This window comes from Gobius niger (assembly GCF_951799975.1).
Source record: "Gobius niger genome assembly, chromosome: 2".
In the NCBI taxonomy this organism is placed as follows: domain Eukaryota; kingdom Metazoa; phylum Chordata; class Actinopteri; order Gobiiformes; family Gobiidae; genus Gobius; species Gobius niger.
In genome coordinates this window covers 34973754-35045842 of record NC_136853.1, presented here as the reverse complement: position 1 = coordinate 35045842, position 72089 = coordinate 34973754, and the positions used below count along the sequence as shown (strand labels likewise).

The 72089-nt window shown below is 40.8% G+C and overlaps 1 protein-coding gene across 1 annotated transcript; it reads left to right on the top strand.

Annotated features, from left to right (window-relative positions):
• The first annotated feature begins 55841 nt into the window (after positions 1 to 55841).
• Positions 55842 to 60402, top strand: LOC306960036 (serine/threonine-protein kinase pim-3). The gene is made up of 6 exons (XM_079552299.1): positions 55842 to 56318; positions 56517 to 56626; positions 56754 to 56804; positions 56966 to 57329; positions 58159 to 58335; positions 58786 to 60402. Exons 1-6 carry the CDS (start codon positions 56231 to 56233, stop codon positions 58995 to 58997), a joined length of 1002 nt encoding a protein of 333 aa, XP_079408425.1. The 5' UTR covers positions 55842 to 56230; the 3' UTR covers positions 58998 to 60402.
• The last annotated feature ends 11687 nt before the right edge of the window (positions 60403 to 72089 follow it).

Sequence of the window (72089 nt, the reverse complement as noted above, 5' to 3'; positions counted from 1 at the left end):
ATTTACGTTCAAAGCAGTACTACGTAACTCATGCCCCTAGAGGCCATAAGCATCACTGCAGGTGTTGTAGCATGTTGTTGCTCATTAATTGTCCGTGAGAGTACATACTAGACAGAAAAGACAAAGGGAGACACAATGGAGATCATTTTTTTTCACTCAAACTTGGCTGTAAATACAGTATAAGTATTTACAGCCTTTACGCATTTACGCATTTAGCTTTGCCCGTTAGCCTGTTAGCTTCTTCTTCGTGATTCCATTAGTGTGTATTGGTGGCTCCGACCCAGAGGCAGCGAAGTTGCAATTGTGGTTTTCTGTCCAGAGACACCAGGGGGAGATGAAAGAACCCCCCCAATCAAAACCCCAGAGGAACTACAGAAAGGATTTAATAAGGTAAACAAATTAAAAGAAATAAAAGAAACAGAGCATTATCATATTTAGAACAAGTCCGACAACACTTTCTTAACAGGTGAGTCTTCAGTTTTGCGTTGAACAAAAGGCAGGTCTGTGATGCCACGTAAACTCAAACAAAAGCATGATCGTCCCTGTGCTCGCGGTTCGACCTGGGCATCTCTAGCAGGAGTTGCTGGGCAGAACGCAACGCTCTGCTGGGCTGGTGAGGGCTCAGAGTCTCAAATGAATATGCAGGTGCGAGGCTGTGGATGGAATAGAAACAAACAGGGAGCACAGGACCGGTGTGATATGGTCATATTTGCGAGAATTGATGAGAAGCCGGGCAGCAGCGTTCTGTACAAGTTGTAATCTGTGTATGGAGGCCTGATTGAGTCCGATGAACTGAGTATTACCTATAGTCCAATCGTGAGCTAATGAAGGAATGAATGGCTTTTTCTTTGGCATCTACTATCTATAAGCTATTATCTATGAGTGCAGCAGCTCGGTCTTCATCCAGACACAGTTTCATCAACCCCATCCTCTCCTCCCTGCATTGGCTCCCGGTCCATTTTTGTATTGATTTTAAAAAATGTTGTTGTTTGTTTTAAAGCACTTAATGGCCTCGCTCCATTACACCCAGGTTAAAGACTCCTCTCTTCCTACTGGCTTTTAGAACTCACTGAATTATGCGTAGGATGTAGTAAGTGATCGCACCTCTCCAATTGAATCGCGTGGGTTTACATGGGTTTGGGCAATCCTGCCTGGGCGAGAGATCCGACTTACCCTTCGTCCATGTAACTGCACTGAGTGTTTGCGTGTTCAGTTCTCTCTCATACAATATGCCCAGACACTTGAGGCACTGCATAATAAGCGTCTTAACCAAGGACCCAACCACAGTAAAGTGCAGTGAGTTCGAATAGAAGCTTTTGGGTTCGACTGGGTCACCCTATTGCCTCTTCATAACAAAATGTGGAGCCATACGAAAAGCTTCAGCACAGATTTCTGCTCTGATACAATAAAGAAAGCGCCAAAGTATTAACCTCTTCCCCCCCCACTTAAACCAAGGGCATTTTCTCTTGTTCAGTTTTACCCAAATTGTAAAGTTTCTCGACTGGAGTTTACAGCCTACAGGCCAGAATAAGGGCCGATAACTGATCTGTACTTTTTTGCTGCGCTGTCATCGCGTTTTTGTTTGTGTTTTCGTTTGGTTTCTTCATCGCTTTTTGTCCTTGCTTTTTGACGCTTTTCTTTTGTAAAGTTTTTATTGTGTTTTTATTGTGTATTTGTTGTGCTCTTTTGTGGCATTTATTTATTTATTTATTGCATGTTTGTTGTATTCAAGGCATGCAACTGCACACAGACAAACCAAATGCACTTTCCACATGAGGTGGGAAATATAGCTTGTCAACACTAAGTCTCCTTTTCTCTTGTCTCCTAATTGGTGTGTACCAGTAGATCATCCTTTACAGCTTGGGTCAGCGGACTTTTGCCATTGACTGAGCTGATTGGATTGATACGCTGAATATGTATACTTAATCCCATGTGAGTATGGAACAGGAGAAAATCATTCTAGTGTTTAATTAAATCTCTGAGTTAATATACATAGAGGCATGAATCAAGTGCCCTTGAACTGAGCTACAAGGCTTTGGTCTATTATTCAGTCTGTTCTGGTCTGTTGAGGCAAATGCAGTAATAAGGTGGGTTGCAAAGGGCTATCATACAAAACAAGTGAATATGCACATGTGACTTCGGAGTATACTATACCAATGTACTTTCACGAACTATAATAATATGAGGTGGCTAACCAGTCAGAAATATAAAAAGTCATAGTATCAACTCTCTTTTAAAATGATTTGAAGTGATAGTGAAAATGGCAATGACAGCAAACTCTTCTTTTATCCCTTTAATAATTTCACAATTATATTCTGTACTGGAACCTTGCTTGTGGGGTTTGAGCACCCCAAAGATCCTGGAAGCTATGTTGTTGGGGGCTTTGTGCCTCTGGTATACATGCGTTTCCGCATATCACGCATAGTTCCGGCGGCCATTTTAAAATACCAAAGTAGAATTACAAGTAACAATACATCTCAGGATGAAAAGGAAAGACAACTGATTGACAGTGGCATTTTTATTTACTCGTAATCATTGCTCAAGAAGATGACAATAAAAACATGGCCCCAGAGACGCATGTTTATGTGACTAAACCAGTGAGTCCGTGTTTAAGCTGCTCAAGACGTTAGCATGCTACCCGTAAGCATTTAGCTTCAACAGCTCAGCTCTGACCTCTCCAAGAGAAAGCCCTGAATCACACTCCAAACATCTTGCCTTGGATACAACATGTGACAGAAGTCAGTGTTCATAGATGTGAGCCACACGTGTCCGTGATTTTTACAGTTTGTCATGTCAACAGAGTCTCAGTATGAATCAGTGTTTAAGCTGCTCAAGACGGTAGCATGCTATCGGTTAGCAACTGTCAATGTCTTCAACACAAGAAACACATGTGTAGCTCACATCTCTGAACACTGAGGAAATACTACAGTAACAGCTCAGCTCTGACCTCTGTCACATATTGTATCCAAGGCTAGATGTTTGGAGTGTGGTTCAGGGCTTTCTCTTGGAGAGGCTTATCATGTTGAAGCTAAATGCTAACCGGTAGCATGCTAACATCTTGAGCTGCTTAAACACTGACTCACTGGTTTCTTCGCATTAATGTGCATCTCTGGGGCCGTGATTACGAGTACATAAAACTGCCACTGTCAATCAGTTGTCTTTCATTTATATCCTGAGTAGAGATATTGTTACATGTTGTAGTACTGCATAATTCTACTTTGGTATTCAAAATGGCCGCCAAAACAAAAAGTCACATGACTGAAAGGCATGTATAGGGTCTCCTCTGGCAACTATAGGTTCAGAACCCCTTTTTGATGAGAGACCAACAGAGCCGGTTACATCACCTGAGCTCAGGAGCCCTCCCTGAGCTCAGCCTAAAAGGAAGGTAAAAAAAAAAAAAAAACAAGCAAAGCCACGGCAACAGGCAGTAAAAAAAAAAGATGGATATTGATTATGTTTTATGCACAGTTTGACAGTTTTGTAAATATACCCGTTAATCACAAGGCTATTTTTCATCAACCTAAAAACAAGACCAATAGGATTTAACATTTAGAATCTTTAAAGCATCACTTACCTGACAATAGTTACACCATGTATTGTACTCAGTGTAAAATATAGTCATTTGGGGAAAAAATTTACCTGGTGCTTTACCCTTGATCAAAAACGTTATCGGTGTAGGCTTTCTATTACAATAGCATGTAACCATCTCTGAAGAATATTTTATACATGTATAGGCACCAACCATGAAACAGCGATCCATATCTATGTGGAGGAACGCTTTCATGTGGTTCTCTTAAAACAGTGCGCATGACAAAAAACAAACAATCTTTGCCCTTTGGTCAGCAGTAATTAGAAATGCAAAGGTTACAGGAAACCATTTATCTTTATGGCTCAGGTCCTTTGCTGACTGTTGTTAAAGGAGGGAATCCTGAATGCCAAACAAGCAATGCCACGCCTTTCAAACCACAACTCAAGACATCCTACAGGAGTTATGTGGTCCGTACCATCTCGCATCATTTTAACTGCACTAATGCTTTTACTCTGCTGATCTATTTACCACTACAACGCAGGCCTTTGCTGACTCCAGTGAATAGAGGGAATATGAAGAGAAATGCCACATCAAATCTAAACATCTAGTGCATGTCCCTGTGTCCACATTAAACTCGCTATCTGCTAGCCACTGTATCTGCTGACGTTCTGCAGCATTCCTCTCATAGTTTAGCATTAGCACATCACAGCCTCATGGCGACACGGAGCATATCCCCATATTAGATCCTGGAGCCACAGCCACTGCCTGTTATCAAGCGCTTGCGTCTTCCTGCGCGACACGTGCACATGGTTGGTGGGACTAGGGAGTCAAATGAAGAGCATTCATCAGGGCAGTGGCTCGTGGACAGTAAATGTAGAGGACACTGACAGATGAAGAGAGTCCGCCAGCTGAGAACCTTTACTGTGTGCAACATTTGAAACCAAACATGCCACAGCGAACCTGCCGGCACCAGAACTGAAACGTGTACAAAAACCTGCTGTTCAAAAAAAAAAAGATGTTTCTATTTCATAAATGATCAAGACACTCTTAACCATATTCACAAATATAAAATTGTAAATATGTTGTATTTCTTATGTATGTTAATTTTCTAGATCTCTGGTCAATTAATGGTTTGTTAAACCTGTCTATGGGTTATTATGCATATCCAAATCCCAAACCCCTGACCCTAACTCCCTGATCAGGGGGTTGGTAAGCCACTGTGCGCCATTCTCAGCCAATCATAAAACAATGAAAAAATAAGAGTATCTCGCGGAATGTGTTAACCACCAAAATAAACTCAGATAAAGTCAACTATAACGCGTCTCTGCCATTGCAATCTTTCACAATTAGAATTCAATGTGCTGGAGATGTTCTGTAAATGGCCAGTGACGCTTGAAGATACAATAGTTCATCCAAGGTCTAAGCTTTTGCTTCATCCTTTATCACAGCCCTGCAGATAACAGCCAGGAAATATGGCTTAACTTATATTGGCCTCACGTGTATTCTTACAGCCACCTACGCCACCTTTCACTGTACAAAGGTTATATTGACGTTGTCTGCTCTCCGTGATACTTTGCCCTAATATCTCAAAGCTCACAGCGTGTTTCCTGTTGACCCATAGCCTCAATATCTCTGCTTTTGTTTTGGCAACACATTTGGGCTATGACGTTTTTTCACTGCTTTTAGCCTTCACGACCAAATAGAGAAGACAATGCATACTGTAAATGATGATAGAGACCAGTGTGAAGGTCTATCTTTGAGAAAATATTAAAGGAACAAGTTAAAGGAATAGGCCACCGTAACTGTCTGATTGGTGATCTCTGATCCGGTACTTATGGTACTTAAAGGAATAGGCCACCGTTTTTCCGTACTGAGATATGTTCTTACCTGAGCTTAGACGAGTTGATGTGTACTTGTCTGGTCTTTGTACGTGCGCTCAGTCACGCACAAAGACCAAAGATGTTGCTACCATTTGGCCTCTCCCAGCATATTCCTATAGCTCCAAACGGGGCTGAAGATAGAAGCTACCACGCTCTTTCACGGGCACGCACAAAGACCAGACAGGTACGTATCAACTCGTCTAAGCTCAGGTAAGAACATATCACAGTATGGAAAAACTGTAGCCTGTTCCTTTAACAGAGCCATGTGCTCCTTTGAACAAGAGAAACAGCCCCTATCTCCCTCCCTTATTGAAAAAGCAGCTTGCATTTGAGATTTTGTCATTCAATAGTGATTTTAATCAAAAATAAGATAGAAATAGCCAATTTTACATTGAAAACAACAAGGCAAATGGCGGAATGGCTTGAAGAAAAAAAAAACGCCCAATTTGGTCAAACCTACTTACAAGTCAAGTTGAGGTGCTCAACTTGAAATGTGGCAAAAATAAAAGATTTCTCCATCCATCAGATACAACTGTGCTGGTCTATTTGAACCAGCATGCATACCAGTGTAAGTTGTTCATTAGATTACGTGTCATATGTTAAGCATTAGATGAGTTATACCCATAGTCCATTTCTACTTGCGGCTTGCTTTCTGTTTCTGCTCTCCCGGGCAAAGGGGACAGCTGCTTATGCCTGATAAACGACTGGCATTTGGTGCATCGAGAGGAGAGAGAGACAGGAGTGAGCGGGTGCAGACGAGTGGGGGTGGGGTGGATGGGGGTGTAGTGGTTTGAGTTGGAGGCAGGGGGACAAATGGGTGCGGCACATTGATCGAGAAACAAAAAAAAAAGGCCAGTTGGGATTTAAAAGCAAGAGTGTTTTTTGGCAGTGGTCAGTGCGGCGGCAATCTACAGCAGAGAAGATGAAGTCAGAAGTGACCTAGATTCCAAGACAGTCCAGACATAATGGGCCAGGCCTATACCCAGAGTGAACCCCCTCACCCTAGAGCTGCCTCCTCCTCCTCAGTCAAAACAATAATAGTCCAGCCCTCTGCCTTACACAGCCCCGACTACAGCCCCCAGATGCACTGCACTTGGCCCCACTAATGTTAACAACTGTAAGCACTGTTGGATCAGGATCCTCTCCAAGATTCCTGGAAAAGGAACCTAGGGAATGTTGTTGTAATGTTTGGATAAAGGCCTGACATCTTCCAACAACCATCCAATTTTATGAGCCTGTGAATTGTTCCCTTTGCTACGTTCAACAAAATAATGCAGCAAGTGAGTAAAGTCTCATATACTATACTATACTATACTATACTATACTATACTATACTGTACTGTACTGTACTGTACTGTACTGTACTGTACTGTACTGTACTATACTATACTATACTATACTATACTATACTATACTATACTATACTATACTATACTATACTATACTATACTATACTATACTATACTCTTGAATGCTCCTATGACAAAGAGGTGAGTAAATGCAGACAATTAGTCACCCGTAGCGCTACACAAGGGACTGTATTTTTTATTCACTTTATTGAGAGGATGAAAAGGCTTTGGGGTCCGGACTAAAGAGGTCCAGATCTGGACCCAGGTCCGCCAGTTGGGGACCCTTGCTCTACCACAAACCACTCACTCACACTATGCCACTGATATTGTCCGCCATGATACCAGTCCCAACACAGATTAGGTTTTGAGATTCAAGATCAAGATTTGGTATTTACATGGTGATATGATCATGTGAATGATGAACAAAAACTGCCCATCAAAAAACATTCCTTCACTGTAGGAACTCTCTTTTTGCCGTTTTGCCTTTATGGGAAGAACTTGATAACCGTGTTGGGCCATTGAGTTCATGTGGACAGAGCTGAGTATAGGAAAATGTGAAGAGAACAGGAAAAACATCAAAGATGGGACTAAAATTCATATGGCCTATAGGCGGTTCATGCATGTAACAATACATTTCACTGAGAGACTGAAGTTTCTTTTGGATCTAAATTATTGGTTGAACTGCCCATGGCGTTACAGCATGTCCTCATCATGTCCTCAGTGCCCTGCTCTTGGCATCAGAGCAGACAGAAGTGGAGATGCAAGGCGTTTTCCTGGGTTTTTTTAGTCACATGACTCACTCACATGCACAGCGCCTCAGAGCTGTCCTTCCGTCACCTCTCATGAACCCAGACCCTCATCTGGCCAAATGCAGGAAGATATTAATGCACATGTGATGAGAGATTGGAGATTTAGTTCTTGTGTTCAACTGACCTTGCCCTGCTCCCTTAATGCATGTTAGCCAGCTCCGTCAAGAAGTTTAGCATAACCATAATGGGGGAGATGTGACTCTTTTTGATGCAATATCGACATCCTCCTGATCGAGGCAAAATGAGTTGCAATGTGCAGTGGAGGAATATATTCAAAATATGCAACAAAGGGGACACATTAACATAGAAATTATTGTTAAGTTTGCTAGCTTGCTAAACCTACGGGAGCAGAGTGCATGTCTGACTTAAATCTGAATGTTACGACTTCCTCATTCTTACAACCTTCGAACACTCAGGCTTCAGCCCTTTGTGCCCTGCACCGAAGTGTAACTTTTACGGTCAGTCTGGGATAGGCGTAAGTCCCAGATTTAACACGAGAAATGCAGGAAGTGGCTCACAGACACCTGAGGAGATCCACCTCTTACCATGAGGGATAGCACAGATATTCCAGTGGCAGAAACAGCTTTTTGTGATGATATCCAGTAACAGCAGCTCATGAAACTCTTGGTAAATGACAAAACAGAGTGTTGTCTTGGCTTGGAAATTAGCAGGCGCTGCTTGTGCTTTTGTTCCGCTTTGAAAAGGGAGAAAACACTACAGCAGCACTGCATTACAGATTCCAAAGATTGCATTCCTTAAGAGAATACTGTTTGTACTATGCATGTCAGAGTGACAGAGGTGGTTTCTGGGTGGTCAAAACTCCAAGTAAAAATGGTCAAACCTGCTTCAAAAATGTCCAATTGTGTACGTTAATGCTGCTCCTTCTCAAATGTATGATACATTTAGGGAGTGATTTCCATTACTTGCAATAACTTCTTGCCCCTGCAGTGTGCTGTTTAATGTACTAATCATGAAGTTCATGGTCACCGAAACCAAACTGAAGTCTTTGAAAAGCAGAGGTCAGTGGGGTTGGTTCTGGTTAGGTGCCCTGGTTTTGACTGAGTCGAGACGAGCCGGGGAGCGCAGACGTGGGAGGACTGTGGCTTTGGTGCACACACAGACGAATACTCATCCTTCAACTACCAGTGACAGTGACCGGCGCTGGATCGGCAATATGCAATCACGCCAAATAGACACTGTGCATCTGTAATAAGCATTTTCAGCTCATGCAAAGTGACAATTTGCACATAAATACATCTGTCCGACAACATGAAAGTCTATTTTTCGACTGAAACCGCACCAAGGTTAAAATCGTGAAATAGCACTGAAGGGAGTGTAAAATGTGTGTGTGTGTGTGTGTGTGTGTGTGTGTGTGTGTGTGTGTGTGTGTGTGTGTGTGTGTGTGTGTGTGTTTGGGGGGTAACAACAATATTTCTTATGTGGTCGAAAAGAAACCTGCTCCAGTGCAGAGCTTCTAAAGACTTCTCTGGGAGGGGTTTGCCGGGCTTCACAATGGCTGCCACAAGCACACAAATAGGGTCATTGCCACAGTTAGGAAGGATGGCCAACTAAAAATACTAAACAGCAGGGTCCTGTGAGGATTGCGAGGAGCCAGTGTGCCAAGTGTAAAAGTGAAAACCTACAATTAGCCGGCTTCACTGACATGGTGATTCCAAATATGGCAGATGGGTGACTACTATATATCAAGGGTATTAGAATAGAAAAAAATAAAAACACTTCAAGTCAAGAGCACTTCCTCCCTTCCTTCCATATGAGAGAATAATGGGTGCAAGCAGACACAATTTAGTGTTTTTTTGTTGCTCTGTTATTTTAAATAGGGCTTCACAATGAGAGGGTGAAATGCAATGTTTGACGATTGATTTTTTTACTGAACCAAAGAGCACTTGATGCCTGATACTAAACACTATACTGTACCAATGAGCACTCCCAGCACCTCCTCCTCTTTCAAACAGTTGAAAATCCATTATAATCCATTATCCGTCCATCTTTTCTGGTGGTAATTGGAATGAAATAAGCACAAATGACAAAGAAAGACCGTGAAGCCTTTGAAATGCAATGACACACAGTTGGACAGATACAAAATAATGACGTGGAGCTGCCACTGGAGACGAGGAATGTGACAGCATTCTTGTCTCGTCTCTCAGATAAAGAGACAAGTGGCTTAGGGCCAACAAGGCCAAGTGGATCTTTTAATTACAGAAGACCGAGGGAAGAGGAAGGGCGGGCTGCTTTGTGCCGGTGGTGAGGGTGAGAGAGGAATGAAACTTGAAATTCGGTAGAATTTACGTTGACAAGTTAAGCAGGTGATTACAAAGGCCGAATACATATACCATCATATTTCATCTTATTTAAAATGGAGTTAATGCTATTGACTGAGGTTCAGGAGCAGGGCCACACCTCAACTATCTCCAGCAACTCCAAGCCACATTTCACTCCTCCATAATGGGCCATTGACATGACTTGCATATTTTTGTGTCCGAGTGTTATATTTCTTTAAAAAATAATTCGATCTTTTCAATACATGTATTATATTATTCTACAAAACCTACTTAGTTTAAACACATTTTCATCACATTTCAATAATAAATATTTTGTTTTGTTTTCACACCTCAAACCCGTGGCGCAACCGTCTGAGCAAATGATTAGACTAAAAAAGCTTCTGAAAATTGTATTTTCAGGGTAACAAATTAAAAATAAAACATCATGGAATAATTGATTATTAAATATCTTTCAAATAAGCCCTCATTCGTGAATATTAATAGTTTTAAAGCTTTTGAGATCACTAAAAAACTTTTGTCCGAATATTTTGGAATCTTAAAAATATCAGGGTGGCACAACTTTAAGAACAGGGCTGGTATTTTGAAATAAAGAGTAGTATCAGTAAACAGGAAATATCATCAGCCAGAAGAACAAGTCGTCTTTATGGCTGAGAGAAAAGATTTGAAAATCTCTTTCAAGAATTGAGAAAAAATTGCTTTTTTCCAACTCAAACGTCACACTCCCGGTGTCAGGTGGTACAACCGATGTAAATCCTGGAAAATAATATCTTATTATTATCTTATCTTAACAAAAGTTTTTAATTAGTTTAATGTTTACCCATGCTTATAAATGCTAAAGCTAATGTAAGAGTCCACTTAAAAGCTAAATTAATTTGAAATTAGTTGCCAATGTCAGGTGGTGCAACCGACAGTCAAGTGGTGCAACTGTGTGCCAAATTACCATCTAATAATTATAGGGATGCACTGATCCAATATTGATGTTATCAGAGTCAAATCTAAATTATTGCTGATTACAGCGTCAGTCAGTTACAAATTACAGATGGACTGTTCAGAGGAGAAAGGCTGTTTAAGATATACTTGGCAAAGATTTGACTTTGTACAAATTTTTGGAAACTATTTAAATTAAAAGAAAAAAAAAATATACAGAGAAGCTACAAATACATTAAAAAAATGCATTTAAATACTTTTAAATGTTATTTAACAAACATAGCTCGTAATAATTTTGACATAAGTTTTGAAAATATGTTTTTAGACCCCGTTATACGTCATTGACCCTATACAGATGGCGTTAGAAGGGGCAACCATGAGCGCGATGTTGGCCAATAGGAAGGACAAATAATATGTCAGGTTTGTGAATCCAATCACTATCAAATGCTAATGAAGAAAAACATTTGTTAATTTTCGTTTTGGAGATTTCTTGCAAAAACTGTATTTCTCCCATAGAGTTGTACTGGACCCCCCCTCCACCTGAGATTATGACATCATCACATTCTAAATCGTGGACGCAACCTATTAGAGAAAGTTTAGATTTTTCTCCAATTTTTTCTTTTTTTTTTTTTCTTTTTTCAAACATGACCATATATGGGCGATTCCAGAGACACCGTCTGAATATGGCACCTATACCTATTTCCCCAGCAGCCTATTCAAACAGGAAGTCCCTTCATCTCTGCTGGCCATGTTCTTTCGACTCACCCCCCACCCCCCTCTATGTTCAAGCTATCTCTCACACACAGGCAAGGTGGGTGAAGTGTCATTTCCTGGAACGCAACAAATGTAAGATGTCGTGTCAGGGAAGATAATACATTAATGGATCCATGTCTCATAAATTGAACATTACAAAAAAGAGTTGGCCAACATGAATCTCTTCTGAAACAATGACATCATTTTCTGTTGTTGTTTTTTTTTACATTTTTTAATTTCTATCCTGTGACTATACTCGTGACAAAGATCTTAAGAATTACAGCTTAAAAGTCGAGCTGACCTCAATGGGGGCTGCGTTACTTGGCGACAAATATAGCACCACAAAATACAGTCTTCAAACGAGGTTTAAAAATATACACATCACAAATACACTTTGGAGTGACACTTTAGAGCAGATCGGTTTTCTAAATCGGGCCACTGCTCAAAAATCAAACCCTTTCAGATGTACTTGGATTTCAAAAGACGTGTGGAAGTGCATATTATAACAATTAGATTCATAGTGAGCTGTTACTGTGCTCTTTATACTGACTCAAAACTGGGTAAAATACTTTCCTATTTCTTACCAAAAATGCAATTTATAAAAAGAAAATAATAATTAAAAAATGACCACACTGTAACTCTTACCCTAAGCCACTTGTCTCTTTATCCTAATAATCTAAATCAGGGGTGTCCAAACTTTTTTTCCTGCGGGGCCGCATACTGAAGCGTACACAGGGTGAAGGGCCATAGATCGGTAGTTAGTGCCGCAAAACCTTTGACTAGCAGAGGTGTAAATTGCGCCCCACACCTTTATTTCTGCTCAAAACCTTCATGCCAGCTCTGTCTCACAGTAAAAGGTTAGTTGTTAGGTTAGAATTGTGTGGAATTATTACATTTCAAATAAAAAGGACTATCTCTGATGATGTGTCCCTATTCAGCAAAAAGGCAGAGGGCCACCAAAAATTGGTCCAGGACACCCCTGATCTAAATGAATTCGGTCCATTTTAGGTTAAAGGGGCTAGATGCAATTTGGTCATTTTAATACTCACTACTGCCACCTCAGGTCACATGTGTAACTGCACCTTCTATATTCGGCACTTCGGACCCGAATTTTGAGTGACAGTGCTGGATTTTAGTGGCAGTTGTGGTGAACCGGTCTGGGCTCATTAGGACATGACATTTTTAAACCCCGTATAGTCCCTTTAAACAGGCCTCTTCCAAATGAGGGACCTCCGTGACACGTGATATGCTTCTTGCAGATTTACAAAGCAAAGTGTATTGGGGGCACCAAAAGGGACAGGGCCATATGCGCTCGGCCGTTTGACTGTCAGTGGGCAGGAATCAGCAACAGGTGCAGCCCCATTGAGTGTGTGCGTGTGTGTGTGTGTGTGCGTGTGTGTGCGTGTGTGTGGCGGTGTTTGGAGTGAAATGGGAAACCAGGCCGCTCTCTTTAACCGCTGTGTGCATGTGCTGTGGGCCCTGGCCCCGCACCCATACATTAGCCATGACGCATGAGGTCGAGCAACCAGCAGACCCACCGCCACATGATGAAAGCAGAGAAAATAACTCACTCCCGGCTTTTCATTTCCCCGCTTGTCTCTTTTTATTCCAGTTTTAACAAGAAAATCCCCCAAATGAAACCATCTGCTTAAATAATGGATTGGGTGATGATGTTGAAAGGCCGCGCAAAAAAAGAAAGAAAGAATCGGGCTATTTCGCGGCAGAATCCTTCACAGAAGCTACTCATTTTACTGTCAAAAGCGGCTCTCTGTGATTTTATGCGACTAGATGATGACTATGTTGCCAGTACCACTATCGTTGGTACTGGTCATTTCAAAGCTTTACTGTAAATGAGTTTACTCCAATCTTCTTGTTTTAGGGAATGGCACGCAAGGCAGTGGCAGATGTATTATTGTGTTGTCCACTGCGTTCGAAACATCCATCATACAGTGCCCACTGCCATGATGGGGGGTGATGGGGAACCCCGTAATACCTGTTGAAAACCCATTCAGACACGTGAGGAACCTGCACCCCATATAGAAAGGCCGCACTAGGACATTCCCTGGTGAGATGAGAGTGCCAGCTGTCACATCATTTCTGTGTGATACCTGAGCGTACCTTTCCAACTTCCATCATACGTCAGCCAATGGATGCCAAGAATGACTGAGAAAGTCAAAGAATGGTTTCGGATTTGGACCATACAGACACACACGCACACACAAAATCGCTGTAGCTCAATAAACAACATCCCCAAGCTTTTAAATATGCTAAACGGGTTATGGACTGTATGATGAGTTCAATGAAGGGAAGTGAGTTAGCCAAAAGACACCTCACCTCCCCTGACCCATAGTGTAGCCTGTGGCCTTTTTAAATCTGTTCTAATCTCATTATTTGATCAGTCGGCCTGGGCCTGTGCTGATTGGATCTGCGGAGAGCTGAGAAGGGCACTTTCGTGCCAGCGTTCGTGCTTGGGACGTCCAGCCAGCACAACCTGAAACCGGAGGTATGTGGGGCACTCTGACACCCCACCGACTCCCCTCCACAGGGCCCACTCCTCCCGCGGTTCCAAAATACAAGCCGTATGACGACATTGAGAGTTGCATATAGACTGTAGCGATTACACAATACATCGTTTGCAAGAACTCTTCTCAGAAAATGACTGAGCATCAAACAACGAAAGGATTCACTCTCTACTTTCAGGTTTAGGCACACTTCAGTGTGAGCGACAATGCTGTTCCAATTCAATGTATTCAAAAGTTAATGAAAATATACAAAATAATAGATAATATAACGGAGAAGATGATGGCTCAACAGTGTTACTACGCCATTGGCCTTCGGCGTTATCCCCGAATTGCACCATCGGTTCCTACCCACCTTCATCGTGGGCTTGGGCTCCTCATATGCAATTTGCACAGTGTGAATTGATGATTAATATGGCCTATTTAAAATAGACTCCAAAATCGCACAGTGTAAGCCCATGTTAAAGGTACATTGCGTAACTTTTTGGACTGTACTGTTGCCATCAGTACAAAATATGCTCCTAATGACCAGCTCATCACAGAAAATGCAGTGGATAATCAAAGAACTGATTAGCATGAGAACCAAACCTGTTTAAATCTCAAATTCTGCTGACTTTAGTCACATCTCCATGGAAACGAGCTGGAGACGTACCCACTCCCAGTAAAGTTACAGCCAGTCTTCGGAGAGATGAGCCGCTCACAGCAAAGGCACTTGTTTGTTTGTACATTTATGAGGTGTTTTTCAATTACGAAAATATCTGACGTAAAATAAATGCTACGCAGTGTGGCTTTAAAGGTTTACAATAGCTCAAATTGTTTTCTAGCCACTGAGTTCAGGCGAAGTGCGGTGTTCTCAGCCCTACCCTCTGTTTCTTCTCACACCATCTCCTACGTCATAAATTATGTTCTCTTATATTTGCTCCACCTGTCTATGCACATGATGATCTTGTCTATGCACATGATGACATTCTCTTAAGTAATGTGGTGTACAGCAAACATGTTATTTAGTAAGTCTTCAGAGCGTAAAGTCTCACCGATTAGTCCATACCTTTGTTGAAAACATGCAGCCAAACATGTGGCGTGAAGTTATGCGTAACTGATGAACAATGGAGAAAAAAATCTTTGTCTTTGTTGTGTAGTAGCCATGGAAACTAGCTCTGCGTGTTCAGGTGATATTTTAGGCTTCAACTCCTGCAATGAACAGTGTGAACACTTCTATTGTGTGTAAAGAGCTCTTATGTCCTTGAGTCTTTTTTATAAAACGGCTATTTTTAGAATGCTAAATTGAGCTTTCAAGAAGCAGCAGTACTCATTTTCTCATCCTTTGGGCTTTTATGTTTCGATGAGCTGTCAAATTCACTTTGGTTGTTGTTTGCATTTGACAGCAATGGTTGACTGGATTGGTTCAAAAGGTTATCGAATGACATTAGCTTTTGCCATTTCAATGACCTGCTCTTCACTGTCATTCTGACCTCTACTACCTGTTTGTGGCTAAACTAGAACTGCATGTTTACTGCACTCCGCCACATAAGCGACAGTTCATTTTTGACGGAACAGTGTGCGTGGTCATCAAGTGTAAGTCATAAAATAGTCCAATCATTTATGTTTCATTTTTCTGAACTTGTCTTGTTTAGTTCTCATGGCTTAAAAAATATTCAAACTCTAGGGGAAAAAACACATCTAAACAATTGAAACAGTTATTGCAGCCACAACATGTACAGAATTATAATGCAGCTAGGATATAGAAACAAACAGGATAGAGAAATGCCGTCACATGGGGAGCTTGAGCATCTATTGTTGTCTCGACGACCTTGAAATGCTAATGCCATTAACATTTCACAAGCCGGGTGCTTGGTCATTACCTCAAGCTGCCGTACTGGAGTGTGGCATAATCAGGACATTATGTTAATATAATGGATTCACGATGGACAGGAGCGAAGCCCACTCCACTTCACCTGGACAGCATAAGGCAGCCAGGCATCCCTTCGTTGAGTGATGGATGGTGATTGAAGGTCATTACTTTGCACCCTGCTGAACTCCTGACCCTAACGCCAAAGGGGAAAACAAGGCCCCTAATGCAAGGTCAAAAGCTGGCCCGATGCACCACTTCCATACAATAGTGAATAGTCCAAAGATGATTCAATGTCATATGCTCTAATCTCTTGGGAAGCCTGACAACAGGAAGTCTGGTATAGTTGAGCACAGGATTCCCGATCCTACCTTATCTTCATAAAATACCAGCTCTCATTAGTCTTGGACTTAAAAAGCTCCAGATTGAGACAAGGTCATGCCCAACATGAACCTATAGTAGGACATAGCACTTGATTTGACTTTTTTCCAATGCTCAGCTATTCATCCAGTGCATTTTTCCAATTGGTGTTGAGGGGATTACCCTTTATCCGTCTGAAAAACACAGACAACACCTGACCTGTTTGACCTGACGCCATTAAAATATTGATTTTCCACAGAGTTTACTTTAGTTGAACACCTCCACTAACAAACAACAAACCTTAAAATTACTGTACATTTGCAACGTATTCAGGACATTAAAAAAGAAATCAGACACGGAGATGTGGCATCAGCATCTGGTGACTTGATGATGCCATTTGTAAATGGATTTTTAATTTTATGACTTGTCGACCTCAATGGTTGTAGTTCTGATGAGCTGAACTTTAGCACTGGTTCCCCACAGGGGTGTATTTTGAGCCCCTTGCTGTTCATATTGTATACTCACGATGATACGATCATCATTGGGCTAATAAGTTCAAACGATGAATCTCATTATCGTGAGGAAGTGGAGAACGTTGTTCAATGGAGTAAAAAAACAACTTGCTTTTGAACACTTCAAAAATGTGTGAACTGATTTTTGTCACAATAGGAATCAGTTGCCGATTACTATCCACGACACGGTAGCGCTCTCGCGCTCACGGTAGTGCTCTCGCTTCACAGCTAGAAGGTACAGGTTCGATTCCCACCAGGGACAGGGCCTTTCTGTGTGGAGTTTGTATGTTCTCCCCGTGTCTGCGTAGGTTTCCTCCGGGCACTCCGGTTTCCCCTACCACTAAAAACATGCACAATAGGCCAGGATGAATGATGTGTGTGAGTGAATGTATGGTGGTGGTCAGAGGGTCCGTTGGCGCAGACGTGTGCAGTTGCGAAAGCGCCTCTGACAGTCTCCCCCAGGGGAAACTGTAGCTACAAACGTAGCTTTCCACCACCGAGTATGGAGTGAATGTACAATTGTCTCATGTAAAGCGCTGTGTGACTATATGTCTGTGAAAGGCGCTATATAAATAAAGATCTTCTTCTTCTCCATGATTCTGATGAGCAGATCATTGAGAAATGTAAACTCCTGGGTGTGACTTTTTCTCATGACTTGAATTGGAGCTCTAATACTACTAACATTGCTCAGAAAGCGAGACAGCGCCTCTTCTTTTTGCATTGGCGTTGAGAGTTTACTCAAAATACGAAGATTATTTTGAACTTTTACTATTGCGTAATTGTAACCAGTTGTATTACTGTGTGGTTTGGTAATCTCACACGGAAGGAGAAGTCGTCTTTGAACAAAGTGGTTCACTCAGCCAGCAGGACCATTGGCTGCACTCTGGAGGCCACATATAAAGCTCGACTCTTAAATCGAGCTTTACAACTTGCTAATGATGCCTCAGGCCACCCTGCAAGGGCCTTTTTTCAGATGCTTTCCACGGGGAAAAGGTATCGCTCTGTCAAACGTTCTACTGATCACCATCTTAACAGTTTCTTGCCCCAAGCTGTGATCACTTTAAACAAGGCACTTAAAACAAGGCACTTTTTTGTATGGACTTTACAGCATTTTACCATTAAACTTTTTATGTGCCATTTATTTGTTTGTTGTGTCCTTTTATGTGCTGTTGACATTGTGCCATAAGCTTCTGGCACATTTTTTCCAATGTGGTTTTGTTCTGCAAATGGCTAATAAAGAGACTGTCAATCTGAGGTGAGGTTGGGCTTTTCATGTGGAGCAACAGTTTGCATGTTCTCCTAGCGTTTGAGTGTTACCTGCCCCGCTTACCACGATCAACCTACATGAACCTTAATCATGGCTGTACATTTCTTATTTCCCCAGAAGGATCTGTTTCTTTTTCAATAATTATGTACTAAAGAAGGATCAGGAGGACACTGGCACCATGGGCTAAATAAATATCCTATGGGGGCACAAAAGTATATCTCAACCTTCCAGAATACAGTGGCTGTTTTTCTTATCCTTTAAGGAAGAGGAATACAGGTCACATACACTTGATTTGACGTTTTCCCGGATATTCAACTTTCACTTAACTTGCCTTTCCCCCGATCGGTGCTGGTGGGATTTCCCTTCATCCGTCTGGAAAAGTAAGTGACCACACACATGCACGATGAGATGATTTACAAACCACTGTGGCATCATCTCCGGTGAACCAGTTTAAACAAGACAAGTGCAGAACAAAACAGCAGTGGAAAAAGAAAAAAAAAAAGGATAAATCCCTAAATTGGATCACAACGTCTCGCTCACTTCCTGGTTTCTGTGTCTAAGCCAGATTCTCCAGAGACAGTGGGACTCCTCTTGTGGTGCTAGATGAATAATCTTAAATTGGAATAATACTGAGAATGGTGTTATCTGTGTGGGAAACTGTAAATAAAGAGACATTGAGATTAAACTATGCACAAAAGTTGTTTTAGCAGGTTAAAGCCAGATAATTAATGTGTCTTTTTCACGCAACCTTTGACATTGAGTGATGCTGATTGCTACTGTTTGGATTTGTGTAATACTGTTATTGCCTCTCTTAAAATACTCTGCTGGGTCAATCCCCAAAGGGAACATGTGGATCATTTCTTCTCTATAGAAAAGGCGAGTCCCCCACATGGTCTGTGTCACGTGGCGAACTCTCATGTACGAGTCGCGAATGACTAATATCAAGAGGCAATTCTCTCTCCACTACTCTACATGGGGTCAGCTACCTTTCTCCATTACGTTAAACCAAAATGAACACACCAAAGACACGTGCCTCTACAACACAGCCAAACATAATAATAAACCTGTAGACACTTGACACAAGGAAAAGGGTGACCCAAATCGTAATGGAAAATACTGAAACGTGTACTGTTGCCAGTCAATCCTAGCACCAGCACCTGTATGGAATATGCAGGTTGTTGCCACTCACTCCATTGTAATGTGAATTATAGTTTTACAGTGCAATAATACCAATACAAATAAAAAATGCCATCACTTGCAATGCCTGCTCTCCAGTCATGAATCTTTTCGCAATCATTTTTGGTCGTTGTGTGTATTTGTAAACCACATCTTTATTGTTCATGAAACAACATAATATCAAGACATTCCCTTCTTTGGATTATGATATTACAAAAGATGCAGCATAAATGGCTGGCACCTGTAAACAAACTGAAAACAGATTTTAAAGAAATGTAAAAAAAAAAAAAAAAAAAAAGCAGATTTACACTGTATGTTCCCCTACACCACTGCGCAGACATCTCCTCACTCCCTCTCTTTTTCAGTTGTCCCTCAGGGAAACCCTAATCCCCTGGAGCATTTGCCGGTGAAGTGGAGAGTGGGGGTGAGAAGGCATAAAAAGGTGACATGATTAAAAGCTGTTAATATATGAATAGACCTTAAAATGGGGCTATAACAGTGGGGGTAAAGTGGTGGTGTAGTGGTAGTGAAGTCATTAAGGGTTTAGGGTGAGGGGTGAGCCAGGGTGGACTAATCTGAGTGAGCAACCCCCAGAGACATACACCCTCCACAAAAGCGTTTAAGAACCAGAAGCCAACGGGTTTTCAGCTGATTTGTCTGCATTTCACTCTTCCCTCATAGTGAGAGTGATAAATAGTGCGTCCGGCCTGACACGCTCAGCCCTGGGATTGGGCAAGGTCAGGCAAACGGTGAGATAATTGGAGATTAAACAAAGAGAGATTGGGTCAGGTGGTGGTCCAGAGTTAGATTAATAACACCTCATAAACGAAATGACCGTTTTGAAATACAATAAACTGTGACATACAACAAAGTGCATGATGCAACAGAGTGGGTTCACTTAAACACCTGCTTGGACAGCTCACATGTGCTGTCAATCGATTAACTTGAAAATTAAAGTTTATTTTGTGTTTTTTAATACCAGGCAGACATTTAAATGCTATAATTTAACCTCTTAACCCCCACCTGAACCGAGCACACTATCTCCAGTTTGGCATTACCCAAATCTAAAGGTTTCTTGAAAGAAAGTGTATGTAAACGCAACAAAAGAGTATTAAAAAGTTACGCCAAAAAAAGCCTCAAAAGAGCAACAAAAAGTGGCAAAACTGTGACAAAAACAAAAAAATATTGAAAAAATGTGACACAAACACAATTTTTAAAAAAATCCACAAAAATCAACAACAAAAGTTCCATTTAGATCAGTTTTGTGGGCCTTAGCTTTCAAATGAGGTGTCACTCTGGCCTATAGGCTGTAAGCATTTAGATTTGGGTAAAACCAAACTGGAGAAAATGCAGTCGGTTAAGGCGGGGGTTAAGAGGTTAAAGCATTTGTTTCATTGACAAACAAACAGCTTATCATTTGTCATTTGTAATGCATTCATTTTCTGCTTGTCCATCGGCAGGTGTCTAGCGGTCTATGATGCCGATAGAACCAGACTTGCTGAAGGACACACAAGCGCTCTTGAATTCACATCCTTTTGACCCAGTGCACTGTCCTCATTCAGTCACCTTCTTCCTTGCTTATTGCCACTGCCGACGACAGGGATTATGTAAGTGGCTAAGTCAGATGTAAGTGGGAGGGCTTATACAGCGTCGCTATAGTTCATTTAAAACACAAGCAACTGAAGTGATGAGCTGGTCACACAGAGGACCAAACAGTTGGAAGTAGTTCTAACCATTTGATACCCTGTGTAAGATGCATCAGTTTGAATGATTTACTAATTTATAAATGCCTGGCATTATTTAATTTTAGCCTTAAACTAAGAGCCCTTTATTTGTATGCATGCGTTTCCAATGAGATCACACATAGTTCCAGCCGCCATTTTGAATACTGAAGTAGAATGCAGTACTACAATATGCAACAATATCTCTACTGAGAATAAAAATGAAAGACAACTGATTGACAGTGGCATTTTTATGTGCTCGTAATCATTGCTCAAGAAGATAACAGTTTAAACACGGCCCCAGAGACGCACGTTTATGTGATATAAGCAGCAAATGTGGCACAGACGTAGCAGCTCTGTCTGTCGAGCTACAGCAGGATTTACTAAAGATCTGCTTCATTCCTCAGATTAAATTAACACATCAAAGAGGAAACAGAAAACCTGTCGTATTGAAGCCATTCAATGGTTTACAGGTGCTAACCGGTTGCATGCTAGCGTCTTGAGCAGCTTAAACACTGACTCAGACTGAGACTCTGTTGACATGATAAACTGTAAAAATCACACAGACACATATATGGCTCACATCTATGCACACTGAGGAAATACTACAGTAACAGCTCAGCTCTGACTTCTATCACATGTTGTATCCAAGGCTAGATGTTTGGAGTGTGGTTCAGGGCTTTCTCTTGGAGAGGTCGGAGCTGAGTTGTTGACGCTAAATGCTAACTGGTAGCATGCTAACGTCAAACACTGACTAACTGGTTCCTTCACTTAAACTCTCCGGGGCCATGTTTTTATTGCTATCTTCTTGAGCAATGATTACGAGTACATAAAAATGCCAGTGTCAGTAAGTTGTCTTTCTTTTTCATCCTGAGTAGAGATATTGTTACATGTTGTAGTACTGCACAATTCTACTTCGGTATTCAAAATGGCCACCATAACAACAAAAGTCACACGAATGGAAGGCATGTATAGCCTATACTGTATGTTTATGTTATGTTATATGTAGATCTTTTGTTGGTAAATGTGTACTGTTATATGTGTACCTTTCTGCTATTCCTACAATCTCTTTCTTTAATTTCTATCCATATTATTAGAGGTATTGCGTTTAATTAATTATGGAGCTACTGTGACAACACAATTTCCCTCGTGGATCGATATGTCATTTTGTGGAAAATGTTTCTGATAATGGGAGTGTTTCTGTGTGGCGATAGAAGCAGTAAATGCAATGTTCATTTGCGCAGTTGCCCTTTCAACATGAGACATTTTGAATTATTGAAATTTCATGTTAATATCCAGAAATAGAGAAACACCAGGGGCTCAGAGAGGAGCTGAAGGAGGCCTGGAGGGTTTAGGCATCAGTGGTGCCCATGGTCACTGGAGCACAAGTTCAGCAGAAAAATCATGTTTCCAAGGTTAATATAGAAGGTCTCCAGTGTTACCTGCGCTTATTGACACCCGAGACCTTGTTAATAATTTTAGATTCTGGGCCAAGATGCCGATTACGCCTAATTTTGAGACAGTGAAGTGATTGTTCATTTTTGACAATGCTCACAGTCAAGCTCGTACTGTAACAGTGCAGCAAATATATTGTGACAGATGCCTTCTCCTTTGTCAATTCATGCTCAGCAAATTCACTCGTACCATTTTAACGAAGCTTCTCCGCCATAGAGTCTTTTTAATCTGCGCCAGAATGTACGCTGTCTGCACAATAAGAGCGTCCAAATGGGATTCCTTTCCAAATAAAAGACCACCCATCCTCAACTCTTAAAGTCACTGCTTAAAGGGATTTGTATTTCAATGGTGAGTGATGACAAAATGGTTGAGAGCCCCAGAAATTTCATCCTAATACCACATGTTCTCCTCAATGAAGTGGGTGACTTGGCCTAGATATGCCCGCCCTGGATACACCAGGGGCTCTAATGGGAACATAATGATATGACAGCGATTTACCTGTGCAGCAGAGAAATGGGGCAGAGGGAGGCTCAGACTTGGGATTATGGCGTCTTTGTGGGGAGAAAAAAATGCATTATAGATTAAAGGATCTTGGTTTCCTTTTGTCCAAAGAAATCCCACGTGCACAGAGATGCAAAAGTCCAAAAGTACTGATGCAGTTATGAAATAAACCAATATGTGCAACACCTGCCTCAGTATATTACAATTAGATTCTTTTACTGTCAATGATCAGTCATGAACAGCTTAAATTGCTTAGAAAATATGGACTCAATAATGTTTATGCCTGTACCCAGTAATAATATGTTACATCACACCCCTTCTTTCAAACAGTTATTTTACACAGCTTCTGTATTTTTTTTCCCTCAACAACAGATCAATCCAGCTTTTGATGCCAGCCAAAGATATTCACTTTTTTCTTCTTCTTTTTGCTTGCTGTGGGACAAGGATCTCTTTATGCCACACAATCGCCCCCTCTAACAGAACAGGATACGCCCAGAGAGCAGCCAGTCCATCTGCGCTTCATGCCCTACTTTTGGTTCACGCTGGTGGCCTTCCAGACCCCATTCTCAAAGGGGACAGACAGAGGCGCACACTGTTTCTTGCACGGAGATAAATATAGCCGTGACATTCAAAGTGGACTGTAGTTTTGGTTTGTCCATTGATTTTGGCCACATGTGTGTAAACTCCAAAAACCGACGTGAACAAAGTGCCTCTTTCATTCATCGCAGTCAGTGTGATACATAATCCCTGACTCGACGAGGTTAAACGCATAATAAGTTCAACCACAATAAGGCAATTTTTGTATTCACACATGTAAGCGGGTACGGGCATGCTTTGGAATCAAGGGAAAGCAATGTGACTGACGCTCTCACTGAAGACATGTGTCATACCTAAACCGCAAAATAGAGTACCGTAGTTTACTCAAAAGTAATGCTGTGCAGCTGCAATCATTCTGAATGTATTGGCACTGGATCAGAGGAACGCCTGACTTTCAATTTTACGATGCAAGGTGTGGGAACATGACGTGCATGTGTACATAACTGCTCTGGTACTAAAAACAAAACACACGCTGTGCCAGGGTCAGATGAGGACAAAGGGATGGTTGCAAAATCATGTCATTGTGTGCTACAGATACTAATAAATCTCCTGCACGTGGTGATATTCAGAGTCATATGAGGTGAAGCATATTCTGTTATCGGAAACTATAGTCACACAAGGCGAGTTGAATGATCAAAGCCCTGTGATCAGTCGTGTGATCTATCCACGTGTGCAGATTGAATTCAGTATTGTCTGCACAGAGGACAGGCTGCCATGTTTCGGTTCGGTCCCCCCTTGGTTTGTTGTTCGTATCTGGTCATGTCTAGTGTTTTATTTTGACATGTCTGTTCTGTCCTTGTGATTTTGCTTTCCTGCCCCGCCCTAATGTGTTTCACCTGTTCCCTGTTCCTAGTGTATTTAGACCTCGGTGTTTTCCCCTGTCTTGGCTGGTTCATTGTCTGTGTGTGTGTTTGTCCATTCAATTTTTATGATCTCAAAGTTATTTTTTGTGGCAGTTTTGCTTTTGGGTCCATTTAATTTAATCCGTGACAGAATGAACCAACCAAATTCTGTTCCAGAGCCAACCCGGGATACCATTCTCTGTCCAAGGACTCGGATATATAGATGACTCGGAAGATGACTTAATCCAGCCCGCCACTTGTAGAGCATGAATTCCTGAGTATGTCAAAAAAAAAAGTAAGTCTCTGGCACATTCCTATGAGTAGATATCCAGCACGGGGCACTGACATAATAAGAGATCGGGATATAAACAGCACATCAAAGCCACGTGGTAAATGGTCAGTCTGTCCCATGGGGGCTGTGGCTACAATCGTACCACATGAATAATGCCTACAGTTTCGCATTTTGAGAAACTTGTGACACAGGCGTGTAAAGTGCCATAATTATTATTTATGAGGCTACAGTACTGTTGGGCTTTTAGTTTAAAACCACAGCTCATTATAATTATTATTCATGTATTGAATGTTCTTGTTTACATTATATGTGGCCTGCGACCTGCCCTGGGAGCTCAATTTCGGCCCACGACCCAAAATTAGTTTGACCTGATTTGGAATAAACAGAGAATAGCATGGCTGGCCAGGCTAGGTGAAGGATACAATCGATTCAAATTCATTAATCGATTAATCAAACTGCCCTGTGGTCATCGGAGCACTTGGGGCAGTGACCCCCAAACTAGAGGGGTGGCTACAGCAGATCCCAAGAAATACAGACATCTCAGTCCAGAAAAGTGCAGTTCTAGGAACAGCAAAGATAGTTCACACCATCAAGCCCCCAGGCCTCTGGTAGAGGACCAGAGGATAAAGAGACAACCCACGAGGGTGAAGAACAATATTTTTTATCCACATTTCATCCACTTTGCAAACAGCAGAAAAAGTGACCTCTCACTCATACACATTACACAGCCCGTAAGCTGTTTTTTTTTTTTTACCAGCTACGGAGCAAAGATCTACTTGACAAGACAAGTATGCACATTCCTGAGTTGCACAACAAATGTCTCTATGACTCGATTTCTACAGAAATGAATAAGAAGTATGAAAGTCATTCAACACAGGAATTTCTGCTGTGGAAATGTCATTCAAGATTATAAGAAGAAAAAGCATTTTTATAAGGAAAGAATATATTTGGCTCTGAAATCAAGTCAGTTATAAAGCATAGGTCATGGACGCCACTATTATCCACCACATGGAGCTCAACAGTCACGCCCACCTCCAAATCTGTATTTTTTCTTTTATCTTTGCAATTGGAATCCTGGCTCCTGTTGCTTCCAACTGTCTTGCCTAAGGACACCCACCTAGTTTGGATGAGGTGTAGTTGGTGTTTGTCAGATTGGCCTCCTTGCTTTCATCAGTCTAATTAATGTGCACTGTAAATGAATGCAGAAGTGTATAAGGGAGTTCCCCCATCAGACCTAACTGAATACAATTTGCAATGCTTTAAATTAATTGCTCATCCTCTGCCTGTATTCTTACTAACTTTGACTTTTATCCCTGCATGTATAGGTGTATTACTGATTTATTTTAATGCATAAATGCTATACTTTAATGCATTTAACTTGAAGACTAATCTCTTTTTTAAGTGCATTAATGCTACCCATCACTCAAAGTAATGCTTCAGTCCAAAACTGCCTGAAGAAGAGTTAATAAAATAGGGCATCTTATCATTCAACACCTTTCATCTGCTACTACGACTTCGGCTGGTGCCAGTTTCACTTGGCCACCTTCCAGGGTCCCAGAGGAATATGGCAGAAGATTTAAGAAAATGTGTGGAGTAGCTAGAATGTCAAAATGGTGATGTAAAGTGACAACATGTGATAAATCTTCTGCAGAAGAGTTAAAATGGTATATTCGAAGAGGAACCAGTTTAGTGGGGAGCAGCTCTGCTGTAGTGACTGAGTCGCCTGTGTAAGGTGAGCGGTGCAGGCGGATTGAAGCGGTTGAGTGGGGCATGAATAATGAAGGCTGATGCACTAGAGCTCTGTCTTTGCTGTCAGTGTGGTTCCTCTGAGGGTCGCCCGTGGTGTGGAAATTCCCGCTGTCTCTAAGTGTGCAGTTTTGTGCGCTTTTGGAGCTTGCTTGTATGTTCAAGCAAATGTCCAAGTAGCAATATCTAGAGTGCATGTGCAGTGAATGATTGCATGTTAGGAAGATACTGGCAAAAAAAGCACAAATCTAGGTGTTTTTTAATCTGGGTGGTTCAGGGATTGCAGAGAGGCCTGAAGCTTAATCTTACCAGAGGGTCAAGTCAGGGAATACAAGCATTATTTGACTGACTTTGTAATAGAAAATTCAACACGATTGTGAGGAGAGGTGCAGGTGGGGTGCAGGAAACACCCCAATTTTGTCTGAAATAAATTACTTTTATGCTTAGATGCATTTGTGTGTAGTCACAGTTTTGTGCAGAGGTACGAGGAGCGACTTTAAGAAGAAAAAAAGGTTGGTTAACATTATAATGTTAATTCCAACGATAGAGGTTTTCCATAAATCATCTACTGTGTTGTTTTATACCTGAGTTTAATCTCTAACTTCAAGAGGCTGTGTCAGCAACTGACTACTGTATTTGCTGTATAGTTTATTGAAGATCAGATTAAAATGACAGGAAGCTCATCCCCAGAGGCATAAAACAATGAGTACGAATGATGCAATGAACATAGTTTCCTACGATAGGAAAACGTCTTTACAACTAAAAGCTTGTAGCAAATCTAGTGTGAAGGACAACATAATTGTTGTGAAGAAATTATCTACATTTGTGGTATTCTGTAATGTAATTACAGAATACCTGTGTGACCGGTGCAGCAGAACTGAACCATGTGCAAGTTTATTTCAAATCACTGCTTTAATGCCAGTGCTGACTTTGATATTCTACTTGCCGGTACTCTATTTTTTTTGCCAAAAAAAAATAAAAACCCATAAAAAAAAACATGTATCATTTATATAATTAATCCACAATAACTACACTAAGATCCGCTCAAATAAACAACTGATGATGACAGTCCAATGCAAAGATAATAAGCTTTGTGAACTTCCATCTTCATAATAGACAACAGTATTGAAAGCCCAGTCTTACCTTTAGGAGACAGACTGTTTTAGCTGAACTTTTGCAGATGGACGTCTCTTACAGGCTAATGTCTGTGCTTTCAGGCAAACACTTACATGTTCTGATGAAATGATGATCAATAAAGGTTTATCTTATCTTATGTTCTGGAGCTTGTGCTCCATTCTGTCTGCAGTCCACCTCATCTCAAGGCACAGAAGTTTTGTCAATCCATATCTACCACTTTGTATTGTTTTAATTGCATCTATGAGGCCACACGGGGGCACAAGCCTGATACCCTAAAGGCAAGGCAAGTTTATTTGTAGAGCACAATTCATACACAAGGCAATTCAAAGTGCTTCACAGTTGCATACAATTACAAGAAAACAAATAAAATCAATAAAAACATCCATTACATCATCAAAAAGGCAAGAATGCAGATAAAATACTTTCAGTCATATGCATGGGCAAAAAGAACTGTTCTCAGCCTGGATTTGAACATTGTCAGAGTTGAGGCCTGTCTCAAATCCTCATGAAGACTGTTCCAGATTTTAGCTGCATGAAACTGAAACACAGCCTCACCGTGTTTATTATTGACTCTGGGAACCACGAGGAGACCCCTCCCTGAAGTTCTCAGGGCCCGAGATGGTTCATGCAGCTGCAACATGTCAGAGATGTACCTTGGCACTAAACCATGAAAAGACTTGTACACAAGCAGAGCTGTTTAAAATTCTATTCTGACAGGAAGCCAGTGCAGAGACCGGTCTCATAATTTGTTACGTGCATAAGTCCACGTTTCCCCAATGTTGCAGAGCGTTCGCATCATGAAAGTCAACATGTTGCCTGTCAAATCAAAATTAGGCAGTGTGTTGTGAAATAGATTTTTGAATCTGTGTTTCTCAAAACCGCACACGTGTTTGTATTTCAGGCTGGATAAGCCATTCAATGTGACTTGGCTATTCATTGGTAAATGGTAAATGGTCTCAACTTATAAAGCGCTTTTCCACCTACATTAGGCACTCAAAGCGCTTTACAGCAAGGATCCACTCACCCATTCATACTCTCAGTCATACACCAATGTACGCAGACACTGGGGGCAATGTGGGTGAAGTGTCTTGCCCAAGGACACAACGACAGTGTACACTTTCAGGAGGTGGGAATCAAACCCCTGACCTTCCGATCATGAGACAACCTGCTCTACCATCTGCGCCACCGTCGCCCCATTGCCACCTCATTGTAATTATAAAGCAATTGTCAGAGATTTTATTACCTAGTAGATAAAAATATATATATGAAAAATATGTATATGAAATATTATATTTGATATAATAACATCATTGTACAGTACTTGCATGTGTTTTGAATGGGGGATGCAGACTACGCTTGATGCATCCATGGAAAAATAGGATTGATTCTGTTTTTCTCATGCGTGTGTTTGGCCTCCAATCCACCGTCAATGGTTCTATGTCAAAATGCATTAAAAAGGCAACACGTTTATGCAGAAGAGGGTCATAAATGCATCAAAAACGTGGCCAGTGTGTCTGGGGTCTGAGCTGAATGTGGCGCTGGTCACATTTACTCGCGCCAGCCAAAAATAACCAATGGCCACACGCGTGAGGAGGGACTTGATGAACTGCAGTGTGTGACGCTGACAAGCAGGAAGAGCAGCCAATCAGTGTTCAGAACAGGAGACACGCTCGAGCCACGCAAATACAGCGTGGTGTGTTTACAGTGGAGAGAGAGCATGAGAGAGAGAGCAGCTGAGCACAGGTCGAGTACGGCTCACTTAAAGCACTGTGTCAAACACACAGGACACATTTACAATGACACTCTGCTTTCAAATGAGCATGTTCAATATAACCTTTCAACCTTGCCAATGCTAATATTTGAATCTAAAGTTTCCAGGAATACTATTGTACACATTGACGCACTTGACATTTGCATCTAGCTTCTGACTAATTGATAAATCAACAGTCTTTTGCATCAGCTCTCCTGTGTGTACAGTGGTGTGCCACTGTTTACAGAGGATTCTGTAAAACATGAAGTGAGTCACAACGTAAATACTGTATTGTTTACTGAGTCTTCCTACAGCATTACAAAGTTCAATCCACCTCTTTTGTCAACTTTTCAGCCTTGCACCTGAAAAAAATGCAACCTTCACTCATTAGTAAAGTTAAACTAAAACTTGCTTTAAGTTAAACTAAAAGCAAGTTGTACAAATTAAAAGTCATGGAAGTGTCTCCACTTGCCGTAGGCCTTTCATCATAGGCCTTATATTGACACCAAGGCCTATGATGGAAAGTGCACTATATCTAATGTGAAATATGGAAGTTCGCTGGTGCCAATGGAAAGGATTTTCGCCTTGACAATAATGTAATAATTAATAATAATTATTACCATTCATAATTATTATTAATCATTGGTCAGGAAGTCACTATTACATTATTGGCTCAACAGTGTTACTATGTAATTGCCCTTTATTCCATTATTGGCTTATTACATTTTGAAACTGGACAGTTTTATTATGTTATTGGCCATTATTTATCGACCGTTCATACAATCCTTTTCGATTTAATTAAAATGCACATGGAGGAGCACATATTCACCCACAACCACTTACTAAGGACAAACTCCTGAAATAAATGTAGGGAAAATAAGATCATCAAGACAGAACAGTATTTATGTGCAATGATGAAGATTCTCAGTCATCTTTTGACACTGTGAGAGTGCGAGGACTGTGTTCCCAGCGAACACACACCTGGGATGAAGCCGTGTGGAGAATGCCCTGAACATGGTTTAGCCCCAGGCCATGTCATGCCCACATCTACCTGGACACTATGATAGCCCAAAAACAGCCTTAAAGAGACTTGATGCAAGTTGGTCATTTTATACTCACTGCTGCCACCTCTGGTCATACGTGTAACTGCAGCTTCTATATTACGGAAATTAACAACTTTTTGAGTGACAGTGCAGGATTTTAGAGGCAGTTGTGGTGAACAGGTCTGGGCTCATTCTACACATATAGGACACAGCTGGAACATGTAGGGGGAGGAAAATACAACACAGGTTTACAAATCATCACTAATCACTCCAACGCATTCAAACAGCAGAGACTAAACCAAAACGTTTGGGTGCGTGGACACCTGAGCTGCTGCTTCAAGCTGAGATGAATCAGTTGTTCACCATGCAGGACCAAATCAGGCCTAAAGTATGTGTCCAAACTCGAACTAGAATCCATTGTTTGTATCACTCTGAGAACCCCCCGTCTTCATCAGTTACTGTTACTATAACGTACACATACTGAGCGTTTGTTGCCACATCAAAACAAGGTCCAGTCATGTTGACACTCAAAAGGCTACTGCTGTTACTCATCAACACGAGGACATTCTTCAAAGGGCACAATCTCTGTAATGTAGGGGAAAGGTCTGTGTCCAGACCACTTTTATGTAGTATATCTTGTCCTTGACTTGAATCTATTGGCCGTGTCCTTTCAATGTTATAGAGATTTTCAAATATTGTCACCTGGACTGCACTGATTGCATTAAAGTAATTGCATCAGGCCTCATTTATCCAGAGTGTTGTTTAATTCATGCAGTTCTTATATTTGAAGAGCTGAGTGCTAGGCTAGTGCATGTCTATGGTAACTAGTAGCCTGCTCTTCAAAATCATGGGGTAGTCCTCCAAACGCTGCCATATCTGATTTGCAGAAAGTTCCTTTGTGAATTGCACACGTAGTAATGTCGGCCACAGGTAAACAAACTACTGTAGATCCGGTAAAAGATCACTCCGCCACTGCATAGCTTGCAACCAGGAATACAAGTTCAAATACAAGTTCTTTTAAATGCAAAATGTTTATAGTATTAAATTTATTCAGTCAGCACAGACATTTATATCGGTAGTCCGGTGTTATAAGTGATTTGCCTCCGGTGCATTGTGCTTGGGTCTGTTTTTGATGCAGGCTACTAGTTACCATAGACATGCACTAGCCTAGCACCACTAAACTCTTCAAATTATAAGGACTGCATGAATTAAAAATATAAAGTTTATATCTCCAGAAATCAACAACACTCTGGATAACGAGGAAATAAGGCCCTATGTCAAAAATCCTTAAGGGCTTTTTAAAACTCTGAGGGGAGGTTTCAGGACTGCCATACTCATACCTTTCCCTTGTTTACATTAAAACAGTTTGTCTGACAAATTGAAATAGACTTTGTTGTGGTTTCTTTTTTTAGCGATGTTCAAACTTTTTCTGTCATTGGTTCATGCAATCAGCAGCAAAAAAAAAGCTCCATTGATCATGTGGGCACTTGTAAATAGTGTAAAGACTTTAAAGGGATGGTCCAGGTCACATGGCAGACTTTTTTTTTGCCCCTCTCTCCTTACAACTAAATTGTCTCGGCTCTCACTGTGTCATTCTCTGCAGGTACACAGGGTGCTCGAGTGATTCCTCTGAGGGTGCAGTGATCATGTGAGCATGCCTGAGCGGCACAGTCTTCCTCATTATGTGGCCACATTGCTGCACATTGCTACGGGGCTGTTCACACCTCGGCTACAGGGGCTAATATTAGCAATGGCAAGAAGGTACAGGTTCATAAGTTAGGAACACTTTGTTTAGTAGCCAATAATGAATGTGACCCAGTTGACGCATTGATGTCAGAATAGCAGTGGATCAGTGGATCACAACAGCTGGCCCCCATAGGTATGTGGGTTAGTGTTACTCAATGCATGCAATTTCAATAACACATGCAAGTGCAAACATATATATATTAATAAACATTACCTTGTTAAAGTTGATAAAGGGAAAGGCGTGTTGCAGCCATTCCCAAAGTCTGGGTCACTTATCAGTCCCAAAATCCTTCAGGGCCCCTTCAGTATTCATAATTTACTTTATTTACAGGAATTGGTCAATATTTGATTGCCAAAATTACATAAAATAAGACTTGCATATGTAATCCAAAAACTGTCTTAAAGGAATAGGCCACCGTTTTTACATACAAAGATATGTTCTTACCTAACCATAGACGTGTTAATATATCCCCGTCTGGTCTTTGTCCGTGCGCTCTGTCACGCAAACGGAGCACATACGCAGCCTCTCCCACATGTCACATAGCTCCAAAAAAGCTCACGATAGAAGCTACCAAGCTCTTCCACGTGTTCCCTATTTAAATAAAGTTACGTGAAGTGTTTTCATGCGAAGTATATTTACACAGAAATGTAGCATGTCGATTTTATAAGCAAATAAAAAGGGGTACTATATTGTGAGGCGTAATGATACGAGGAGCAAAACGTCCACGCAGTAACTCCTAAAGACTTCCCCCGCTCACTTCCGTCAATAGAAGCTGCGTGACTTGTAGAGAGCTAAGCTCACACTATCTTCCATCTTGTGCAGCTCCTTCTGATTGGTTCACAGTCCACATGTTTCAGAGCTGGATCTACCCATTAGCAGACTATGCAAGTTGTGTAGGGCTCCCACCATCGCAGGGGAAACGTATCTCAACTAAATCATTGGGTTATTTGTCAAACAAACTATAGCTTATAAAATGAAAAATATAAAAGGAAAAATATGACTTGGTCCTAAACATCAAAAGAATGAGCGTGTCAAACAAATTGAGGTCATTAGGTTACACTTCTGCCCTGCTTATGCGTGTGTATCCCCTCTTACTTTTGGGTTTAAATGTATTTGAAGTTTGTGTGAAAGTGAATGAATGATCAAAATCAGGGTTGATCAATAATAACAAAAGACTATTTTAAACAACTTGTCAAAATAAAAGGATATTTTGTATAATATACTGTCTCTTGTGCTCTTCAGTCCACGAACCTGCATGCGCTGCCTTACTGTGGGGGTTATTTTGAGTTGCTGGTTATACAAGTATATTTATTTGTACCCTACCTACCATACTGGCACATACAGAACATCATGCAGCTGTGTCAATACATTCACATTCACAGCCTGCACTTCTGACAGGTGGGTGTCAGACACTTAAGATAGTCTATTTGTTTGTTGGTCTGCTTCAGGCTGAATGTATCTGTTTTTCTTTGCTTAAAGGACTGTATTGTACTTTCTAATTGGTACAAGAGGGCACAATGCCAGTAGACTTTTGGGTCATAGATTACTTTATGGCACTAATAACATGAAGGCAGGATAAAGGGGATAATGCATTTTTCAATACTATTTCGGTGATATGAATTCAGCCCATTGGGCCCAAACTGCACCCCCTGATTTTCATTGTTGTGCACATTGTCGATGCTGTTATTTAAGCTAACATGTCCCAGTAATCACAAGAGGCTCAGCTAAATGGCTAGCACCCTAAATTTCAGATCAACAGATCACAATTCACACCAGAAGCAGCATAGCCGCTTAGCACCGTAACGTATATGCTCTCCAGTCAAATGCTTTAATACAACTGAATCTGCAAAAGCTGTAGACCTATAGCAGAAAAGAGATCATGGCCGGCAGAATCCACAGATACCGATACCATTTTAGCCTCAAACATCACCACACAATGAGCCAAAGAGTGCAGGACAAAAATAGCAAATATATTAGCCGCAGTGGCAAAAGATGTCTTAATTTTCCTGTTTTAATACCAAGTGTTGCTTCCCCAAGCATTAAACTCAGTGTTTGTGAGTTACTCGGTCTATAAATTACAATCCAACTGTTGAAGTTTCCAAGATTTTGTTTTCAGTTTTCTAGCTCTTTGACTTTTGGCTATCAAACGTCAATGGCAGGGCTGGACTGGCAAAAAATATCGGCCCGGGACTTTTGGGTCAAGACCGGCCCTTTACAAAATCAGTCATACCACAGACGCTGATTTATGTTCTTCCCAGCCCAGTGGGTGGGGGTCAGGATTGATCTCACAAGCTTGTGGTTGTGAGCCCCGCCCGCTACCTAGCTAAATGAGCTGTGTATATTAAAGCCACACCGCGTAGGATTTTCTCTTATAAATAAAATTGAAATACTGGCATTTATTTTATGATAGATTATTTCATCATTGGAAAAATACCTCATAAAAGTTCAAACAAACATGTGTTTTTGCTGTGAGCGGCTCAGCTCTCCTAAGACATGACTGTAACTTTACTGGGGGTGGGTGCGTCTCCAGCTTATCTCCATGGAGATGTTCACTAAGGTTAGTAGATTTTGAGATTTAAATAGGTTAGGTCCTCATCCGAATCCATTCTTTGATTATTCACTGCAGTTATAGCATTTTCTGTGTTGAGCTGGTCAATAGGAGCATGTTTTGCATTGATGACAACAGTATAGTCCAAAATGTGAAGTGAGTGAGTGAGTGAACCGCCCTGTGCTTTTCGCAGAAAACGGAATAGCAGGAGCTGCAGTCAATAAAAACGACATACTTTTATATACTTTGCTCCTTTTTTTTCTGATGACAGTCAGATCCGGGCCGGCAGCTGGCCCAAATATGGGCATCAACCCACCGGGGAATGCCCGCTACGCAAAATGGCCAGTCCAGCGCTGCTCAGTGGTTCCAATGGTTAATCGTCTGCTAAACAAACAACTACAGATATCTCTCTTTGAAGTTGGGACTTCAACTGCAAATATTTGTAGAATGTAAAGGCAGACATGATGCCACTTGTCAACTGACAAGAAACATGGCTACTCTGGTTTCAATAAACCCATTAATCTCAATTTGCAACATGTTTTTAATCTAATCAAAACATGTCTATACAAATTGCGCTATTGATCTGAATATTGTGATTAGGAAAAAGGCTTAGGCAGTTACAGTATGCATGGAAAATCAGAAACGACCACTCAAAACTTGTTACATACAAGACATCAATCAAGGAGAGATTGTGTTGATGGAGCATTAATAATCTTCATCAGATTAGTGACTGTATCTCATCGTTTAGACCAACATCACATGCTATCGTATAACAAAATCCATGTGCTAAAGGCTACGCATGAGGTCTAAGTAATGCCACAGTTGATAATGGATGCACACAACTGAACAACCTGTCACATGTTGGAGAGGGGCGGTCAGCAGCCCCACATGGGATTTTCCAACCCTCGAGATACAAGAGTCTTTCACGGCAGGTGCCACTGGATAGTAAGACAAACTGAAGTCATGTTGCGTTTACCAATAGTTTCCTGGCTATGGCTCCCGCACATATGGCAGAGCACGTCATTCTGCGCTCGTGACGTCGGTCTCAACTCCGACAGTTAGCTGAACGTCTCTCCCCACTTTTCAGTCACTTTAACCTGATTCTGGCCTGTCAAATCGAGCCTGAGAACAAACAAGCAAAAATCTCTTCTGTGGCTAGGGTTTGTATAGCCTCAATTTATTAGTCTTTAGAGGTTAGTGTGACGGATCAGTAGTGTGGGGAAAAACACAAATTAATTACAGGTACCAATGATTCGTCAGTAATAATAAATCTGATTATCTACTATCCTGTACGCAAATCTAAAATATTCCCCTTGATACGCATGTGTATACTCACGAGTAACTCAGCTGAGGGTGAGATCTTTGTGCTCTGAATGCTGCCTTTGAACAAAACCGTTACAAACCTTGACATCATCATCCAATAGCTTAGAGACATAATTCATCAAAAGGCATGGGCAGTCTTCTTTGAAAAACATCTACGTAGGTGTCATACGGTCCGACCTTTTACCAATGCTTGCTCAGTTATAATAAAAATGCAGGGTGGAATGTAATGCAATATAACACAACAAAGATGTTCAAGGGATACTATCTAACTGTACTTTTCTGTTGCCATTCATTCCAAAAAAAAATTGATTCTTCATGCTAATTTGCTAAGAAAAGTAACTTGTTTAGTCATCTGGGTTTTCTGGGAAGATACACAGTAGCTGCCACATGTTCAGGTTTTGTGGTTGTGTCGAAGAGTCTATTTTCTGTTTAGCCACTTTATGCTAAGAAAAAAGATAATGGCAGTCTTGCACCTGGGATTAGAACAACATGCTTCCTTCATAAAGCATAACACATTGATTTTGGTATCAAAGAAAAGGGCGCTGTATTAAAAGATTGCCTTTTTCTGTCAGCCGCATTTGTGGTTTCTGTGTTCCACATTGTGTTACTGGATGCTTTTGTACGTCTTTGCCATGTTTTTGTGGGGATCAGTGGATTTTTTTTTACTGCAGAGTCCACAATGGTCCTGAAGAAAGCAGCTTCTTAAACATTAAACAGTTATAACTTATCAACTAAAGCCATTTGAGACCTACAAATTTCTTCTTCTGAAACACTGAAGAGGCATCAAGAGCCCCCCACAGCTGCAGCACAGTGGAGGCGTCACAAGAGGAGCTACAGGAGACAAAGAAGGGAGGTATCCGGGCAAGACTCAAAGCTAAGCTTCACATGCCTTCTGTCACTATTGTTCCGGTTAATGAACGTTCACTGGAGAATAAAACAGATTAACTGCTAAGCTCTTCCCGGAAGACGGTGAAAGATTGTTGTGGAGCGGAGGGAGCTGCACAGGAGGAAGAGGAAGGAGCTGACCAGTGCAGGACACCACGCTCTGAAACAGGGACAAACCTAGGTGGAGGTGCACCGCTTCTCTCTCTCTTTCTCTCTCTCTCTCTCTCTCTCTCTCTCTCTCTCTCTCTCTCTCTCTCTCTCTCTCTCTCAGAGAGTTTGCTCACATGCTAATGCCGGGTGTTTACGGTGGTAGTTTTATTTCAATAGTTTATGTTTTTTTCCATCTGTATTTATGAGAATAGTGTTAAAAGGCAATTATAGCAATTATTCTTTGATTATTCTTTGCTAATAGATCACTTACATCTTACTCAAGCTGCCATGCTTGTTTTGTTCTTGCTTCAGTGCACTCCGCTACACTTCGCACATTGCTTTGCAATTACAATGTTGTTTTTTCCAATACTGTACATGTGTGTTTGTGCATGGGACGTGCACAGCAAGAGATGCGAGTGACTGTTAAACAGGTGGCAAACACTTCTCATTTTGTACACAAGTATTTGTATTGCTGCACAATTACAATGTTAATTTTTCCTTTACATGTGAACGCACACGTCTCCCCTTTGCCAGCCCTGTTGGTGCTCTTTCTTAATGAATTAGAGGTGTTGAGGGCTCTCAATTCCCCAAAACAAACCATGCATTAGTATTACCATGAACAATTCAAAGCCCTTCTAGTGTTAACTAATTGTGCTCTGGCTTTATACTTATAATGCGTCTGAAGAGGGAAAGGTGATACTCATCATTTGAGCAACAACAACGCTCTAGCGTTTAACTATCCGAACAGCACTTATAAAAATGTATGTTTCAATGAGCCCAGTGTCTTCTTCGCACGGAGCAAAGGTTTTGCACCTACAAAGCCAGAAGGTCCTGGGTCCGATCCCTGGATGGAGGGGACTCCTCTGTGATGAGTTTGCATGTTCTCCCCGTGTCTGCGTAAGTTTCCTCAGGGCACTCCGGTACTACTTTCTACTAAAAACATGTACAATAGGCCAGAATTAATTAAAGCTTGAGTCAGTGCTAATGGGGCAGCTTCACTTCCTTCAGTCTACCCCCAATGGGTAGCCGTGGCCACAATAGTAGCTTGAATGATAGTCATTGAATGAATTATGACTACAATGTAGCACTTTGGGAAACTTGGTAACACAGTCTTAAAAAGTCCAATCAAGTGTAAGCCATTATCATTTCAGCTCCTCATTGGAATGTCCCATTTTAAAGATGTGTTACTCAAGCTATCGTACTTGTAACACTGGTGGTACTTGGTACTCCTGTGCAGCCGTAGTCTATGTTTAATTTGTGTCCTCTTTTGGGTACGTTTTTTCTGGAATTACTTCAACCTGGTTTATCCCAACTTTGATTTGTGCCAATCCTATTGAAAACATGGTTTAGATGTGGAGGTACTAAAGGCCCCTTTTTTCTTAGGTGGTGAAAAGTTTGAGAACCACAGTTATTAAGCGTGTTAAATTAATAGGTGCAAGGTTTAATTCAACATATGGCATATAAAAAAGCCTGCCTTCATCTAAGTCCATATACAACCATCATGTCTGGCCTGTATGGGCACAGACCAGCCTGGTTTGGACTAGACTAGCCCATAGATTGAGTTCTCCCCACTGCTCAGCTATGGTTTCTATTTTGCCTCTGAATGTATGAAGAAATCAAAACCTCAAACCATACTGGATCCTATTGTGGCAGAGCATCAAACGGAGCACTGGCATGGTACGGCTTTGATCATGTAGCAAAACCCCTGAAGGAGAGAGGGGGCAGTGCCGGGAGAGACGAATGAGGTCATAAAAGCCTCTAACACACAGGTGCAAAGACTGTTGTACATTTGCGTGTTGACAAAGTGTGCACTCGGCAGGCTCTACAGTATCTCTGTGTCTGTGCATCACAACAACCTTCCTTCACTAAGTTTATTTTAAATATGTTTGACTAATACTGAATCTGGTTTATACAAAAAGCACCCTAACAAAAGTACCACAGATTTCACGGTTTTCATATTTTCCCACACTCAACCTGGACTTCCTTTGTCAGTTTTAGTTGCATGGCGCGCTGGCAGGTCTTTAGGTCACACAAAATGTCTTCACTTGTTGGACTCTGGAGTGGGCACTTTTGTGGTATAGCTGCACCTGGGACTAAAGGGTGGCCTATTCCTTTTGTCCCAGGTGTAGATATACCATTGTTTGTACATACTAAGATATGTTTTTACCTTAGCTTAGACGAGTTGTCTGGTCTTTGTGTGTGCACTCTGTCACGCAAATAAACCAAAGACGTTGCTAGCATTTAGCCTCTCCCAGCATATTCCTATGGAATACGGGGGGGGAAGTTAGAAACGACCAAGCTCTTCCACGTTTTCCCTATTCAAAGCAGTAAGTAACTTGTTTACCTTAATAAATGCTTTATGTAGTGCCTCTGGGGGTAATACAAGTGTTGATGGGATAATTGGGGGGTCTTTCATCTTCCCCTGGTGTCTCTGGCCAGAAAACTACAATTGTAACTTCGCTGCCTACAGGTCGGAGGTCCCAATACACACTAATGGAATCACGAAGAAGAAGCTAACGGGCAAAGCTAGCTGCGGGCTAGCACCATTTAAACAGTACTTACAGCCAAGTTTGTGTGAAAAAAATAATCTCCATTGTGCAATTGGATGTACAATATCCCTCTCTCCCTTTGTCTTTTCTGTCAGCGTAGTATTTACTCTCACGGACAATTACTGAGTAAAAAAACGTGTATGTCTTCTAGGGGCATGAGTTACTTAGTGCTGCTTTGATGTCATCACAGTAAAATTTAAGCGCTCCTAAAGTGTTATTATACCTTACAATAGTGCCCCTTTTAATCGGCTTAGTAAAATATGCTGGGAGAGGCTAAATGCTAACATCTTTGGTCTATTTGTGTGACTGAGCGCACACATAAAGACCAGACAGGTACACATCAACTCGTCTAAGCTCAGATAAGAACATATCTCAATATGTAAAAACGGTTGCCTATTCTTTTAAGGATCAAACCACCTGATGATTGAATTAGTCATGTGGGTGCCTCACTGCAAACTAATGTCCCAAGAGCAGATTAAAACACAGAAAAATCATGCTCGTGGTTAAGGCAGCTGCATATACTATAGAAGAGCACTGTTCCATCCTCTACATCATGGGTTCAATCCTTGGCTCTGACAATTTGCTGAATGTGTCCCCCCCTTACAATCTAAAATGGTAAAATCCAGGTTTTAAAATACCATGTCTAAGATGTATTAATATATACAAGATTTTTCATTAAAAAGATAAAATCAGCATTGAAAGGAAAGTTTTGTAACCCTTGGTGTGTACAAAACATGAGGCCTAAGTTCAAGACTGTTGCCGGTGCCTGTGCATGCCACAAGTGGTTGTGTTCTCAGTGGAAAAAAACATCAGAGGAACATGCCGACACAAATCAATCCTGTCACTTTGAGCTCGCGGTGGTCAAACAGTGGAAAGTTACGGCTTATCTTCGTAAGGTCATGCTGATAAGAGGAGAGTGGGGGAAACTGTGTAATCATTTCCCGCTTTTGATCATTGCGTAGTAAAAGGTCTCAACGTACGCAGGACTTTTCCACCTACTATAGGCACTCAAAGCACTTTACAGCAAGAGACCACTCACCCATTCACACTCTCATTCATACACCAGTGTAAGCAGACACACAGGGGGCAAGGTGGGTGAAGTGTATTGCCCAAAGATACAGTGAACAGTTACAATTTACAACAGGAAGTGCATGCCCCCTTTCCAAGCCAATGATTGGTTACTAATTTATGTTTGGGTTTCTCTTTCTCTTGAATCCTACAGACGTCAAACTGGTCGAAGTTCTTGTTGTGATATTAAATTAGCCATTAAATGAATACGATAACTGGTGTGCAGGTTCCTGATTCATTGTCAAATTTTGTTGGCCAGTTATACTTTGAATGTTTGAATGTTTGCTTATACATTTCACTTGTCCCCAGTTTTCTGTATGCATTTGAGCCACCCTTCAACAGTAGATCCACCTGTCAGGAGAAAATCAAATCAAATTGTTTTTGTATAGCCCGACATCACAACAGAAGTTGCCTCACATGGCTGTACCATTATGGAAGATTTTTAGTGTCTTCAAAATGTGAATTTTAAATGTCTGTGAAATAGATGCTTTGAATCTTTTTAACATCGAAATAACATTTGTTATTTCTGATTTTGTTCAGTCACTGAATTTCCTTTTTCAAGGGTTTCAAATTGAAAATGAAAAACTCACCTTTTAAATAATCACTGCATTATTTTTCAACACATCCAATTCAACAGTCTAAATTCAGAGTGTAACATTTGCAATACAAAAACTAAATACATAAATTCACTCTTTTTCACATATTCAATGTACAAAATAAATAAATAAACAGTTGAAATTCAGAGTGCAAAATTTGCAGTACAAAACAATTCAAATGGAAAAAATCCCCCTTAAAATATTCAATATTTAAAGGGACTATACAGAGTTTAAAAATGTTAAAAGTAACATTATTTAAATTAACAGTATTTTCTCCCGTACATTTTCCAGCAACATCCTAATGTGTAGAATGAGACCTATTCACCACAACTGCCTCTAAAATCCTGCACTGTCACTCAAAAAGGTGTTACTTCGGGTCCGAAGTGCATGAGCTTGATTGAGAACCTGCAGTTACATGTTAGACCTGAGGTGGCAGTAGTGAGCATAAAATGACCAACTTGCAACTGGTCTCTTTAAATAATCAAGGCCTTCAATTCAACAGTAGAAATTCAGAGTGTGAAATTAGCAGGGGAAAAATTTACACTGAACATCCTGGACCTCAAGGCATGAGCAGTCGATCCTGGATGACTGAGAGCTGAGACGCAGGATGTTTCCTATGGGTTTGTGTCTTTAGTGGGCGGGACTTACGGATGAGGACGCAGAAGTTGATGAGTCCAATCTAAGAATTTTGATTGGTCCTTTGCACTGTTTGCTGATGAACCAGAATTTGGCTCGCCTCTGGATCGATCGCCCAGGCCTTGGTGTCCAGGATGTTATGTGTGAATTTTTCACTGCGAATTTCACTCTCTGAATTTCTACTGTTGAATTTAAGGGCTTAATTTTTTTAAACACTGAATATTTCAAGGGTGAATTTTTTTTTTTTTCCTGCACCAAATTGTTCACTCTAAATCTCCACTGTTGAATTTGAAATATTTAAAAATACAATACAGTGTATATTTTCAATGTAAATGTTTCATTTTGAATTTGAAACACTTTGAATTATGTGCTGAATATTCAGTGTCTGAAATTCGAGGAAAAAAAATAATCAAACATGTTACTTCAGTGTTCACAGACATTTAAAATTCACATTCTGATAACACAAAAGGTCTTCCATATCCCATTATCAGGATAATAATGATTTGCAAACAGGAAATGTTTGGAAATCAGTAATGACACATGTAATATAGGAAACTGTAGCTGTGAAAGTGTGCAGCTTAAAGTTACACTCATTAATTCTGACAGCACAGTTTTATAACTCAATTGATGGTTTATGGCCATTGATGGCTGTTTATATCGTTTGAGTTTAGTGCAAAACGTTGTTTATTCGTGTTTGCTTTGGCTTCATAGACATGATTAAGTTATGCACATTTGTATATTAGTCTGTGTAGTTTAGACATTGGGGTTTAGTATAATTTAAACCCTGCTCTGTTCTTGTCTGTGTTCAGAGAATTAGGACAATTACTTGGCCCCAGAAGCACAATAATTGCATAAATTCGATATTGTACGATTCAAAGAAAAGAAATAAAAGGCCTGTTCGGTTGTCATGGAGTCATTCTTTGCTCTAGCCTTGAATTTGAACATTTAGACAAGATGAGTTATCAACAAATATAACATTGTACTGAAAAATTTGAGCCGGTTAAAATTCCAGCTGTATATGACTTTCCCCCGATTGCCACCTCTCTCTTGGATTTGGTGCATTTGTGCTACACCCCAGAGTGTGTTTGCAGCTGCGCTTGAGTTTGCATGCAAAAGTGCGAGCCCGGGGTCTTGGGCAAACAGTGGTAGGGGTCCATGTTGACGAACCAATTAAAAAGCAGGAAGAAAGGGGGAGGACGCAGCAGCCCAGCATGCTTTGGTCCTCACTTCTATTAGAAATGGCAAGTGGTGGAAAAACAATGGAGATGTTATTATGTAGTTGCGTTTTTTAAACCCTGTGAATGTTCCAGGAAGAGGATTCACTGAACTGATGATGAGTGAATTAGAAGTGTGCTGAAATAATAAATGTCCAAAGGAATAACCATCAGATCTCATCTCAGGTTTAACTGAAGGATTCATGTCCTTTTTCTGTTGAGGGACTTGTTTTTTGCATATAGTCAAAGGTTTACTATGTAATTTCGCCGGATTTTTGTGGAGAGTTTCAAAAGTATACATTTTTGAATTATATTAAATAAGCAAAATGAAAAACAATGTTTCCATTTGCTCTGATATGTTAAAAAAAAAAAGAAAAAAAGGCAAAAATAGTGATACTAAACTGTATGTGGGGAGTAAAAAACAAAAATTGGCGGAAATTTACAAAATTTGTCAGAAAATTTTATTTGGTCATTCCAATAAAAAGGTCAATGAAACCCTTGTCATATCTCTCATGGAGTTGCCGTAGTGATGACCAGAGCTCCCCATTCACTCTAATGGGAAAATTGTTTAATTGCACAATTTTGCCAAATGACAAGGGCGAATGGAAGCTTTGTTGTTCTCATTGCTTTATACCATGAGGTTTCCAAAAACATAGAGTTGAATATTCTCTACGAAAATCTCACAACAGTGGAAATCTAAACATCTAAACCGGACTAATACACCCATAGCGTTTATTACTTTAAACTGTTTACACTGACCATTTTTCAGCTAAAATAAGCTTAATAATAATAATCATAATAATAATAATAATATGCTAATATTCAGACACTTTACGAGGGGATGCTATAATCAATCCAATCCAACTTTATTTTATTTTATTAAGTAACAACTTTCTGAGTGACAGTGCAGGATTTTAGAGGCAGTTGTGGTGAACAGGTCTAGGCTTATTCTACAAATTAGATCACTGCTGGAACATGTAGGGGGAGGAAAATACATAACTTTTACATTTTAAAACTCTGAATAGTCCCTTTAAAAACAACACTGTTGACCAAAGTGCAGTACACACAGAACAGAGCAAACAGTTACAAGGTAAAAAAAAACCCTCACAATACATATAAACAAATACAAAGGCAATGAGAGAAACGTTACAAAGTCAAATGTCAATCACTATCAAAAGCCCTGGAAAAAGGCGTGTCTTAAAAACAGGCAATGAGTCGACCTGCCTATAAGGACAGTTCATTCCATAAGGGACTATACAGAGTTACATTGATGTATTTTCCTCCCCCTACATGTTCCAGTAATGTCCTAATGTGTAGAATAAGCCTAGACCTGTTCACCACAACTGCCTCTAAAATCCTGCACTCAAAAAATGTCTACTTCGGTCCGAAGTGCCGTCATGCATGGGCTTAATATAGAGGTTGCATTTATGCATAAGACCTGAGGTGGCAGTAGTGAGTATAAAATGGCCAACTTGCATCTAGCCCCTTTAAATGGATGTTAAGATACTTGAGCAGTTTGCTTCTGAGTTTTTTTTTAAACTCAGAAGCAGAAGATAGTTTAAAAGCACCAACACCTTTACCGATCGTATCTATACAGTAGTCTTGCATTCACAGCAATGCATTACAAGCAATTAAGAAATCAAACACAATCTTTCCCTGAATGAAAATGAGTCCTCAAAAATGGCATGGAGGGAGTAATAATAATAATTGCAATAATGACAATAAAAACGAAAGCCAGAAACTGGAAAAGAAACGTTCTATGTAGTAGTTGTAGTATTTTCCTTATGCAGAAAGTTCATAAGAGGCTGCGGCCTGCAGAATTGTAGTAATGTTGGCACCATATGGAGAATAGGTGTTAGAGAGTCAATAAGAAAGCATTACCCTTTGTTGTGCTGGGGCATGTAGAAGTGTGCTGCCTTCTGGTCGTAATCCTGTACTAATGAGCCCCGTTATTCCTAATCCTATTGTCACTCCACTCTCCGTCATTTTCAGTGGGCCCATTGGGTGTTGTAATCCTGACCTTAGATTTGCCATAACAAAGTGGTGCACAAATACGAGAAATTTGTATATAGTACATTTTACCATTAGGATTTTTAAGGTAAGGAGAAAACAGTGAACTGTATCAGGACTAAATCTAATCTGGTTTATGGAGTCAGGACTGAACATATAGAAACTCTGCCAAGACTATACAAGCAATGCACTATATTTGTTAGGAAAACCAGGTTAATATGGCAGGACTGAACCAGACTCCTGGGCGACAGGATCCACGTCACCCCCGGTCCCGGTGCACCTGTTCTTACACAGTGGTGCATAAACTAATCTCCCTCAATGCTGCGTTTAAAGATATATGGACTTGTCACTCACGCTGCTCAGAATTATAACCTCGACCTTCAAACTTTGTATTTTATTATGATCATAAAATGAATTTTAAAACCCACAGATACATTATTAAAGGCGTCGTAAAGGACGTTGGCCTTGATATCGACGAAGGGAAATTTGCAATATCGGCAGAGGGCGCAATTAATGGGGAATAACAATTCACTGCAGTCGACGCACTTGTATGCTCTTGAGTTTATTAAAATGCGTAAACAGTAGCTTGGTTCAAATCTTAGCTAAAAAAATAAAATCTGTTTTGTAACTTAGAGGGGTCATAATACTTGCATGCAATGTTTTTACCCATTTTCACACATGATTGTTATACTTTAATGGCTAATTTGATATTTTTTTACAAGCCTCCTGCACTGTGCAGTCACATTTGCATAAGCAATAGGATACAGAGGTCTTTAAGCGAAGAAGGAAAACAATAGAGAATGCATTTAAAGGGAAGGGGTCTAGTGGCACTCAGGTGTTTCTGAGCTTTGATGTGGGGGTTTTTCTCTTTGACTTTAAGGGAGAAAATAATTAACACTTTGCCGTTTCCATGCCTACACCAAGACCCTCACTCAACTCTCAGCTGCGAGCATTCTTCCTGTAATCACACACACTTTCAGGGCTGTCCATAATTACCTACAATCCATCTGCAACGCTTTGAGGGAGAGAAACACTTCATGAAGGTATGAGGAAGGAGAGGAGGTACCCTGGTATTTGCATATTGTCTGTTCAAATATGAGAAAAAATTCAAAAAGGTCAAGTGTTTGCTCAACGACACAGAGACGCCCCGAGCTCAACTGTGACATTTGCTCAAATTCCTGAGCTGAGGTTGAGAGGCAGCTACGCCCTGATTTGCATACACCGTACTGACTTCAAAGTGGTGGTTCACATACTACACCAACCTGTGCTGACACTGAAGGAGTGCAACATATTATTTGACATGGTATTTAGACAGACCTTTCAAAATGCTGAAGTTGTTCATGGGCCAGAATTAAAACAGATACAATTCTATCGGCATTCTGAGTCGTTCTGGGATATTTACATTTAAAGTTTTGATAGAACAAAACAGAGATGGAAGTAGGAAATGAACATTGTATAACTCTCAAACCCTTGGTGCAAATTGGAGATTTAAGTGTCACTGAGGGGGCTGGAGCACAGGCTTTTATAAGCTCTGACAGGTCAAACAAAAAACTCGACTTATCCCACTGTGAGTTAAACACTGTCTATGTCCGGTGTCTTGAGAGAAAGAGGGACAGCCGGTCCTGCTGTGGCGCTGCTCTATGTCTATGATCTGCACTCGGCCGAAACGCCAAAACAAACAAAAGCACATGTTCACCACCACTTCGACACCAACGCAGAAAGTCTGGTTGGAGGAAAAGGTTATTGGCCATGAGTGTTTGTCCAGCCTACTCAATGAGCAGGCCTGGGGCTGGAAGATCTCACTAGAGGCAGAAAAGGTTATCACGTTTGCGATTGTTCCAACTGGATGGTGAAATGCCTTTACTAAGCCTTCCTGTAAGTGCTCCCTCCTTCATTAGGACCCAAAGGTGCAGCCGTGCCCATCACTACTGCACTTTCTGAATGACCCACAGCATCTGAACCTGGACAAAGCAAAGAGGACAGAATGCAACCCCTTGTTTCTCCGGCTTTAGTTGCTGTTTATGTGGGCTGAATGCGAGTGCTCAGGTGTGAAGGATCGCAGCGTGGAGGGCACAGCTGATCCACCTTTTTATTGTTCTGGTGCCATAAGTGCAGAGAGGAGACTGCAGCTGCTTTGCTCCCTATTGTGTCTGTGTCATAGCATCAGGATGCATGGATTAGTGCCTTTGGAGGCTTACATTTCTACACAATACAGCCAAGCTCAGTATTGGCATGTGGCAATTAGATGCACTGCTGAATAAATAATGACATTGATGATATACACCAAAGGTTCAGCATGTCACTTGTCCATGAAACATTTTCATAGTATTAGCATTAGAAAGCAGGTGTGTGTGTGTGTGTGTGTGTGTATGTGTGTGTGTGTGTGTGCGTGCGTGCGTGCGTGCGTGCGTGCGTGCGTGTGTGCGTGCGTGCGTGCGTGCGTGCGTGCGTGAGAGAGAGAGAGAGAGAGAGAGAGTGAGAGAGAGTTGAGAGTAAAATGCAGCTCTTTGGGCACGTGTGGGTCCAGTTTGCTGACCAGGCAGCTCGTGCCACACAGCCCCACAGACACAGAGTCAGCACAATGCCTGTCACATCCACCAACCAATCAGATCTGTCGGAGCTGAGCCAAAGACCAGAGAGCAGCCAATTGTGGAGGCAGCAGCCTTTCTGGTAGAGTATAACTAGAGAACAGTCAAACAAGCTGGTGTTAAAATATCATTTCCCTATTCAAGTTGGAAAATATTCTATAAAGTGTACATAGTCTCCAGCTGTACAAGCCTTGATGTAGCCATCACATACCACAATGCAACAAATATATATAAGATATCAAATAAAACAAACAATAACACAGAAACACATTTAACACATTACCAAGTTTATGTTCATCAGTCTGACTACAAATATCTCTTGATCCTTGTGTCCTAATTGAACCATGCAATGCACAATCTAAGATCCTTGTTGTAAATGCCCCTCCCTGAGAGGGTCCTGGCTGTGGGGATTTACAGCTTTAGTGTCCATATCCTCTTAAGACTGGGATGGGCAGTTAAATGGATCAACTGGAGGGAAGTGCAGCACTTAGTCCCAACTTTCATGATATAGTAGAGTGAATGGTCAGGCCACTCTGGTAACTGGGATTATTGGCCCACAGCCGATAGAGGAAGGATTTCTGCCACACTCTTTGAAAGTGGTTAGTGACCGATGAATAACAATCTTCTTATAGGGCTAAGAGCAATGTAAACCATTTATGCTGACAAGGACGTGTTAACAAACCTGTAAGTAAAATAAATCCAGGGAGAGAAAGAGAAAGCGAGATAGAATTTGTTGAGATGAAATTCTGTCAGTGTATGAAAGCACACGCTGCCGATGTGAATGCTTTAATCAGACTTGCTGCATCTACAATGCAATGCACTACAATGAAAATGACACTATTTCAGTGAATCTCAGTTTGGCATCGGTTTATGCCATTGTACGTCATACTTACACATCTACACGTATCCCATGAAAACGCGGTCGGCATATTCAGCATGTCAGCATCATGCTGACGTCGCACTCATTGCTTTTACATGGGTTCATATGGTCTGGTAATAAGCGCTCAAAAGGAACTCAAAGCAAAAATGTGTGTTTTGATTAGGACTACTATACACACAGAACGTTTCAGCTATTCTTGCAAGAAGACTATTTACACTATAGTCTATATAGTGTACTATACTATACCTCTTATATTAAAGTTATTTCTATGTTTCAAGACGCTGTAAAAATTATGATTTACAAGTGACTAATATTGTCACATTTTCACAAATTTTGACTTAGATTGGTTCAACATCCACCCTCAAAAAGGAGCACGATATCTTCTTGAAATTATAATAAGGAGATACAGGATACAGTATTATGTTTAAATGTTTGAAAGACACTGTGGGAAAAGCCAATGGACAATTACGCAATGTGGTTGCTAGTTTAGCAGGCTGCAGTGGGAGCTGGTGTTGTTACATAACGGGAGCACAGTAATCCATAACACATCCTGACCAGGGTCTTAACTCGTCCTGGGACAGGTGAGAGAGAGACAGAGATGAGCAAGCGTGCCTCTACATTCAGCTCCTATTTCCAGTTGCTCCATCCTCGGAGCTGGGTCCACTCTTAATCACAGTATGAAACCCCATAGAGAGCTTCAGTTGTGGAAATGACGTCTGCAGAGGTCATGTCTTGTGTTGCAATATGAGGCTCTTCACAGAGACCTTGAGTGAGTCAGTGTTTTGCATATATGAGCCAGAAACATCAGTCCTTATCTGGTGGCTTGGCCTTGAAGGGAAAGTGAAATAGTTTGCAAGCAATCAAAGTTTATTTCTATATAGCACTTTACAACAACAGCAGGAAGACCAAAGTGCTCCACAGAAAGATAAAACAATTTACAGCAGCTCATATAGTATAGATAACCTATGTGCTCGAGGAATGACATTAAACTGATAGTCTGTAAGATCCAAAGTGAGGAGAGAGTGAGTGTAATTTGAAAGTGAACAATCAGAATGAGGCGGGAACAAACTTTCAAAAGTAAACAACCACGCTCCCTCCCCCCTCTCTCCTTAGGCCTGACAGGCAGGTTCACAAGAAAGCTCGTCTTATTGGCTAAAGTGATAGTCGGATTCTGGAGATTCTGATTAGGGAGGGAAACAAAAATATTACTCTTAAGTATTATTTAGGTTCCGTCAAACTGCATGCCCAGGCGCTCTATTAAATTGAACTTACAGAGGGCAAGGGGAATCTATTTACAAGTATATTGTAAATAAGCAGTGCCTTACAATAGAAACAATGAAAGTTTAAAATACAACGAAATATTGTCTTAATATTACTCAGGTAAGAAACAATCCAATAAGCTATTCACTATAAGCTATTATTCCGCCCACTTTTGCCTCTTTTTGCCACGGATCGGCGCTTCTGTTGAAATGACACTTCCGGTCAAGCGTAAAGTCCGTTCACTAAGAAGCGAACAAGGGGAAATGTTTGCTGATAAAATATGATGTGCAGTAGATTGATTTGTGTAAAATGTCCAATGTTCATTTGCATCAACAAGTCAACACGGTTTCGGATCCAAAGTGGTGCATGTTTTCCCTGTGCGCACATTAAAACTGAACCCAAGCATCGGACGTGACAAATTCAGTCCCTTAGGCTTCGTCTTGTAGAGAGTTGAGATGGATTTTAATGGGCAGCTTACCAAAGCAATGTGGCGGCCACTGAACTGTGTGTTGGGCTAAAAATACGAGTGCTGACCTACAGCTGTAAGATGTGGTCACTAACCCTCCGGTGTGCCTGCTTTTAAGTGTCCCCATACAGAGCCATCAAATTACAGATGGCCAGACCCCTCATCCAAGGAGCTTTTTGGGTAGGCAGTTTTATTGTGGAGTGGCATCCTAGGCATCCTAAGAGGAAAAGGGTGAAAAAAGTGTATCTGGGGTTCATCACAGGCCACGCACATTTTTTTTTTTTTTACCGTCAGTTACTAAGCCATGGTACCTTCTTATTGTGTTTAAGAAGACAAAAATATTAGGCAATAAAATGTTATCGTGAGGCGGTGCATTTTGTGAGAATTGCACTTTGTGTCCAATCTGTATATGTTTCACCGAGATCTGAAATATTTGATGTTGCTTGATGTAATTTTGTTTTTATGTGTGCTGCTGACTTGTCTCGTTTAACCTTGTAAAATAAAATAAAAACCTAAAAAGTCAATGATTGTTACTCGAGCTTCAGTAGGGAGGAGAGTGCGAGAAGGTCAGTGTACTTTTGCCTTCATTGCATTTCCAATTTTAAAAGGAAAATGCAAAATCAAGAATTCTGCAATATGAAAAAAAAAATGACAAGTGACTCAGCTATATTTGAAAAAATGATTCAGTCGACACATTTGTATAAGTGATTTGCCTCAGGTGCACTGTGCTTGGGTCAGACTGTTTTTAATGCAGGCTACTAGTTACCATAGACATGCACTAGCCTAGCACTAGCCTAGCACCACGAAACTCTTCAAACTCTTTTTTAATTCTCTGCATGAATTAAAATATATATATATATCTCCAGAGATCAACAACACGCTGGATCACTAGGAAATGAGGCCCTATGTCAAAAATCCTGAAATATCCCTTTAACCTTTTATTAATTAGGTTGATCATTTTCTGCGTCAACTCGATTTCTCAGAAGATAAACACATGACTGAGCTTCATGCGTCCTCAGAGCGGATCTGTGCGCTCTAGCCAAATGCGAATGGCACGTCCTGTTGACACGGGCGTGGCTCATGGTGCTCTACTCGCTGTAAATATTAGTTTCTTATGTATTTGTTGTTTTCTATTTTACTGCTGCAGTACGCTCAACATATTGTACCTGGACACTGAGGGCAAACTCGAAAACGATACGGTTCATCTCAAGGGGTCATTCCTCTTTAATAATGAAATGTCAAATACATTTTTTGTTCATTTATTTTTGGTGCATTACACATGTGCACATATGATGGAGACCAAACATCTCCACCCTCTTGCTTTTCCCCTACACCCCATATATCCTCGAGTCAAGCGCGTGTCGCACATAAATAAAAGTGGTGATGATGATTTCCCAAGAGAGCTTCGAACTACTGCATACCACCCGTTTATATACGACTTCTGCAATACAGCTGTCCAACCAGAGCTGTCAGCCCGCCCTGCTGGCCAACTGCCCGGCTATGTGTTTGAGCCACACGCTGAGGAGGGGGAATAAAACGTCTACAATCATGAATACTTCATAACTTCACTGTTCTGCGTCGGCGGTAAAGCCTTGTAAACACTCGATTTATCTGTGCTCAGCTCAAATAACGCCGCTTTTACAATTGAGAAATCTATAGTGGGGTTTAAGAGTGTAATATAGTGGGTAAAAGAACACAGTTGGCTGACCAGGGTGCCATATGCAATGAACTTCTAATAAGAGTCATTATAGTGTTTTAGTGTTACAGAGCTGTAGTCAAGAAGACCACACAGAAACGACTACAGTGGTCTTAATCAAAGCTCCACAAACAAATGTCATGTTTTCAAAGTCCTTTAAAAGGTCACACTCTTGGCAGCAATACAAAACATGCTCCTAACAACACAGAAAATGCTATTTTTGCAGTGGGTAATCAAACAATGTAATGTATTTACTCCTTAATATGAACATGCTCCTCAATCTGATCAGATGGGATTTAAGTTCCCTTTCTTAGTCACTGTGAACCCAGAACCTCCATGCAAATGCGCTTATTCGATATCACCTTCAGCTAAGTGTTAATAAATGAATAATCACTACTCATCAATGCAGCTACATCTACAAATCCCTAATCTTTTTGTTGCAGTAAGTCGGTGACATTTGAAAAGTTTCCTTCTCATAACATTTGTATTCATGCCAGAGGACATAGCCGCTACTGTATCTTCCTCCCGTACGTGTTGAAAGGCAGTAAACTTCTGGAGAGGACCGGTCTGTTCTGTTTTAAGGAGCACACTCCATGCCTGTGTCAGAATGCTCCGTAATGCTATGACTATGAGACCTATTCCAATCAGGCGGTGGCAAAGCACTTCTCGTGTCTGTGGTGTTCACATACCTCCTCGGCACATTATGTTTGGAACACCTTTCTCTGCTTGTACCTACGAAGTATGGTGATGTGGCTGAAGGTCACACAACTTTTCTAGTTTTCTAGTCTATTTGTTTGTTCAGGGGAAGTTATTAAGTGGAGTGTGGCATCAGCAGGAGAATGGTCTAAAGAGGCCTGTTTGTCTGAAAGTCCTATTAAATAATAATAAAAAGCTAATAAAAAGTTTAAAGAAGTTTTCTCAGTTTTACTTACTGCTTTTCATCTTAAAGGGACTATACGGAGTTTAAAAATGTTAAAATTAAGTATTTTCCTCCCCCTACATGTTCCAGCAATGTCCTAATGTGTAGAATGAGCCCAGACCTGTTCACCACAACTGCCTCTAAAATCCTGCACTGTCACTTAAAAAGGCACAAGCTTAATATAGAAGGTGCAGTTACAAGTATGACCTGAGGTGGCAGTAGTGAGTATAAAATGGCTAACTTGCATCTAGCCCCTTTAAAGCCGTACTAAGTAACTTGTTTACCTTAATACATTCCTTTTTGTAGTCCTTCTAATACAAGTGTTTATGGGACGATTGAGGGGTCTTTAATCTTCCCTTGGTGTCCCTGGCCAGAAAACCACACATGCAGCTTTCCCTGCTCCGACCCGGAGGCCTCAATACACACTAATGGAATGGTGTTTACAGCCAAGTTTGAGTGAAAAAAATGTATCTCCATTGTGTAATTGGATGTACAGTATCCCTCTATCCCTTTGTCTTTTCTGTCAGCGTAGTATTTACTCTCACAGACAATTAATGAGTAAAAAACTGCAGCATACTACGACACCTGCAGTGGCCCTGATGGCCTCTAGGGGCATGAGTTACTTAGTTCACCTTTAAAGATGCTTGATATGATGTGTAAAACATCATATCAAAACATGCAATATGAAGACACACAAAACAATTTGCATACATTTTGGTAAATAAGCAGAAACTAAACCATTTTGACTCAATTGTCCAGTGTGTGTTTGAACAATATATACACTACAAAATCGAATTTGTGACAGAGCCCTCAAGTAATAATAGAACCTGCCGCAAAAAGGAAATGAAAAAAAAAAAAAACGAAAGTGAGAGAGAGAATAAAAAGTGTAACAGACTAATGGGAAAAGGTTGTTCTTTTAGTTTTATCTCGCAGCATTGCCTTATATCATTAGCAGTTCTATTCACATGTGGCCCAGATATTTAAGCCATCAGGTCACATGATCACAACAAACAACCAATCATAGTATCATAGTCAACATCTTTAAGCTGCCACTATAGCTTTTGGGTGAATGTAAAAACAAGATGAAATCAAAACACATTCAAGTTCGATTTAAAGCGACATTCATACACATTTTCGTTGAGGCATAATCCAATCCATAATCCAAGTAACTATATGCAAATGCAGTGAAAAATAAAATGAAATTCAGCCTTGAGGTTCACACATGCATGTACGCCCACCTTTAATTTTCTTTTTCACGCATTTGTTCTCAGAAAGCAAACGAGCAACATTTGTAAAATATGCATTCATCTTAAATATAGGGACATAAACATTTGGTTGATTTAATGTGATCTTTTTTACTGCTATGTGAGTCTTTTGTGCAGCTGTTTTGTATTTATTTATTTTGCTTTTTTAAACGTTTTATTGCTTATTGCTTTTATTGCTGAATGACATTTTAATTTTTGAATATCCGCATTTCGTATCAAGTGAAAAAATAATAATAAGAGATGCACCATGTAAAGCATAAATGTTTTTGTTTGAAGTTCCTGGTTACTCTCTTTGCTCTATAGCGCTTCATGTCGACTTCGAATTTACATAACATTGCAGTTGGCTGACGGGCATTGAGATAAGGTTCTCTGGAAACCTCATGGTGTGTTTAGTTAGTATAGTGAGGCGCACTCAAATGCACTTATCAAAAAGAGCAGAAGATAAAGAGTGGAAAGTTTAACAGAAAAGCCAAGGTTGGGTCAGATGATTAACAGTAAAACTCTCGAGAGAGTTTCCAGTGAAAAGACAGAGATACTGCAGCTCCATAAAATAACAATAATTAACAAAGGCTGTTTAAGCTTTTACCCATGTGTAACATTACGCCATCATGAATTAAATGCAACAGTTATTTTAGTGGTCACTGTTATTTATCAAAGCTAGTAATGTGAATGTGTTTTATTTATGATTATTATGCACCTAGTGTTTTATGCAGACAATATGCAGTGCACTATAACTAGATGCACTGTACAAAGTATCTCACATGGACTGCTTTGGTGGGATTTCAGCAACTTGAAACAATTATGCGAGATCCAAGGATTCAAGGAACATTAATGTCGCTATAATCAAATAAAATAGCTTTGCATTCAAATACATACTTGTGTGACATGTAACATTATTAAAGTACATGGAACCTGGATGCTCTCAATAGGCTGTATGGACGCAATGGACACTTTCACGCCCCGCTGTATCGGTCGTGTGTGTTGATTTACATCCTCAATGGCGACGTTCAGTGATCACCTGCTTTCATTTGACTAGTTGGATAGCATCAAACAAATATAGCCAATGTTTTCTTTATTCTTCCGATAAAAAATGACTTGTCTTTGAAAAGTGTGTATTGTTGTATGTGTATGTGTGTGTGAGAAATAAACTAAAACTAAACTAACTGCACATGTTTTTATCCATTTGTTATGATCTAAAGGCTTTTCTTCACTGCACACAGATGATTTCCAGTGAAGCTGATAACCGTGATGATAGGCAGATTGTTCTGTTTGAAAACATGTTCCCCCTCCCATGCCTCTTGTCTGGGTATTTGCATTACCGCCATGTGCTCTTAAATACATGTTTTATTATAACAACTTTGTCGGGATTGGTCCAAATGAGACCCACGGTATTTTTATACGACAGCTCATTGGCTGCTGCACCCGACTCTATAGTGAAACACAGCGCGGAGCTTCCAGACAGGAGATCCATGGGCGTCTGTACTATGAGAAAGTAGTCCCTATTTGCGCAAACGTTTTTCATAGTAATTTACCAATAATCATCGGATAAAAACAGCGATGCGAAAAGCACGTAAAAGCGCAAACATTCTTACGTGGAGTTTCTTATTTTGTCCCCCTGGTTTGAAATGGAGAGTCGAGTTGAATTAGTGGCGGAGGAATATCTATATCACGCTCCGCGTCAAAATATTGGCGAGTGAAGACCGCGCCAAAGCTCAGAGAGCGGCGACTCTTCGTGAAACAGCACACACTGCAGAGGAGCTCCAGCACAGTTTACCTCCGTTTCGGCTGCTGGACACATCTCGAAGATCACTCTTTTCAAACTTTGTGGGACTGATTTTTTTTGTCATCTGAGACATCCTATTCAACATTTGGAAACAGATTTGACGTTTTTTTTGGAGAAAATGTTGTTCAACTTTACGGTCGTGACCCAGGTCTGACGGGGCGGTGCGGCGGAGTTGCCGCACTGTTGGACTGGATATAGTCTATTACGCGCTTTCAGACAAGAAGGTCCGCGCCCCAGCTCACATCCCGACACCACGACTGGACTGCTTTTTCTACCAGTACCACTGTCATCCGACGGTATAGGATTTGACTTCACCGGCTTTTCACTTTGAATATGTTGCTGTCAAAGTTTGGTTCATTTTCGCACATTTGCAATCCTTCAAGCATGGACCACCTACCAGTGAAAATACAGCTCCAGCCGGGTACGTGTTTTGAGTGTTGCGTTTGATTACAAATCTAGCTTCTATGATGGACTCGTTTAGACGTTTTAATGCTGAGTGGCGTAATGTTGCTCAACCTGACCTCGCGCTAAGCAGTGGGTTATTATGGGAACAGGGCTCGTCTTCAAGCCGATGTATAATAATCACGAATTCCCTCGTGCTTTTTTTCCCCCCCTGCAGTCAAAGTGGAGAAGGAGCCGTTTGAGAAGGTTTACCAGGTGGGCTCCGTGTTGGGAAGTGGAGGCTTCGGGACTGTTTACGCCGGGAGCCGGATTTCTGATGGCGCACCGGTAAGTGGCTGTGTTTTGATGCTCCATGTGGCCGCCATGAAAGCGCTCGTCTTTCACATACGAGTTATTACACACTGTACATATCCCGGATTTGTTGTGCTTATTTTTTGATACGTTTGTTCTCCAGGTTGCTGTGAAACACGTCGCAAAGGAGAGAGTGACCGAGTGGGGCACAATTGTAAGTACCCGTGTCGTGCGTCGTTTGTTTTGGTTCACCCTCCCCTTGGTAGCCGGGTGGGGGATGTGAACTGCCTGCGCGCAACACACACGCATCTTTAGGCCTTACGTGTCTTTCTGTTGACGCTAACGTGATTATTATTATTATTATTTTTTTTGCAGAACGGGTCAATGGTGCCTTTGGAGATCCTGCTGCTCAAGAAGGTCAGCTCGTCTTTTCGCGGAGTTATTAAACTGCTGGACTATTACGAGCGCCCGGATGGCTGGCTCATTGTCATGGAGAGGCCGGAGCTCGTCAAGGACCTTTTCGACTTTATCACCGAGAAGGGCGCGCTGGACGAGGACACGGCCCGGGGGTTTTTCCGCCAGGTTTTGGACGCGGTCCGGCACTGCTACAGCTGCGGCGTGGTGCACAGAGATATCAAAGACGAGAATCTGCTCGTGGACCTGCGCACCGGGGAGCTCAAGCTTATTGACTTTGGCTCGGGGGCGATCCTCAAGGACACGGTCTACACGGATTTTGACGGTGAGCGCCTCGTCGACACGGCAACTCAAACGCACGCACTGTAATTACGCCGGTGTTATTTTGTTACGGATTGGCTAAAATGGTCCGCCGCGTGGGCTGCGCTGAGTTTGCCCTTGATACTCCCGTGCTATATTCAGCTACGGAGGCGTTCGCGAGGCTGTGACGCAGTATCTGTATTTGGTTGAGGGTTTTCCTCTCGTTTTACGCCTCTCTCGTCCATTTGTCGGAGGGCTTTACGGATGCGTTTTTGCGCGACGATGACGCATATGTTATGGAGGCAAAGATGGGCTATAGGCTCTGTCAATAACATTTGTTTTATTCTGCGAGCCATCATTTCCTTAAGGCAGTGGTCGTACTTCGTCTGTTTTTTTGGGTGATTTCTGCCGGGAAAGCCTGAGTCACACGCTTCCCGTTGTGCTGTTAGGTCAATGCCACGTAACATCTGTTTGTTGTGAAACCTGAGTCGGAGTTTCACGTGATGGGCTCGCGTTGCCTTTTTTTTTTTTTTTCTCTCTCTCTCTCTCTGTTTGGTTTCCAAGTTCCCTCCTTCTAACTGGAAAGGAGGGGTGGCGAGGGCGAGGGTGGGGGGGAGGGGAACGGAGCAGGTCAGCTAGTTTGTGTATTGTGGCCAAACATAAGATGGAAAGCATTTCAGCCATGACTCAGCCTTTTCAAACACAGACGATTTTTTATTTTACGTTTTTGTTTTTTTTTGTTTTTTTTCACTCCTGCTACAGTACACTGTTTGTAACTTACACACACCACAAGTCTTTTGTGTTCCTGACAATCCCTGACTAATGCAAATTCTTTTTTGTTTTTGTTTTTAAAGGTACAAGAGTCTACAGTCCACCAGAATGGATCCGGTTTCACAGATACCATGGGCGTTCGGCGACTGTGTGGTCACTAGGGGTGCTGCTCTATGACATGGTGTGCGGAGACATCCCCTTCGAGCAAGACGATGAAATCCTCAGAGGCAGACTGTACTTCAGGAGGAGAATTTCTGCAGGTAAATATGGCCCTAGCAACCAAAACCAGCAGACTCTATCGCCCTCTTGCTTTAGCACATGGAACAACTCGCAGAGCAAAGAGTTCTATCAAGCCATTGTTATGCTTTTTATTTCGATTTGAGATGGACGTAGGCTAGCTTTAACACGAGAAACCAACTACTATGTAAACAGTTAAGATCTCCCTCGACACATTGTGTGTTAGCAGTTCAGTGAAAAGCATGTGTGCAGTCTTTCCACTGACTGCCTGGCCACCTACACAGTAGCATATTGTAAATCCCCTCACACTGACTCACCCTAGCATAGCTTACTGTTCTCGTCATAACACTCTATGACTAATAAAACTGTTCATTTGAGAGTCTTTGTAAACAGAACTCTCATCAAAACGTGTCTGCTCACTCTGAAACAAGACTAATGTTGTCCGTTTGTGCTTTTTTTTCCCCCTCCTCCAGAGTGCCAGCAGCTCATCAAGTGGTGCCTGGCTCTGCGGCCCTCGGATCGGCCCACGCTGGAGCAGATCTGCGACCACCCCTGGATGAGAGCTGCTGTTGTGGAGTCCACCCCCAAATCACAGGAGGAGCCCAGCGTGAAGGGCGACATTCGGTTGCGCACCATCGACACAGACTCTTCGTCAAGCACAAGCTCAAGCAAGGAGAGTCTTTGAGGATGGACGGCAAAACCCTGGACTCTGTGAACTTAAAATAGACTCAGAAAAAATTACTGTCTGGCCCATTGGTGGCTGAAAAAAAGTACTTTAATTTTCCTCTTTTGTAGGGAATTTCTAATTTATTACTTTTGCGTACCTTCTTCTTTTACTTTGAAATGACTCAATTTGTTTCCTTAAAAGGGAACATTATAACTGTTCGGATGGTCTTACCAGCAATATTTATTTCTCTTTCTTTTTAATAACTATATTTGTTTTGTTACGAGGCTGGTATATGCAGCTGGCAAGGCCCTCCTACTAGACATGACCGCTCTCATAGAGCTCAGAGACCCTTTTTTATTATTATTATTTAAATGTTTTCATTTTGATTTTGGAGTGCCTTTTTTTGGAAAGCTGCTTTTCAGGGGGCTTTCGACTAGTCAATAACTCTAATTTATAGCAGATTGGCCATCGCCTGGCGGGGAAGTTGTGCTACACAGTGATGGTGAAGGTAATTTTAGGCTTCGTTTTATGCCCTTGTCTATCACTGTATGGCCAACCTAAAACTGAAGGGGCTCATTCAGACAGGATAAAAGAAGGAGATGGTGATGGGGGCTGTGCTACAAAGAAATACTTGAAATACACTCTTTTAAACTGCTGCTCACTCACTCAAGCCTGAACAGGTGTTTTGGAAACTGGATCCTGTCACTTCTGAATGTCTCCAAAATGTTGACCCTCACAAAACGACCCCCTCCTCTCTCCTTCTCTGACTTGACTTTTTACTGCTAATCTCTTAAAGCCTATACCGCCATATCACTGCTACTAAAACACCACACGGCCCCTGCTCCCAGCCTCTCTCAGTTTCGGGGGGGAGTGAGAGAAATGCACAATCAATGCAATATTCATGAACTTAAAAACTATTGTACAGATTTTTTTTTCCCCCGTCTTTTTTTTGTGTGTGTACTTTTTCTACCCCTTTGCATTTAATTTATTCGTTCAAAATGTAGACATTCCACAGTTTTGTGGTTATTTATTTATTTATTGTTTATGCTTAACCCCCCCTCTTTTTTGTGCATATTCTCGGCCTTTAATTCATTATTTCATTCCTAACTTATTTTTTAGATTCAACATGTTATTGGTTTTTTCTTAAAAAGATGTGGAGTATGCACTGAAGCAAGTTAATGTTGAACAGAATAAAACAGTTTACTTTAAATTGAGAGAGCAATGAATGTTATTTATAATTTATAAAGTCTGTTATGTCAAAAGTATCTGAAAATCCATCTAATTTATGTACTGTCAAAATGTTCACATGGCCTCGAACTAACACCTTTCAGTTTTGCTGTGTGACCTGTGGATCTGAAGGATGGATATTGCTATTTTTTGATACAAGAATTTCAATTAAACTCCCTTTTTATGTACATAAATATATCCACTGCTGTCTTGAGTCTTCTTAAACATGTATGTATGTGTATGTGTATGTATATGTATGTATGTGTATGTATGTATGTATGTATGTATGTATGTATGTGTATCAATGTACAATATCATCGTACCAGGCAAACTTTAAAAATTATTATATTACATATTTACATTATTTCAAGTTATTTTAATGAAAGTAAATCTTTTATCCCATCTTCTTTTGCTTTAAACAGATACAAAATATGAAGGACAGGTCTGCAAAGGACTAAATTCATCAAGAGCAATATTAATTGCAATAGTATAATCTATGAATGTGATTAGGATTATGGGATTGACTTGATTTAAAAGTCAAGGGGGTCTTTTACCAAGGACTGGATCAGCAGCAGAGGCATGTGCGCACACAGCATTCTCTCATTTTGTTCCCTGATATAAGGCAACCTTGATAGTCAAGGTGCCTGTTTAATAACATGTATTATTATCACATATCAGCTGTGGGGGCCTAAACTAATACAGGCAATTTCAAATATATCCACAAATATCTATGGACTTTGCCCCTCATCACTTGCTACAGTATTTAGCACATGTCTTGATAAATGACACCGTACTGAGTTAGTTTTTCAGAGTATAATACAGCACAGTATATGCTGCAGAAGAAATCGTTTGCACAAACTGCAAGACAAGCCCTTGCCCCTTGAGGGTGGGCTATTGTTAATACGTACATGTCCACCTCTATTTCCCAGCTGCACTAGACACTATAGTCATAATTGCATTTCAGCACGTGGCAGGACTGCGTGAACAGCCTATAGCACTCATTAACTCTATATGACAAGCTGCAGAAACCACAAGACTAAGTGGGTGAGGGGGTGAGTGGGGGGCTTTTGTCATAGAATACACAGAAAACCACTCATTGGTTTTCCATGTTATCCCCTAGTTGCCTGAGCTATAGTTCCACAACATAGATGGACGAGGAGGTTGTAACAGTGACTGGTGATTGGGCTGTGTGTTGTATGTGAGGGGGGTCCCATATATAAAAAAGCTGTTTTGTATATAAGTAGGTGCTGCCCCTTGTGGTGAGTCTGTGTATTTGATTGTGGTTTGTGACACACAGTATAATCCACAACTAATCAAATGATAAAATAATCCATTTAAATAAAAATATAAATCATAAAACTTAAAATGTGTTGATAAGGTTATATTTCAAATGACCTCTTTCTATATGACTATCACAAAACAAGCCTTATTTTGTGTGTATTATATGGCGTCATATTGTGCACATGGTTCTCTGCACTTTAGACCACTGCATGTGATTCTGAAAGTGGCAGTTCATTTTTCAGTCTTCTCTCAAGTGTTAACGTCCTTGACATGATTGAAATGCGCTCTGTGGTCTGATTCTGGATTGGCAACTCTAATTGCACACTTACCAGAAAGAGAACAATTAGATATGCGTCCATATCCAAGGCTTTGCATTTTAAAAATCTTGAGCGTACATTGAGAGAAAGTTTATCGAGGGCTTTGCTGCAAATGTTATATAGTTGAGTAAAAATGCACAGATGATACGACACATGCCCATTAAGCCTTTTTGCCAGACTCACTGTACATATGGGCACTTGATTACTCTATGAGCCAGCCCTTCAATCAGTCTTTGGATTTGCCTGAAGGAACAGAAGGAATTGGTTTATATGCATGGAAATGGTGTGTGTTTTTTAAAATGTATTTATTGTTTTATCTCTTCAAAATCATCTTGCCACATTAGATGGGCCGCCTGCGACATAAAAAAGACAGTAGTCAGTTGCTTTATTAGCACGTATGACAGCAGACATCTAAAGACATGATCTTCAATCACCGGCTTGTTAACCTGCCTGGAGTTGTATTCATTGCGGTTTCCATGCCATTATTCAATCACCAAAAGTTGACTGCTTGCTTGCTAAAGATCTATCATGAAAGCACTAATTCTAAATGATTTGTCAAACTCAATGCATGACATCTGTGTTGGAGTGTTGAGTGCATGGTAATTCTCCATTGTCTCTGTGTCTCTGGGCGTTTGATACGCAAATTACCCAGCAACTTGTCTTCATCATGGGCCTTCTGCTCTCAGACTAAGAACTATGGAGGGGGTATCATCCACTCCTACTGTGAAATCCTCATTAAGTGTGCCGGGCAGATGCCGCACTGTTGTCTCACTGAGCTCAAATCCTGATTCCAAAAGCTGCTTATATATCATTAATCAATGGCACTTAATGCGGCCGCAAAGCAACTAGATCTTTGTAAAAAAAAAAAAAAAAAATCGTCCTCCTCTGATACTGAGAACGTATTTGCGAGATAAACCACAGAGGTAGCACCAAATTAACTAAAAAAAAAAGCTTCTTCAAGGTGCAAGTTCAGCCTTGGTTCTCTATCTTTGCCCTGACAGACTGGCGCCACCATGCAGATATTTCGTGTACAGTGGTATGCTCTTTTATTGCATGTTTGTGAGAAAGTTAAGTCTTTAAAGATAAGCCTGTCTCTAAATGTCAGACTGTCTCCACACGCTGTTCATTATGCAACGTCCTGAATTGTTCTGCGAAACGCGGCATCAGTGGTGCTAGACTCGGCAGCAACAGGCCGCAAGTTGGACAAAAGTTTTAAATGGAGACACAATACAATTTTTGTTCTTATAGCCAGTCCTTTGTGTTGATTTTCGTACCCGACGGCCCTGAAGAAAATCAAACGCAAAAGGTCTGGCTATGAGAACAAAAATGGCATTCCTAGAAAACCTAATGAATCTAATTTGACTAGAGACACAACAGTCTTTTATTGTTTGTTATGTAACATTTCACTTTATCCTTGATACCTGCCCAATTTAGTGCAATGTAATGTACTACAGTATGTAACCATGTGTAAAAACATGTACCTGTGGGTTATATGCATGATGGAATAATATGTATTTGTATTTTAAAGGTACATAAAGTAATATGACCCTAACCTTAAACATGCACTATGTAACTTTTTAGGTGGAAAAAAAAAAAGACTTGATATTTGCATGTATTTGACCTTTAAGTGACTCTGTGGCGTTATGGGATCAATTGTTTTGGGGTTTCTGTCCCGTTTCTGGTACGAACCCCTAAAAACAATTGATCCTGGAGCGTCACAGAGGCCACTGTGAGGGAAAGCAAAGGCGCCATGCTGCACCCATAACGCCACAGAGTCAGGTAAAGGTCAAATATTAAGATTTGTTTTTTTCACCTAAAAAGTTGCATAGTGCACCTTTAAGCCCTAGCTCTAAGGGTCTCCTATGTCTTATTATATTATGTAATACACTAATACACATTATTCCATTGTGTATGTACTAGGTACAATTTATTATTATTGTTACGAAGCAGATTACATTGCACTAAATTTAGTTTTGGTACAGGTTGTGTGACCCATATAATTGTAGACTTCATTGTTCCTGTAGAGAAGTGTGTTTCTGCATCTGACCATCTTTTTTTTTAATATAGTTTTTTTTTTGTAGATAGTAATTTTTTGCTCATTAAAGTAGATGTGTACTGTTTATCTCGTTCACCAGTTGTAATCTACCTTAAACAAGCCCATACAAACAATGTTGCTTTACGTATTGCCATGACTCTTTCAGGAATTTGCATCACTGCTTTGTTAAGAGTCTGGAGTTCAGTGATAGGTCATGACTCTTCCCTCCTTCCAGTATTTTGTTTCTTTCACAATTTCGCCAAAGCAAGATGAGACTATAATTGGCAGCCATTTTAGGTGACAAGTTGCCAGACGATGAGGAAGAGCCAGATGGAGTGAGGGCCCATGGGCGCAGATGGGTGGGTGGGTGGCACAGGCTAGAGCTACTAAGCTCCAAGACCAGGCACAGAGATAGCTATACTTGAATTTACACCACAGTCATATTACCTCACTATGTAGTTTTTAGTGTATGTTAGTGTATACTGTACATATGCTCAAGTTGGATTGTGATATTGTGCTGTCCCTATAAATGTAACTTCTCACCCAAAAAGTGAAAACAAAAAGCAGCCACCACTAAAGTGATCATCTTTGCTGCAAAAATCTGCACTAGTTTAGAGTACATTTTGAAATATCGCAGATCTATGACGGACCAAATACAGACTAACTGTGAACTGGACTGACAAAGAATAGCATGGATAATATAGCTCAAGTCCATCTGGATCAGAGGTGGACAAACTGCGGCCCGAGGGCCTGACCCGGTCCCCCAAGCAATTTTATCTGGCCCTCGACACTCTTTCCATAATTTCGACATTTTTCCACGCCGCATAGCGTAGCGGTGTATCAGAGGCAGCATGACCATTCCCTGCTCTAATCGCTCTATACTTAAAATGTTTTTAATATGATTTATTTCATTAAAAAGCGACATTCAAATAGATACAACAAAACTGCTTAGTCAATGCAGTTTGAATAAAAAGGAGCAGAGAGAAGAGCGTGTTGTGATATCTGCCCTGTTATTGTGTTCTCATTTCTTCTTGTTGCATAATGAAGTTCTACTTGGAACCTTGTTAAGATCCAACCTAAAGTGTTTCACAAAATGACAAATACAAATGCATACAAATTACAGTTACAATCACAAAACATGGTCATAAAACAACCCACAATCCACTGGAATTAAAACGCTTTCTGGAACATGTCAGTTGTTCGTTTGCTCTTAAATCATCAACAGAATCAAGCAAACGTAAGGAGGACGGAAGATTGTTCCAGAGCGTTGGCAGCCTGGAGGGAGCGATCTCCTCTGGTCCCAGAATACGAGGGACCATAAGAAGGTTCTGATCCAAAGACCTCAGCCTCCGAGAGGTGGTATAGGGACATAACAAGTCTCTGATATAGGAGTGAGCTTGACTGTGCAAGGCTCTGAAAGTCAGCACCTGACTGGGAGCCAATGAAGGAGTAATTTGAGCCCTTCGGTTGGTGCGAGTCAGTAACCTCACTGCAGAGCTTTGTACCTGCTGAAGACGAGGCAGCTCGACACAAAGGTGCAGATAATCATTTCAAGATCATCTTTAGACACAATTGTTGTAACTCAAGAGATTTTCCTCAGCTGATAAATACAAGCTCTCAGGACAGGCTTTTACAACCACAAAAATGCAGCAACGAATATACTTGAATAGTGATTAATCAAACCTAAGCATCGTCCATTTCTCAGACACTATTGGTCGCGTTGTTGCATGCATTGTGCTTTTGTTTGTGACAATGAGAGTTATGGGACTCTAGGTAGACGCCCCAGGAGGCCACCCGCACACTGTCGCCCAAATCAGTAGGGCTTTGGACCTGCTTCATTTGAAACAGAAGCTGCACCTTAGCGACTGGTGTGGGGGCGACTGTCGATAGCACCAACGTGAAGGAAATCATGCGGAAGCTTTCTGTTTCAGTTGTTCACACTGGAAACGGAGAGAAAAGATGCAAGCATTGCACCTCCACACGTGACGGTAACTTGAAAAACATAGCTCTTGAATTGAATCAAAAGTGGGTTGCTTGTGTTGAGAATGTATCGCCTCAAACCCAATAGCTCATCTGTTCATCCTCATAAAGGTCTCGACAGGGATGGCTGGTCAATGGGCTTTCGGTGGACTAAGTTTCTGTCATTGTTTTGGGTTTTTTTTTAAAAGAAGAAATTGTATTTGTTATAGTTTTTATTTAATTTTAAGCACTGACTCGTTGCTGACTCTTCATCGGTCACATTCACTCGCACGCAGCCTCTCAAAAAACTTTGGGAAAATATCAAGGATAGGTGGATTATACAAATATTCTTTGTTTTGTTTTTTTATGATTCATTGAAATGGGATTTAAAGCTGGCCACACAAGATAAAGTGTGTGGAGTTTCAAAGAGGCCAAACAGAGACTCGATGCTCGCGGTGCTTGGTTTACTGTTTACTCTGCGCCGTGTACAGCACTGATTCATGCTCTCATATCATTGTGCTTGGGGTAAATGCATTGTTAGGCAGTAGTTCTGTTGTTTAAATTATGCTATGTAGCTGTTTGACTGCCGTTCATTGTGAAAACCTTTGCCTTGTTGTGTGTGTTACATGTCTGATGCTCTGAGCTCTGGGAATGAGAGTTATCTGTAACGTGTCTGTATTTGCTAACATGTGGTTAAATGCTTCTTTGTAGTTTGAAAAGCTGCAGTAAATGTGTTTAACCTCTTAACCTCCACCTGAACCAAGCACAACGGAAAAGTGCTGAAAAAGCAACAGTGACAATAATGCAATGTTAAAACGATGAAAACATGTCAAAAAAGCATCAAAAAAGCAATGAAAACATGATGAAAACATGACAAAAAAAAAGAGATCAAATATAGGTGTTAAATAAAGGTGAAAAAACAAGACAACAACACTAACTGGCGTAACGAAAGCCGAGCCAAAACATTGCACTATCCCCTTAAATGCTGGTTGTAAAGGTCTCAAGGCGTCAGTCTGCCACGTGGTTGCCAAGCACCCAAGCAACAACAACACCAGAGCAGGTGAACTGAGGTGACCACTGCTGTGCCAAGTCCGAACAAATCATCCCATCATTTCTAATTGTGTGCGTGTGAGTGTGTGTGAGAGAGAGGGAGAGGGTCAACTGCAGCTGGGAAGGCACGAGAAAAATATCAGCAAAACATAGTGAGAGAAAGGTGAGAAGAGATTATGGTAGGGGTTGAACAAGTGAGAGTGTGTTTGGAACAGGAACAAGATAATAATCACGGCGAGCTTTGTAATGTGATCAAAGCAGGGCCTGACCTCACGTGTGAAGTGTTGTTTGTTCGATCTGAGTGTCTATTCAAAATGATACAAGATACCGTTGAGAGAAGTAGCTCCAAAAAATATAATAAATAAATAAAGCAGCCGAGAATGTACAATATATGCAAATATTGTTTTGGGGATTTAATGGGATACAGAATACAGAAGAGAAGCTTTAAAAAATAGTATAGTATTTTGTTTATTGATCTTGTAAGTGGGCCGAGAAGAGGATCAGCTATAATTATGTCATTTAATGCTAATAAACGTATTTAAGTTACTAACTAGCTGAAAATGGTTCAAATGGCAAGTGTGCTCACAAGGATTCAGGGCAACGACATCTGTCTAGAAAAAAAAAAAAGGAGAAAAAAAACTCTCAAACAGTCCCAGTTTCACCAAGTTCACATCCCCAAACCGTGGGAACAGCTGTACATTCTCATTCCTCTTTGGGGTTGTCAGTGAAAAATCCACATCTCCTGCATGAAAATGATTAAAGAGTGTGCATTTCCCACAGGTATGTACCGACCACTTCACTCATCTCACAGACCCGTTCGCGTTTCTCTCCCAGGAATGCATGGGAGCAAACTACCAGTGTCCAAATAACTACTTTCTCCACACACTTCTCTTCCTCAGGCGTCTTCACACATACTGCGCTGCACTTTTCCTCACTGTCAAAACCATGGAACCGGGAGGAGTCTGGGAATTTGTGGGAACAAAGAGTTTGATGAGCTGAATTGTGGGTTTGTTTGGCTTTCTAAGAACCATCTGAGAAACTGAGAATGAATCTCATGACGTCAGCTTTAACTAAGTACAGACTGTTTTGATTGTAGAGGATACATTTAGTGCAGAAACACAACCTGCTGACTTTTGCACCAGTTCATTGGGATCACATTACCTCCAGCACATTCCTCTCTGTGATTTTTCTGCTGAAAAGAGGGAGGCATGATTTAGTGTTTGTTCTCATGTTCTGTGCTGCAGAGGTCACATCTTAATATGGACAGTATGTCCAAAACTCAATGTGGCACGTGTGCCCTTTACCTAGACACAGAAGACAAGGACACAAACACAGTCTGCACTGGCTCTAACCTTCAGATTAGTCTTACGCTTTACCCCTGTCTTCCAAAGTGGAACATCAGGGAGGGATTCTTATTGTATTTTCAGAAGCTTCATACACATGTTTCTTTTTGATACCAGCCATTAGTTAAAAATAAAGCTATATAAAAACTCCAATGGACACACATGTTTCTTCTGGTCAAATCTTTGCATGCTATGCAATGTTTTTGACATGCCAGTCACTGCCCATGACTATCTCACTGTCTGTCTGAACTATTTGTCTATTTGTGCAGTGACCTCCGGAGAATTCACAGGGAAGTCATGTGTCGCTTGCCCATTTCAGTCTTGGGAGTTTACAACAAGACATGGACGGATATTTTCAACAGATGTCTATGTTTCATTTTGCATCCAGAGAGCCTCCTCATGGCAGTTCCATCCTGATGGGCGACTGCTGGAGTCATTCTGTTAAAGCCACACCACGTAGAATTTTACCCAATAAATAAAATTGAAGAAGAAGAACTTTATGTATACAGCGCCTTTCACAGTCAAGTCACAAAGCGCTTTACATGAAACAATTACACATTCACCCCATACTCTGTGGTAATTGAAATAGAAGCATTTATTTTATGATAGATATTTTCCTTGTTGAAAAATACCTCATAAATGTACAAACAAACATGTGCTTTTGCTGTGAGCAGCTCAGCTCTCCTGAGACGTGACTGTAACTTTCGTCTCCATGGAGACGTTGACTAAAGTCAGCAGAATTTGAGATTTAAACAGGTTAGGTCCTCATCCAAATCCACTCTTTCATCAACCACTGCATTTTCTGTTCTGAGCTGGTCATTAGGAGCGTGTTTTGTACCGATGGCAACAGTATAGTCCAAAATGTTACACAGTGTGCCTTTAAGGGCCGGGGAGCACTTAATCCAATACAATGATCTGTCTTGTTTATTTGCAGATACACCACTGTGTCAAGGCCAAAACATGCATGAAGAAAAGGAAAGAATTTTATCTGCATAGCGCGCTTTATGTTTTTTTTTTGAGTTTTTTGGCCCCTTTCAATTATACTTGCTATATTTTAATATTAAACACCTGAGCAAAGGTCCGATCTGTGCCCCCACAGCTCGGCAAAGCCTCATGCACACTGAAAGCATTTGAACATTTTGAGAATCACACTTATTTACATACATTTCCTTGCATACTTTCATGATGAGCTTGCCTGTGACTCACAGGACCCACATGCAAACTGACATGAATTTAGTTGGTGGGAAAATGGAGTAGTGGGTCAAACTCGGATGCTGGTATGTAGAGCAGGACATAAAAGAAGGCTGGTTTACTGAAACCTGCTCAACATGAATGGCTCACAAAGATGTAAGATTAGAAAGTAATCCACACCATTATGTTTGAGCTTAAAGAGGGTGTAATTTATATGTTGTCTTCTTCTCACTCACGGACATGTAGCATAATGGCTGTGTCGAAACCGTTTGCAGGTGGCTTTCAGTGGATGCATCTGTACATATTTCGATACAAAGCTTTAAAACCACTGACAGAGTTTCCAAAAGGCTAAATTAGTCACTGTGCAAGGTCTGACTTCCTGTTTTAGTGCCTTTATGTCGGTATGTGTGTCAGGCAGCTCTTATGAAACTAATGTGTGCCAGTAAATACCCTGCTCTGAACTTTCTTGTGTCACCTCTGTCGGGAATGTAGTGGCTAGATACAACTATAGCTTTTACACACACACACACACCTACACACGCACACGCACACATTCACATTCACCCAAAACAAAGAAGTCTTAACCTGTATTCCAATTTAATATACTTCGTTTACCCACAAAGAAGTTTTTTTTTTAAATTTCCCACACCAGCTAAATACTCACCATGAGCTCAAAATGAAAGACGGGTAATTCCCCAGGCCAGCCCAGTCTGCAAGTTCCCACAGCTTCGCCCTCTACTGCCCAATGAATTGTCAGGGGAATTACTCGAACCAAATCAGAATATTTCCATTTGCTGCATGCGAGCATTGTGCAGGGTGTGTAATAGGTGAAGTATTTTCTGATGAATTGGCAGGTAAATTCTCACACAAGCACATGGTGTTGTTGTTGCTGTTGTGTAAAACCAGAGGTGAGAAGTGACAGGTACATTTACAGTACGTCCATTTACTTGAGCGGAAGACATTGAACTTTGAGTACTTGAATGATACAGTGCAAGAATCAACACTCTTGTTTTTGTGTATCATTGACAATATCAGAAACCTCACATATTACGTCTGTTGAATTACGTTACTATACTAAAACAAATCACTGAAACCTTTACACTAAAATTGTTCAAGTATCATCTTTTCTATTCTTATTGCCCCACCACCTATTACTTTGAGTTATATTATTTCATAGTGCTAGGCTTTTTATACATATTATTTCAAGTATATTTAATCCTTCTTGAGTAAATGTTTTTGGCTTCTCTGCCCACCTCAGTAAAATCCCTTCTATATTTAGCATCTGATCCAGGAAATACGTCAAGGTGACTGTATCCACCTGAGCGTAAAAGCCCAAAGTGACTGACCGTTTTCCTTCCTGCTGTCTCTTCTCCTCTCCATAAGCACTTCCTTATCTTCATCTTGATCATGAACTGCGGCTCAGCATGACCCAGAGCACATCCTGTCATGAACCATCCCCCAGTGGAGCTCAAGCACCTGTTGCTGCCCTTTGTTTTCAATGTCACTATTTATGTATGCGAAAACAACATCCACCCAAAACTAACCTTTGCACACTTTAAGCTTTAAAATGTTGCACATTCACTCAAAAATAATAATTTTGCTTTGGGTCTGAAGTACCGTCAAATGAAATCGATTTTCTAAGCGGATAGAAAGGGGTACTATATTGCAAGGCGTGATAATACTTTAGAGGCACTTCGACGTTCGTGCAGTAAAGTTTACCTTTAATTAACTATACTTGGATCGTGTAACTACTCATGTAAATGTATTTAAAAAACGCGGAGTTGCTTGGTCAATTCTAACCTCACCCCCTTTTGGCCCGATAGAGGAGAGGAGCAGAGGCTAAATGCTAACAACATCTTTGGTCTTTTTGCGTGACTGACAGCATAAAGACCAGACAGGTCGGCATTAACTCGTCTAAGCTCAGGTAAGAACATATCTCAGTATGGAAAAACGGTGGCCTGTTCTAGAAGATAGAAACTGCAGTTACACTTAAGACCTGAGGTGGCAGTAGCGAGTATAAAAATGACAACTTCCATAGTTATTGTTGTTCCTGGACAAAGTGTTTTATATTTACGAGAAATAACATTTCCATTTCAGTCTACGGGTGGTCACAATTTGAAACCAAAATATCTATAATAATCGATATATATAGTGTATAGTATATATAATAGAGCTGCTCAGCCAGATCGAACCATCATCCATTTTGTGCTTTGATGTTTGAAAAAGGCAGTAGTTTGTTTTACAGAAAACAAAAGACCTTTCGTAGGGATTTCTGAGATGTTCAGGGAATCTCCCTAGAAGTCCCTTAAATGTGAACATGATACCGTGTTCTCTTCTGGCTGACAAAGAACCACCTACTAACTTTTTCATACAGTGTACAATAATGAGTCCTGTGAACACCAGTTATAAAACGGTGAGTAGAGTGGTACAGTGTGGGTAGGTCAAAGCGAGCATAGAAGGTCACCACAGAAACAAATCCATTAAAAAAGAATAAATAAATCCTTTAAGCGTGTACTAGTTCTTCTGTGTGTTTGTTTAGTTTTAGTGCAAGATTTACAAATGATTTTCGGATTTTGTCAGTAATTTTGTATTGAACATTTCAACCAAGTGCTGTTTGTTTTGTGCTACTTTCAACTTTAAATTAATTGTTGCCATGGGGAATGTCTTCAATCCAACGGCTAACTTTTATTTATTTTTTACCAATTCA

Excerpts from the sequence above, each read along its gene's own strand:
- LOC306960036 (XM_079552299.1), top strand. The coding sequence starts at position 56,231 with ATGTTGCTGTCAAAGTTTGGTTCATTTTCGCACATTTGCAATCCTTCA. Across the intron at positions 56,627-56,753 it reads GGATTTCTGATGGCGCACCG|GTTGCTGTGAAACACGTCGC; the intron begins GTAAGTGGCTGT and ends TTTGTTCTCCAG. Across the intron at positions 56,805-56,965 it reads TGACCGAGTGGGGCACAATT|AACGGGTCAATGGTGCCTTT; the intron begins GTAAGTACCCGT and ends TTTTTTTTGCAG.